Source organism: Alnus glutinosa, chromosome 7, assembly GCF_958979055.1.
Source record: "Alnus glutinosa chromosome 7, dhAlnGlut1.1, whole genome shotgun sequence".
Lineage (NCBI taxonomy): Eukaryota > Viridiplantae > Streptophyta > Magnoliopsida > Fagales > Betulaceae > Alnus > Alnus glutinosa.
In genome coordinates, this window is record NC_084892.1 from 28,306,395 (window position 1) to 28,378,483 (window position 72,089).

A 72,089-nucleotide genomic window follows, 5' to 3' on the forward strand; every position below is an offset into this window, starting at 1 on the left:
GTGCTTTTAAATATTATGTGATAATCTAGTCATTTTCCCTTGCTACAAGACGAGGGCCTCACTGGAATAGACCGATTGGGACTAGACGAGCACTATTTCAATTTTAATTATTTAGGCCACTTTTTTAATTATTATAATTTCTATTTTGTACAGCTTGACCTTCCTTTGATGTAATTGAATGCAAGACAACAAAATTGTTGAACACTAGAGGGTTGAGACTTCATGAAAAATAAGAATAATGATAAACAGACAGCATCTAGTGCAAGATATATTCATCCTCATGTCTTAAAAAAAAAAAGGTTTATAATTAATAAAATATTAGTCTGATTCAGCACCCATTGTTATCAATACGTAAAGGTGGGCATGATACAAGACATCATGATGGAACAAATTAAGTTTATAATATTCCATTATTTTATTATCTCTAGCTAAAAGGCTACAACTCTATAATTCTCAATCAACACCCCTCCACATCCACTGCTGAAATGTATGGTCTTTGATTCACCAAGTTTAGGCCATATATTATGAGGGAACTACTCATAATTATACATGTTCAAACCAATACCATAAATTCAAATTCTATGTTTGCAACATAACCTCATATGATATGAGGTTTGAACTTCTCTCTCTCTTTTTTCTTTTCTTTTTTTTTTCTTTTTTTTTTTTTCCTTAAAAAGTTATTAGATTGTAGTTAGGATAAAGTTTTTATTCAAATTGGGTTGGAATAAATTCTTAAAACTCAGTCGATTAAATTGACATGTTTTCAGAGCAAATGGTTCTCAAATGCATGTTTAAAAAGAAAGTTGTTGGAGACACTCTTTTTTTACCCTACCTCCTATATATACTTCTTGACATGGCAGGGCAATGTGGCATTGCCACATCATCCTAATAAAATTGCCCAATCACCCCAACCAAACTTTGGAGGTGAGACTACCCACGGCGTATGAAATGGTGGTCTCAACCACCGTATGGAGATCGAGTGGTCCTCACTAGAAGAGAGAGTGAAATGAGAATACCTATAGCATTATTATTTCAAAATGCATGTGAGAATCATATGCTCTATGTTGATCCTATTAAAAATTCATGTGCGAGCCACATGCTCTGAAAACATGTCAACCTAATAGATTGAATTGAAAAAATTTCCTCCAAACTGAACCTTATTTTTGTAGTTATACTCTCACATTACATGTAGATTTTTGAAGGAATGAAATAAAATTAACAATCTTAAAAATTATGAGCCAAACACCAAAGGTATAAACCAATCCCATTAACTAAGATGTAGATCTAAAAGATATGGTGTGTTGGGCATGTGGACTTAATACATGGCCCATCAATCCAAGAACAACTGCATGGCACCACATTGAATCCTCTCTTTTTGCCACATTACCAACCGCTCCTATAATTCCCGGCATGAGGGAATTGCACTATAGGGGTGGTGGGATCTATGAAATATTTGCAACAAGGAAATCTTCAATGAAGACATAACACGTGGTAGACAATTACTACAAGATCTGCTATAACGAATGGCAGACATCAGGTAAAAATGAATTTTTGTCTGATTTCTTTGCACACTACCTTTGTTTTTTTAAAGATTATTCTCTTCGATTTACATTGACTTAAACATTAAAGCCGTCCCTTTTCAACTTATTTCGACAAACTCTTTTATTAAATTCTTCTTTCTTTACAGATACTTTCGGTTGTTACCGTGGCACGCGATCATTAATTTGTTCTAACATGGTGCATGGACCATTCAAGAAGTAGGGCACACCCTATTACATAAAGCTTATCAAGGGATCCTAAAATCAGGTAAAAAGAAAGAAACAAGAACAAGAAAACAAATAAAAATGGGAATCTATGCGTACACCAAGTAGGTTTTGCCAAACTGATTCAGTAATTTGGGCCCAAATATGGTTTTCACCGAGGTGGAATCTTGAAGCTTATTGGACCGACCGAGGTGGAATCTTGAAGCTTATTGGACCGTAGATGAAACTGACGAGTCTGGCCCACATAACACACTACTCATACCATCCGTCAAAATCTTACCATACATATGCATACTTGTACGTATACAAGTACAACAGCAGATGGGCAGATAGACTAAAACATCTGTCGGAAAAACAACGTTACGCGCTTCTCTGGCGCGTGTGGGTAACATTCTCATGTTACCCCTAAGAACAAAACAAGCCTTTGATTTACTTACCTCTAAAGAGATTTGTGACGAAATCTACAAGAAAATATGCTTACTTATAAAAATAAAAATAAAAGAAGGAATGTGCACATTATTAATTTGCTCCCATTTTTTTTTTTTTTTTTTTTATCATAGACCTAATTCTCGCTATGGCGTTGGCAACCTTAAAGGCTGCCATCTTTTGCCGAGAATTGAGCTTGCAAATGATAGAATTGAAAGGAAATGCTCTTCAGGTATTGTAGACATTACAAAGAGATGTCATGAATTGGAGTATGTATGGAACTATTATTGATGATACTCATGGTGCATTACGGTGCCTACAGAAAGAGGGCTGCTATTTCGTAGACCCGGTTACGACCGGGCTACGATCGGGCTGACGTGGCAAGGTGCCACATCAGCGAGAGGAAAAAATAAAAAAAAAAAAAAAAAAATAAAAAAATAAAAAATAAAAAAACAAAATTTGCTGAAAACCTGTCCATCCATTCTCCCCCCCCATTTCCGTCCATTTCCGTCCAATTTCCCCCATTTCCGTCCAATTTCCCCCCATTTCAAAATCTCTCAACCCAAACCCACAGCTCCGCCCACTGGTCTGCCAACCGCCGCCCACAGCTCTGCCCACTGCCACCGTCCGTCGAGCACCGCCATTCTCCAATTTTCCCCCATTTCAGAAAAATAAATCTCTCAACCCAAACCCACGGCTCTGCCCACCGCCGCCCACCGCCACCCACGGCTCTGCCTACCGCCGCCCACAGCTCTGCCCACCGCTACCGTCCGTCGAGTAGGCCGCCATTCTCCAATTTTCCCCCATTTCAAAAAAATTTTGCCCTAAAACTTTCAAAATCTCTCAACCCAAACCCACGGCTCTGCCCACCGCCGCCCACGGTTCTGCCTACCGCCGCCCACAGCTCTGCCCACCGCCACCGTCCGTCAAGCAGGCCACCAAACTGAACTCGCTGGGTTGCTTGTCTAGCGAGTAAATCACAGACTCTCTCTTGCCCTTTCTAGCGAGTAAATCACAGACTCTCACTTGCCCTTTCTCTTCCCCAAACATTACCAACTCAGTCGCAAGTCTCTCAGTTCCAGCCAAAATTTCCTTCTCTCAAGCAACACCCAGTGGACACCGGTCACCCACCGGTCTGTTTTTTTTTTCAGTATTTTTTTTTTTGTTGGTTTTGCATGGATTTGTTGGTTTTGGTGCTTGATTTAGGTTGTGTATTCAATAGCTCACTTTTTTTTTGTTGGTTTTGCATGGATTTGTTGGTTTTGGTGCTTGATTTAGGTTGTGTATTCAATAGCTCACTTTAGTATAAACATTGATTAAATTAGTTAATAAGAGTGTTTCACCAAGCATAATTCTTTGTGATGTTAAACAATTATTTGTGCTGTGAAAGTGTTAAGTATCTATAAGCAAGGGGATAATTCTTCAATCTTTAATCCTAGGAATGAACTTAATGATAATTTTATTTTTATTTTTATTTTTTTATTTTTTTTTTTATTTTTTTTTTTGTGTGTGTGTGTGCGCTGTAGCTTTCTATTGAATGGGAAAGATGTAAAAGGAAAGAAAAATGTTTCTATGGTTTGTTTTTAGTTGCACTTGACTAGGTACAGTCTGATGGTCTTGTATAAAATTAATTATTTGATGTTTTATTTTTTTCTTTCTTTCTATAAGGCAATTGATTATTGTGTTAGGTTCTCTTTAACTTTCTACATTGAATCCAAATGTTGGCACCCATTTTGATTAAAACTCACTCTATCTTTTGTGTTTTTAGCTACTTATTGTAGCCAACTCTTCCTGAATGGACTTTTCAAGCTCACACTTGGCGATTGAGGGCGAAGATGATTATCTTTTTACACAGATTCCAAATGATGTTGCTTTGACCCACCAAGATGACCCTCAAATTGGTTAGGCTATAAACTTTTGTTTGCTTTTTAATTTTACTTCGGCTCGGTGATTGTATGATTTATTGTTTCATTCGTTAATTGTTTCTTCTAAACTTTGTATTCTTATTCTTATCATTATTTTTTTATATATATAGATGGAAATCTAAATGTATGTGATTTAGAGATGGATGATAAGGAGGACACTGACACACAATACAAGATTATAGATGGGGATGAAAAAGTTGAAGAACCCAAGGAGTTAATGGTGTTTAGTTCGGAAGAAGAAGTTTGCTTATATTATAGGACATATGCTAAGCAAGTGGGTTTTGGTGTGGTAAAAAGAGGCAAGAAAAAGAGCAAAGATGGTAGTACAAAATACATCACCCTGGCATGTGCTCGTCAAGGCACGACAGAAAGCAGCACATCATCAAATGCTATAAAGCCAAATCCAACAATTAAAACAGGGTGTAAGGCAAAGATCAATGCACAGCGGGCTGTTGATGGAAAGTGGTTTCTGACTACAGTTGTGGTTGAGCATAATCATAGTTTAAGCCCAAGCAAAGTAAGGTTTTTTAGATGCAATAAGAATATAGATTTTGCTGCGAAAAGAAGGCTTGAATTAAATGATAGAGCTGGGATACGTCCATGTAAGAATTTTAACACATTGGTTGTTGAAATGGGGGGGTATGAGAATCTTGCCTTTGGAGAGAAAGATTGCCGGAATTTTATTGACAAGGCAAGAGATCTTCAGCTTGGCAAAGGAGGCGCTGAAGCACTTCGTGATTATTTTAATAGAATGCAAAAGCAAGATGATGGCTTCTTTTATGTGATGGATATAGATGATGAATGTAGGTTGCGAAATGTGTTTTGGGCCGATGCACGGTGTAGGGCAGCGTATGAATATTTTGGGGATGTCATTACGTTTGACACAACGTATTTGACTAATAGATACGACATGCCATTTGCTCCTTTTGTAGGAGTAAATCATCATGGTCAGTCAATACTTTTAGGGGCAGGACTAATATCAACCGAGGATACAAAAACATTTGTTTGGTTGTTTGAGACTTGGTTGGGGTGCATGAATGGCCGTGCTCCAAGTGCAATTATGACAGATCAGGATAGGGCTATGAAAAATGCAATTGCAAAAGTTTTTCCAAACACTCGACATAGATTTTGTCTATGGCACATTTTGAGAAAACTCCCAGAAAAGTTTGGAGCTCATGCTGAATACAGTGACATTAAGAGTGCCCTACTAGCTTGTGTGTATGATTCTCAAACATGTGATGAATTCGAGGAAAACTGGCAGAGTCTACTTGAGTGTTTTCAACTGCATGATAATGCATGGCTGCATGGGTTATATAGTGAGCGGACTTTTTGGGTGCCGGCATATATGAAAGATACGTTTTGGGCGGGAATGACTACTACGCAGCGGAGTGAAAGTATGAACTCATTTTTTGATAATTATTTGCACTCAAAGACCACATTAAAAGAATTTGTTGACAAATTTGATAGTGCTTTGAGTAGAATGGTTGAAAATGAGAAACGTGCTGATTTCAAATCTTTTAATAGCACGATAAAATGTGTGACCAAGATTTCTTTGGAGAAAAAGTTTCAAGATATCTACACCAATGCAAAGTTCAAAGAAGTGCAAGAGGAGTTTACGAGAATCATGTTTTGTAATAACTCTCATCTTAAAAAAGAAGGTGCAATATCTACCTATCAAGTGACTGAATTTGATGTCATTAGTGAAAATTACATTAAAGATGTAGCATTTTGTGTTTACTTCGATGAAGATAAAATTGAAGTGCAGTGCAGTTGTGCATTATTTGAATTAAGAGGCATTTTGTGCAAGCATTCCATTTCTGTGCTACTTACAAGGAAAGTTACAGTGTTGCCATCAAAATACTTTCTTGACAGATGGAGGAAAGATATTAAGCGAAGTTACACTTTTGTTAAGAGTAGTTATGATTCTGTTGGTGATAAGCCTAAAGGCCAAAGATTTGACACAATGTGCAAGAATTTTTATGAATTAGCGGACCTAACATCAGAAAATGTGGATCATTACATGGATGTGATGAAAAATGTTGATATTTTAAAGGAGAAATACCGTGCATTGAGGCTTGAACCTAGTCAGCTTTCCCAGCCATCTTCTAGCGGTAATGAACTTAATGAAAGTAATGATGGTTTGGCAGTGCATAGTGATAAGCTACTTAGTCCTTTGAAGGTTCATAGTAAAGGGAGACCACCGACAAACAGAAAGGTGCCCATAGTAGAAAAAGAGGCCAAGAAGTCACAAGCAAAAAAAAAAGCACAAGACAAAAAAAATCAACTGAGTGACAACAATGCGAAACAGAATAGACAGAAAAAGCAGGTTCACACATTTTCCCCTCTTCTTAAAAACATAGATATTTCTTGTGTTTTCATGGAGACGCTTACATAACCATTTTTTAAATTGTAGACCTCTAAAGCAATGCAGGATCAAGTGACTACAAGTGAAATTTCATTGCCTTCAGTAACTAATGCTCAGCATGGTCCTATAGTAAGAGATAGTATAATTACTCAGGTATACAAAAAATTATTATTGGACACAAATATGACTGATTACTTGATTCTTGATCTTAACAATTTTTTTTTTTTTTTTTTTTGTTATGCAGGATTTCATCTCTTCAGCATCGACAGTGGCTCAAACATTGGGTGGTCTCCATCAGGTCTTCGTATTATAGTCTCATTTCATATTCATTGGCTTTTATGTTGGAATTCCATGTTGGTTGTACTAATTACAAGGGATATGTTCATTAGGTTGGAGTGCCAATTGATATAACATATGAGTTATCACGATTGCTATTTGAGCAAAAATATGAGGAGGCTTTCACTGCAGCTGTACAAAGAAATGACGTGTCCATTGTGTCTTGGCTATGCTCCCAGGTGAATTTGTAGTTATTTTAGTTCTCATTGTTATTTGTTCAATGTTTTACATGATATAGGAGCAACTAGATGATCATTTGCTATTTAAAAGGTGAATAGATGTGATATGATCATTTAGATGTGCTTTACTTACCCATACAAATGTTGTGGATGAGAATTTTAGTTTAAACAAGTTTAGGGTATTGAACTTTTGTGGTATTTTTTGTTATTTTCAGGTTGATCTACAGTGGCTATTGTCAATGATTCCTCTCCCTTTGAACCAAGAAGTACTGTTATTTCTTTTGCAGCAATTAGCGTGTGATATCTATAACGACCCAATTCGAAAACTTGCTTGGATGACAGACGTAGCTAATGCCATAATCCCAACAGACCCGATGATTGCAATGCATGTGCATGTGCGGCTCATATTCGATCAAGTGTATAACATACTCAACCATATGCGATGCTTGCCTACATTTATTGGTGATGAGCTCTCAAGTATTTATCGTTTGATGCATGTTATCAATTCCATGCGATTGGCCTGTAAATGATATATTGTACTTCTTGTTGACATGTTGTAATGTACATGTGATGATTTTAGGTGTTTAGGTGTTTTGTCTTTATTGATGGGATCAAAATGTAATTTTGTTAGTATGAAGGAAATGGGATCAAAGTGTAATTTTGGTGATCCCACCATGCACATGTGGCAAGTTGTTGGAATATATATATATATATTTTGATAATTATGGTGCTATGATTCATTTTGTTGTGCTTTGGGTGTGTGGTTGGCTTAAATGCAAATTAAGATAGTTTTGTTTAAATGCAAAAAAAACCTCTTTAGAGGTCAAGACTCAAGAAGAAAGAGATTTGGTTTCTGTTGTACTTTGAATCATTCTCTTGCTTCCAATTTTTTGGAGATATAAATGTGTATAGACCAACCCCACTCTTGTTTCTTCTCTTTTATTCTCAACATAATTGTAGGAAGCTTACCAAATACTCTGTGGACCATTTTTTTTATGCAAGATATAGCAAAACTGATCACACCTTTACTTACCCATACAAATGTTGTGGATGAAAATTTTATGTATTGCATGCATAAAACATGGCTAGAAGCAATGATTGATTGAAATTTCTTTGTGGCCCGACAGATTCAATTTCCAGTGTTGATTGATGAAAATCATGCACCTTTCAAAGTAAAATCCACTACAAAGAGAAATAAGTTAACAATGACAAAGTATGACCGTGACTTCATCTTAAACATATTCACATCTGTCTACTTGCAATTAATTTTGGGCTCCTTGCTGCCTTCCTTACAGATGAAAAATTACAAGAACAAAAAGGGGAAAAAAAAAAAAAGAAGAAGCACAAAACAGTGCTGAAACACAACAAAATACATTGCAACTTTGCCTTGATCTTTGTTTAAGTTTTAACTTTGGTTCATCTTCACTTGGATGGCTGAATTCAGGATTCAAAAACTCCAATATGCGAGCAACAATGTAAACAAAATTCAGATCTGCCACCAATATATCCTCTTGGGAGCCTCTAAGCCTTGCACCAAGAACCTAGACATAGTAAATTCTAATCTAAATCAGTCAGAAATATATTATTTAAAGAGGCAAAAGAGAGGGGGAAGAAGATATTAACCTATGCTATCGAGGCTGAAGCAATAGGAGTCAAGTCAACATATTCAAAATGCAAAATGCTTTGAATGTCTTCAAAAGGAGCTGCAGGAGCTCTATCAAAACAGTTCTGAAATTCTTGGACATACTCTGGTGGTAACAATGTGGGTGCAGATGCTATGAACTACCAATTGCAAGCCAAGTTATTCATTAGTTACAATGTATCTCGTATATAGAAGATAAATTCACAGCAAAGAATAAGAATCACAAAAGAAATTTATATCCTACAGGGAAGGAATGCACTTAATTAAGTGGCCATACAAGTTCGACTGCATTTTTTATGGTCATATAACTAAAATATTTCACTTCAGCCATAATACTTTTGTATAACTCAATGATTTTTTATTTTTTATTTCTTTGAAGGGGGGACGCAGAGAGAACTCTTGGGGAAAAAAAAAAAACTACTTAGAGCTCGTCCTAGTTAAACTCAAAATAGTTACTTTATAGTTACTAGGCAACTACTTAGAAGTTGCCCTTGATTTCACATAAAAACCCAATTTTCCAATTCAAATAGAACCACAACTAATTGTCTAACTCAAACAAATTAACCAAAGGGTTAAGATTCCTCACAAACAGTGAAAAAAACACTTCCGGGTACGCTTTGACGAATACCCACTATTGTTCCCTCCTAAGGATGAAAGTGATAAAATCCAACCCAGAAAATAATTACAAACGAGGAAGATTGTTCAATTATGCACTCGTACAAATTGCCTTCAATAATAACAAAACAAAAAAGGACAAATGAATTACCTTGCAAAGGCAAATCAAAATCGGTTCTTTAAGGATATTTGACGATTCCAATCGGTTCTTTAAGGATATTTGACGATTCCTGCAAAGGCAAAATCAAAATTACATCTTAACCTCATAAAACATTACAATCCCAACAAAAGTTTCTAGCAAACGAAACAGATAATAAAAAAAAAAAAAACCAACAACATATTACTCCATAAACCCATTCGGCCAATTCGGCCCTTCCACAACCAAAATCCCCAAAATGAATGACACCCAAAAAAATTGTTCCTCTCCACTCTATTCGGTCCTAGCCAAGCAAAAATTTTAGCTATTAACAACATCATCCCAAACCATCACCCCCAATCTACAAAATCCCCTCTATTGCTGTAAATTTTCACACCCAATATTAAAGCAACGCCCAGTGCCAAACACCAAATACCCAAACCAAATATCCATACCCATATAACATAACCCATGCATAGATCAATGGAGAGAGATAGAAAGAATACCGGTGGAGGTGTCCGGCCGCCGAACAGAAAACCACGCCGCCGATGCGCCTGAACTCCGAAAGCCGGCGCCGATCTAGCTTAACGGCGAGTGGGACGGCCGGCGAGCAAGCGAGAGAGAGAGCGAGGAGAGAGAGGACGAAAATATTTGGGGGAAATGTTTTCCCCCCAACTGCGAAAGCCGGCGCCGATCTAGCTTAACGGCGAGAGAGAGGGAGACTCGCTGGTAACTTCAACGGCGAGTAGAGAGAGAGAGAGGAGAGAGAGGACGAAAATATTTGGGGGAAATGTTTTCCCCCCATGCTGCTCGAGAGAGAGAGAGAGAGGAGAGAGATGACGAAAATATTTGGGGGAAATGTTTTCCCCCATGCTGCTTTTCAGTTTTTGTGTTTTTTTTTTTTTGTTTTCTCAGGAGTGACGTGGCAAGGCGCCACGTCAGCCTCGTCGTAGCCCAGTCGTAACTGGGTCTACGATCCAGACTTTCTCCTACAGAAATGGTGGGTCACACATGTAAAGCGGGATGGAAACAAAGTGGCTCATCGGCTTGCGAAATAATCTCTTTCGCTACATGAGGAATATGTCATTCTCAAGAAAACTCCACCATATATTTTGGATATTGTGTCTTTTGAGCATCGTACTAATTTGAGTTATTAATATGATATGCTTGAATGCTTTTAAAAAAAAAAAAAGAGCCATACAACATAAAACCTTAAAAAAATAAAAAAATAATAATAATAAAAAAGGGTTAAGTATTTATTTAATCCCTTAAATTAACAACAATTTTTTACGAAGCACCACGAACTGACAAGTGTCATGATTTGATCATTCAAACTGTCAATCTGTTATTATTTAGAGAAATGTTTGGTGTCTCACTCCTATCCTACTCGTATCTCACCCTTGCCTATGTGAACCAATAATGTGAGAGATATTAGAGAGAGTGTAGTGAGACCCTGATTTTTTAACAACATTATTGGTCCACGTAGACAAGAGTAGGATGAGTTGTGAGTGGTGCACAACACAATTGCACAACATAAAACACATGGGGTAGGACCCACGTGCAATTGTATTGTGCAAAAATATTTTTTCGAGTTCGAGTGGGATACCAAGCATTTCTCTATTATTTAACCCATTCCGTTAGTATTGAATGAAAAATCAAATTTGACCAAAATATTTCGAAAAATAACCTTATTTAGACAATTGAAAAACTGAAAATACAATTTTTATTTATTAATTAGCAGAAAAAGACAAAGGGTAATTTTGGTTTTTCAACGATCAAAATAATGGTATTTTCGAAATATTTTGTTCAAATTTGATTTTCTATTCAACATAACATTCAAGGTTGACAAAGGGGCTAAGTTGCAACAAATTTGTAGTTTGAATGGTCAAAACATGACACTTGTTAATTTATAGTGCTTTAAAAAAAATGGGTGTTAGTTGAGGGACCGAAATTATATTTAACCCAAAAAAAAAAAATGACTAGAGCATTAAAATTTGTCACAACTCACAAGGTTTTAGCTTAGATTGTATAAATAATGTTTACGATCATGATTTTATAAAAATCATAAGATATTTTATTATATATGATCTTTTTTTAAAAATATATATATATATCTACAATTCTTTTCATATTAAATTGTTAATATTTTGTGCATAGATATTTATCATTTTTATTAGGAAAAAAAAATGCTTAGAGGTCCTGAAGTATGACATTTTATTAAATCATTTCTTAAAGTTTAAATTTTATCAATTTCCTCTTCATGGTTTTAATTGTTATCAAATAAATCTTTGCGTCTACCTTCTAATTGTATTGTCACGTCATACTCAATTAGAAAGCGACAAGTGATCTCTTTCAATAAAAAAGTATTTAAAAAAATTATAAATATAAATATAAATATAAAAAATAAAATTAAAATTAAAATTTTAAGATGGCTACTCATGCCATCTCCCGAAGGAGGGGGGTGGAAAGGTGGGGGATGGCTTAAGCAGCCACCCCACCTTAAGTGTTCTGTTTAAAAAATATTTATATTTATCATTATAATTCTTCTTTTTCTTTAATATTTTTCTATTAAAGGGACTCATGTTTCATTTTGATTGGCCATAATGTGACAACACCGTTAGAAATTTAACAGAAGGTAGACGTGAGGATCTATTTGAAAACAATTAAAGTCTTAGGATGCAAATTGAAAATTTTAAATCTTAGGGAATGATTTAATAAAAAGTCATACCTTAAGGACATACGAAGCATTTCCCCCTTTTTATTAACCAAATATTTGCCATCTCTATACTTATTTTATTTTAAAAATGAAAAAGATTTCGTTCAAACTAGGTTAAAAAAAATTGGGATTTATCCTCAAAATATATGATTCTCAATTTTTATTTTTAATAGGATTAACAGATTCGTACTCTAGAGTATGTGCAGTGAAATTCACGAAATTTAAGATAATTTTTTAATATTATAGATTAAGTTAAAAGAAAATTTTCAAACGAAGTTGGGGGAAAAATTTGTCCTTTGAAAATAATAAATATTGATGTTATAAAATCTTAAATATTTAATTTAAATAAATAAAGAAAATTTTAAAAATCTAGTGTGTATAAGATAAACATTAACATTGTAACCAAAAAGGTTAAGAATATACACGATATATGATGATAATGATAAGCATCATGGGAGGACAACTATGATACAATGAAACGTGAGCCAGCAAATGGTGCTGGCTCTCCCCTCTCCATCCATGCGCTGGGTGCATGGGCACCTGGGGAGGCACTCATCGGTCATGATAGGTCCGCGAGATGCGGGATTGAGAATTAGAAAGAAAATAATAATGGGAGTTCTAAGATTGGAGGACATGGCGTGAGAGATCGAGCGGATTTAGCGGCTCTAACCTTTTTACCACAAATAGAAAACACAACAAAAACACGTACAACAAGGAGAAGAGAGAGAGAGAGAGAGAGAGAGAGACTTAAGTAAACAAAACATCAAAATTGGAAAGAGGGTTATTGTGTCATTGTGTGTGTGTGTGTGTGACAGAGAAACACAGATATACACCAGAGAGATAGAGTGGCCGTTGAAACGGCCACCTCCACCTCCATCTCAACGTCTGGTTGGCAACTAACGTGATTACTCTTTCCCGAAAGAAAATTCGTCCACTTTCCAACTTTCTCGGGAAAAGGGGAAGGAAAAATCCCAGAAAATCCACCAATTTCAAATATCCTTAATTGGCCTGCTTCACCATCGTCTTTTTTTTTTTTTTTTTTTTTTCTTTTTCTTTTCCCCTGTTTATAATCTCTCCTTTTCCCATTCCCCAGACGGTGGTGTTTGCAGGGCGTAATAAGGTGAATTCATTCAATTTCTTCACTACCCATTTTCTCGTTTGTCCTAAATTTTACATCTTTTTTATTGTCTGAAGCTCTATGTAATAATATTTTTTTTTTTTGGTTTTGGGAGAGTTTTTGATTAAATTCGGGGAGAGTTAAATTTGGATTATAGTACAACAAAAAAGAGATGCAGCACAATATATTCACCACAATGCGTAGTTTGAAGATCATGGATGGGTGTAAAGGCACGCAGGTCTATGCCCTTAACCCATCCGGACCCACCACCGGTACCAGTGGTGGTGGTGGTGTAGGAGACAAGCTTCTACACCACCTTCAAGATTTCCGGGCCAATTCGATTCGATCCAAATCGAATCGGACTTTCCAAGCAACCCCTAACTCGACCATTAAGATTGCACCTGAAAATCTTCTACCGTATGGACTCCCTGTGACCGATCTCCTTGAGCCCCATATTGAATCATGCCTCAAATCCGTTGATTTCATTGGAACCTTAGCCGATGTGTATCGTAGGATTGAGAATTGTCCTCAGTTCGAGAAATTTAAGGTGTATCTAGAACAATGCGCTGTGTTCCGGGGTCTATCTGATCCAAAATTGTTTAGGCGGAGCCTTAGGTCGGCTAGACAGCATGCCGTTGATGTGCACATGAAGGTTGTGCTTGCTGCGTGGCTGCGGTTCGAGAGGAGAGAGGATGAACTTGTTGGATATTCGGCAATGGATTGTTGTGGACGGAATCTTGAATGTCCTAAGGCAAGTTTGGTATCCGGGTACGATCCTGAATCGGTATATGATCCTTGTACGTGTTCCCGAGCCCCTAGGGAGGAAGGTAATGATGACATTTTGATGGAGGATGAGGAATGTTCAACTTCGGAGGAAGATGGTGATATGTCATTTTGCATTGCGGGTCTTGAAATTAGGTGTACAAGATATGATATTGCCTCTCTATCGAGACCATTTAGAGCAATGTTGTATGGTGGCTTCACTGAGTCGCGAAGGGAGAAGATAAATTTTTCGCAGAATGGGATTTCTGCAGAGGGGATGAGAGCTGCTGAGGTATTTAGCAGGACGAAAAGAATTGGTTCTTTTGACCTGCATATTGTCTTGGAGCTACTCTCTTTGGCAAACAAGTTTTGTTGCGAGGAGATGAAGTCTGCTTGTGATTCTCATTTAGCATCTCTGGTTTGTGACATGGAGGATGCGTTGTCACTAGTTGAGTATGGTTTGGAGGAGACCGCATATCTTTTAGTGGCAGCTTGCTTGCAGGTGTTCTTGAGAGAGCTCCCAAGTTCGATGCACAATCCCAATGTTATGAGATTTTTTTGTAGTTCAGAGGCTAGGGAAATATTGGCTATGGTTGGGCATGCTTCTTTTGTTTTGTATTATTTCTTGAGCCAAATTGCCATGGAGGAAGACATGAAATCAAACATTACGGTGATGCTTCTGGAGAGGTTACAAGAGAGTGCAATTGAAGTTTGGGAGAAACAACTTGCATTTCACCAATTGGGTGTTGTGATGCTTGAGAGGAAAGAATTTAAAGATGCACAGCGTTGGTTTGAGGCGGCAGCTGAGGTGGGTCATTTTTATTCGTTAGTGGGTGCTGCAAGGGCCAGGTTTAAGCGTGGACACAAGTATTCAGCATACAAGCAAATGAACTCGTTCATTTCAGATTATACACCAGCTGGCTGGATGTATCAGGAGCGATCTGTGTATTGCGTGGGGAAGGAGAGGATGACTGATTTGAACACTGCAACTGAATTGGATCCAACTCTCTCTTATCCATACAAGTATCGGGCTGTTTCACTATTGGAGGAGAACAAGATTGGAGCAGCAATCTCAGAAATCAATAAAATAATTAGATTCAAGGTCTCACCTGATTGCCTTGAACTACGAGCCTGGTTTTCGATTGCTCTAGAAGATTACGAAGGAGCTCTAAGAGATGTCCGGGCACTTTTGACATTGGACCCAAATTATATGATGTTTCATGGGAAAATGCATGGTGACCACTTAGTAGAGCTCCTCCGCCCTCATGTTCAGCAGTGGTGTCAGGCTGAATGCTGGATGCAACTCTATGATCGATGGTCCTCTGTTGATGATATCGGCTCTCTAGCTGTTGTACACCATATGTTGGCAAATGACCCTGGAAAGAGTCTCCTACGCTTTCGGCAGTCTCTTCTTCTACTACGGTAAGCATGAAAAAATGGTAGATATGTTTCCTCACTTTTATACCGCCTTACTTAATAGCATTGTTTTAGTACTGGATCTATTTAGCCGTTTAAGATATTTCTAGAAAGTAGTTAACTCAATTTATAACGTTTGTGTTCAATCATTAACTTTCTGCTCTATTAACTCTACCCATTTGCTGTGGAACTCTAGCAACTGACAATGCAATCTTGCCATGCCCCCAGATATGTTGTTGAATGGGACTCTTAAGGCCTTTTGTAATCCTAGTTCATAGAAGTTGAGTCAATTACCTTTATGCTACAATAGTTATTACTGTTAAGGTGGTGTAGCATGCATTTTCATTGAAGCGAACTAGCCATCAACAGCTTGATAATTGCTTACATACTCCTTCATTGAATTGAACTAGCCATCAGAACTGTTGTGATAATTACTAGAGGAAAAATATTTTTTAGTATCAAACTTCTTTCTCTTTTGCTTACACACTGACATTCACGAACACGAGAGAGGAAGGTGATGAGATTATGATCACTGTTAGAGATTTTAATTTATCATAGTCTGTGCTTGGAGAGAGAGGCAATGAGATTGTGAAAATCTCATGAAAATCTACTTATAAAAATAATTATTTAATAACATGGAAATGTCCATTTGTCTTTCAGTCAATAACTGACTTTAGAGAGAGAGGTGATGAGATTGTGATTGCTGCTTAGATCTATTGGCTTAACATAGTTAGTGTGTGATTATTTAGTAACATGTAAATCTCTGTTCGTCCTTCAGTCAATTAAAAATTAAGTGACACTTCAATTCCCCAACTGATTTTCTTCTCTGCAAATGGTTTATAACCCAACATGTGACAATTTTTGGACAAACAATTTTGTCTTTGATCAGTTGGTGAATGGTTTGAGACAGAAGTAACCTTGATAAGCTCTAGTAATTTTAAGAAAATTTGTTCCACTTTCTTGGCATATTATAGCATTTATTATTGCTCTGGATGCACAAGATAATGTTAGTTACTATTTAATGTTGGTCAACATTAAGATTATTTGATATCATAAGTTGTGGTATCACATTGTAGGTTAAATTGTCAAAAGGCCGCTATGCGTAGCCTTAGGTTGGCTAGAAATCACTCTACTTCTGAGCATGAAAGGCTTGTCTATGAAGGATGGATATTGTATGACACTGGCCACCGTGAAGAAGCATTAGCTAGGGCTGAGGAGTCCATTTCCATACAGAGATCATTTGAAGCTTTCTTTCTTAAAGCATATGCTTTAGCAGACTCTAGTCTCAAGCCTGAGTCTTCAGTGTACGTCATCCAGCTTCTGGAGGAAGCTCTTAGATGCCCTTCAGATGGCCTTCGGAAAGGACAAGTAAGTTTCATCTTTAAAGTAATTCTAATATATTGTCTTATGCACCAAATTAATGTATTAACACTACGTGATTGCTATTTTGCAGGCACTAAATAATCTTGGGAGTGTCTATGTGGACTGTGATAAGTTGGATTGTGCTACTGACTGCTACATGAATGCACTTAACATCAAGCATACACGAGCACATCAGGGTCTGGCACGTGTATATCATCTTAAAAATCAACGCAAAGCTGCATATGATGAGATGACAAAGCTTATAGAGAAGGCCCAAAACAATGCATCAGCTTATGAGAAACGTTCAGAATACTGTGACCGTGACATGGCAAAGAGTGATCTTAGCATGGCAACACAATTAGATCCCCTGAGGACATACCCTTACAGATATAGGGCAGCGGGTAATTTTCATAATGATGTTTCTAGTTTGTTAGTATACTTTGTTTGCATTTGGAAGTCATTTGTCAAGTGTAACTTTTGTTCTGCCCCGCGTTTAGAGCTATGAATTTTGTGTTTCAACTCAAGTCAATGGGATCAACTAGCTTCTCGTTCAAGCTCGTAGAAAATCTCTGAAGTTTTCTAGTCATAGGGTAATGTATTTACTCCAAAAAATGACTTAAGCATGTTTCTCTAAGAAAGTACCTTGGTACCCGTTTGCCAGATTCAAGAATTAAAAGGAAGAAGTTTTCTTAATTGCAGGGTCTCTCATTTTTTAGGAGGAAAAAATTGCCTTATGGACAAAAGGATGATCTATTGCTCTTATGATCAGGACATCCTGATGTAGGGAGATTAGGAGGGCCTTCTTATTTTCTTTGTTATACTAATTTATTTCATCAAAACTATTTATCTCTGCTCAAAGCTTATTGTTTCTTCGTGTTGTATCATCATCCTTGCCAACCCTTTATATATAGATGCTTGTATAATCACAACTAAGAAACTTAAGTAGCACACATGTTCCTTCTGTTACCCAATTTACTGTGCTCATCTTTGATCTTCATGGCTTGTATATGTGACTGTTACGATCATCAGTGTCGGGACAGTACTCTATATTGGTGACATATAAAAATAGGAGGAAAGACAGCACTGGGATTGAAGTTCATTACAAAATTTACCGATCTTATAGTCAACAAAAGGAAGCAGATAGTTCAGACTCCTGCTTCCCTTACCCATAAACTTTGATATCCCGATGGATTTTTTTTATATTGTCGTTGGTTATCAGCTCATATTTTCATTAATAGTAAAAGAAGTGGATGATTCAGTATCCCCACCCTCCCCCCATATTTGATATTGTCGTGGAATTTATCCTATTTTCATTGGTTATCAACTTCATATTTATACAAATTTAAGTGTGTGAATATCTGGAACATTTTGTGAAATACTAACATGGGAATTATGCACAACCAGTTTTAATGGATGACCACAAAGAAGCTGAGGCCATAGCAGAGCTTACAAGGGCCATAGGTTTCAAGCCGGATCTGCAGCTGCTACATCTTCGAGCAGCATTTCACGAATCAATGGGGGATTATGTTTCCACCATCCGAGACTGTGAAGCAGCCCTATGTCTTGATCCCGGCCATGCTGATACTCTTGAGCTCTATAACAAAGGAACGGAGCGGGTTAATGAACAACAAAAGTGAAGATCGGAAGTCCCTGATTCAGTTTCTTTTCTTCATTATATTTATGGGTGCAATCCATGTGTTGCCACTGATTGTTTTCTAATTCAAGGCCACCACTGCCAGCACAAGATGGATTTTAGGATTAGTCTCTAGAAACGCTTGAATACCGGGATTTGGTGTTGGCCTTTGATAGAGAGGAATTCAGGAGTAAAAGGAAAATTTTGTTCTAAAATGAAGGGAAAGTAGAGGAGCAAGATACTATGTAAATATGTCAATTGGGTAAGGGGATTGGATCAATTGGTGATACCTGTAGTACAGACTGCCACTGCTGCTGTCAACTCTACTAATTTTGGTTGAGATGGTTTTAAAATTAGCCGAGGTGGAGAGAAACATGTATATGAAATGGCAGCTTGTGATGCAAGTTTGTTCAGTTTAGAGGCGTACATTCATTGTTTTTTGTTGAGCAATTTACAGTGCATTAAGCTTTTCAGATTGTTCTCTCAATTGTTGTATGAGCTTCACAGTTTTCCCTTGTGGCAAACACGAAAGGGTTTGTTTTCTTAAAAACCTTCTCTTTAATGAGAGCAAATTCAGGCCTCGCTCTGTATTCTTCTGATTCAATACTTTTCTCATTCAAGTTCTTCCCTCTACATGTTTTTTTCCTTTTCAATAAAACGATTTGTAGGTTGGTCTAAGCAAAGGGAGTCCAAGAAATGCAAGAGTACAGATGCAGTAAAAACTTCGACATGAGTTGCCATTAAGGTTTTTTTTTTTTTTTTTTGTGCAGAATGTGCCATTAACTAACAGCCAACTAGGAAGCCCTACTTCATTCTGGCTAGGAGAAAGAAAACACATTACTCTATTGAATATGCTTGATCTTGCTTAAAATAATAATAAAAATAAAAAATTTCTTGATCCTCCAAACAAATGTGCCACATGTATCTCGCGTAAATGGTGAGTGATTCTAGAAAGGAAAGTCGCATAGAAAAAGGCAAGGGACAAAGCCAAACAGTAGTGGGTCGTTTAGTACGATGACAGGGTGTTGCCTACCACAGGCACTGGTTCGAGCATCAACCAGATTTAATTAGAAACCGTACTTCGTTAGTGTTTCGGGTTTAAGTCTTATCAATGCATGAATAAAATATTATATAGGTCAATTCAAATTAGATCAATTTGATTATACGGGTTAGCCTTTCAATTTTAACCCGCTAATTTCGTATTGAGTTCATATCGAGTTTATACTTTGTGGGTCATGTTTAAAAATTAAAATTGTTAGCCTTAAATGTCACATATCTTAATCCGCTAATTTCGTATTGAGTTCATATCAAGTTTATACTTTGTGGGTCATGTCTAAAATTGCTAGCCTTAAATGTCACATGTCAGGATTCGAGTCGTGTCGAGGCATGGGTATAAAACAATATAGATGAACTATAATCCGACCAATTTAATTAAACGAGTAAAACTCTTTTAAGTCTAACATGTTAATTTCGTGTTGAATTTGTATTGGGTTAAAAAATCATGTAAAATATTGTTAAAACTATATTTGATCTTGCGATCACGACGGTCATATCTTTTAAAGCTGCACAATTCAAGGTTCTTGATTTCCTTATCTTAATGCGAGTAAAAGGGGAAACCCAAAAAAGCAGTAAGCTTGATGCACCACTTGTTTCTGTTAGAATTAAAACCGGATTTCCAACTCTCTTTCAACCGGTTTTTGTCTCCCACAGGTCGGAACATTGGCAACCGAAGCTCACTCTGGGTTCCGATGCGGTGGGTCTGGTTGGATGTCTTGGGTGTGAATTGTTGCTGATTTGTGTGTGGAGAAAAAACATTTTTGGACTAAGGAAGAGACGAGAAGAGAAGATGTTGGGTATATTCAACAAAGGGCTGGTTCTTCTGTGAAGCCCAAGCTTTCGCAAGAGATTCTCAAGGATTTGGTTTCTCATTCTAGTAATGCTTTCTCAATCAGCTTTGGAGATGCAACGTCGTTGGTTGATTTTTGGTTGTTGGCTGAATCGTGGAGATGGAGATGGAGATGCGTGGCAGTGCGGAGATGCAGACGCGGGAGATGGATTTTTAACTGAAAAAAATTAAAAATGCTTATTTTAATAAAATAGAGAGAAATTTAGATAATCGGATGGAAGATCCCTTTTAAAACCCATATCTAAATTAGCAAAAATGAATTTTGATTATGTGGAATAGATTAAAATTTACATAAGTCACTGTGAATGATCTAAGAAGATTGCATAACATTCAAACAAGTGGCATTTTAAAATGCTTCAAAGTGTTCATTTTAAGTTAAACTGTGAGTTTAAGTTTGTGTTACAATGTGATAGTAAACTCAATCCCTATTTTTTTTTTCTAAAAAAAAAAAAAAAAAAAAAAAAACTGAACCCTATTTTGGTGTTAAACATGCGGTAGCCAACTCATTATGTATCAATTATTTTTTCCTACAAATTAACTAAAACTAAAACTTAGTGTTTTATAATAACTGTAACTGTTTACTGTACTCTCAAAAGCACAACCCTTTACAAAATCATTCTCTGTACAAAATTCAAAACTATCTACTGCCCCTCGGAGTTTGTTTTCAAATTTGATCAACCAAAAGGTTCTCTCTTTGTAGATTTGTGGGGATCGTATGTATTTTATTAGAGTATGTATGTGTGTGTGTGTCTATATATATATATATTTTTTTTTTTTTAATTTGTGTTTTGTTGTGTTCCTACGAATGATGTTCTGCTTTTCTTTGCAGTGTTTAATATTATGCATCAACTTTTCCACTTATTTTAATATATGTATGTATGTTTAATTACAGAGTTTTTGTGTAGTGATAATTTATGAATTGTTTAAAATTTGTGGAGCGCAGAGTCCTTGGAGTATTCACTCACTTCTTTAAAAAATTGAACTTTTAAACTGTCAAATGTGCGTCCAAGCTTCAAATGAAACTATGCAAATAAAAAATATTTACTGCACCCTCAGCCATTTGCCTTAAAGCACAACGATTATGATTGTGTTTCTAAAAAAAAAAAAAGATTATGATTGTGTGATCATTTTTTTTTGGGTTAAATACATTTTAGCCCCCAAACTACCACCCTTCCTCCGAATGGCCCTCCAAACTATCAATGCTTAGATTCTGGCCCCCTAAACTATCACTTTCTGATTTTTTGGACCCATTCGTCCATTTATGTCGTCAATCTAAATAGAAACCCGAAAATACCCCTCATACACTTTGAAATTCTCACGGTTAAGGGAGGAGTATTTTCGGGTTTTTGGCCAATTTCTGTTAGAATTGACGGCATAAATAGACGGATGGGGCCAAAAAATCATAAAGCGGTAGTTTGGGGGGCCATCCAGAGAAATGATGGTAGTTTGGGGGGCTAAAATGTATTTAACCCTTTTTTTTTACCTTTACAAAATTGTTCTATACAAAAAATACAGTAAATTTTTTTTTGTTTCAATGGAAACAATCACTACTTGAGAATTTAGTTTGACTCATCGCCTCTGACACTATTTTGTAGGAAATGAATCCCTCTCAAATTCCAGTAAAAAGTCAAGTATTATAGTATTATTAATTTATAATTATCACTCTCATTATTCAAAAGACAGAAGCGAGAGGCTTACAGGATTCTTCAAATTTTTACTCTGCTGTATTAAACGTAATGATTCATTTCTAAATTTTATTTTCTTTGTAAGAAAGCAGAGGTTAATGAATGCCTTTATGCAATATCTGATTAGTATTTTCTATTTGTTTTTTTTTTATTATTTTATGTGATTTTCTTCTTCCTTTCCACTTTTTTTTTTTTTCCTTATAATTTATATATTATTTTTTCTTTCGTAAATTTTACAGTAAATTTAGTAAAATTATGGTGAAAGAGAAAGATTCACATCGTTGTATTTTGCATAAGGTACACATGACGATTTTTTTGGTTTACACTGTTATTTATTAATTTTTTAAATCCTTTTTTTTGAAACGTGTAATGCACATTGTTTACGTACTTAATTGATGGACAACATTGCTTTCAAGGTTTCATTAGAACGGAAAAAATTATACAAAAAATACAGTTATTTTCTATTATATTAGTATGTTTGATTCTTTGTTTTTTATCTTTATTTTTTGTCAAAATAAATAATGCTCTTACTTTCTTATTCTCTCATATAAGTGGTTTTTGATTTAGTCTATAGCAAAAATTTGGGGTATATATACACTCCATAATTTTTGTTTGCTTTCTTGGAATCGGGAAAATATATAGCAAATAATTATTTTATATTATTTGAGTAATTTTTCTTCTTCTTTTTTTTTTTGTCCCTTTTTTTTTTTTTTTTTTTTTTTTCTTGTCCCCTTTTTTTTTTTTTTATGGTCATGTTAGTTTGTTATCGTTTTTTTATTTTATTTTTGTTATAATTTATATATTATTTTTATTTAGGGGTAATTACCTTTTCCCCCCATGAACTACCGGCCTATGTCATTTTGCTCCCACGAACTACCACTTCGACAAAAAAAGAGCATCAAACTACTATCTTTACATACTTTGCCCCCTTCCGTCAGTCTAATTCATGCAAAGACTTAAATGCCCTAACTCAATTTCAAAAATTACCTAAATATCCTTATCTTAAACAAAAAAAAAAAAGAAAAAAGAAAAGAAAAAAGAAAAGAAACTGAAGGAAAGGGGGGTGGCTTGCAGGCCACCCGGCAACCTTAGGGGTGGCTGCCGCCACCCCTTTTCCTTCAGTTTTTTTTTTTAATATATTAATTTTAATATTTTTTATTAATTACTGTAGGGGCAGTTTGGTCTTTAAATCAAACTTAACGGTAAAAAAATGACATATTCCATCTAAGTTAACGGGATTCCCTAACGGAATGAGGCAAAGTATGTAAAAATGGTAGTTTGATGCTCTTTTTTGGTCGAAGTGGTAGTTCGTTGGGGCAAAATGACATAGGCCGGTAGTTCATGGGAGGAAAAGATAATTACTCCTTTTTATTTATGTTCTAAAAGTAGTTAATATATATTTTTTTAACATTATATATACAAAGGATGATCGTAAGAAAAATCTCTATTTGACAGAACTCATTGGAACCAAAGAAAGTTAAAAAATCCTATTATGAGTATATTTCGTTTGTCGTTAGTCATCCGTTTTCATTTTTTTTCTTCCTTATTTGATGTTATAATTTATATATAAAAAATACAACTATTTTATATTATAGGAGTATTTTTCCAGTTTCTGTTTATTGTCCGTTTTCATATTTTGTCTTTATTTTATATTCTAATTTATATATTATTTTTATTTCTGTTCTAAAAGTAGTTTTTTTTTTTAAATGTTATATATGCAAAGGATTGTTAGGAAAAAGAATCTCTGTTAGACATAATTTCTTCCTATACCTATGAGGCTATGGATTTATTATAATTGGAGAAAATATACAATAAAAGAAAAATAAAATTATTTTTATACTATATGAGTATTTTTGTTTTCGTTTGCCATTTGTTTTCATTTTCTGTCCTTATTTTATGTTCTAATTTATATATTATTGCTTATTTTGTGGTAAAAGTATTTTCTTTTATGACATATATGTGAAAGACGGTGGTAGAAAGAAAAAAAAAATCTCATTTTGTCGGGACTTCTTTCTATACCTATTAGTTTCATTGAAACCGAGAAAAATATACAAAAAAAAAAAAAAAAAAAATCTTACGTTTTAATTTTTTGTTCTAAATATAGTTTCTTTTACGTTATACATGCAATACATATATATACCTTTAGAATGCTGTAAGTGTATATTACCCTCAATTTTAAAGGTAATAAGAAACAATATTTATAAAAATGATAATATAATATTTGGCTTCATGTTTGATGGTTTATAAATTGTTAATTATTATTATTTGATTATGGTGAGAGCGCGATTTTCTTTAGTTTAAATATGTTAATTGTTAACGAAATTTTATTTTCTAAATATTGAATACAAGTTATATCAATGATGTGAGTATATTATTTTGTTCTTTGTTTTTGTGAATTCCTATATTATGTAAAAGGTCTCTTGAATTAATGTTTATAAAAATTGAATAATGTGATTACTTATAAAAAAAAAAAATTAAATACATGTGATTTATTTTGATTCCTTACAAGATAATTTACAATATACATTTACGTATTTTCAATCTTATTCCTAAATTTTTATTTTGTTTTTTAAATTAAATGTAACATTCTAATTTGTTATGCATTTTTAATTAGTAAAAATCCGCACATGACACGGGTTATATGCCAGTAACAATAATTACAAATCAAATCTCTAATATACTCTTAAACAGTTTCTACATGAATGGTTGTTGGCGATGTATAACTCCACCATTGTTGAGCTTTCCTCAATCCTATAGAGAAGTGTCTTTTCACCTCACCTGTGACCATTTTAAAGCAAAATATCTGGGTCACGAGAAACCCATATGTCCAGCTGTTCGTTTATGTAATAATTTCACCCAACTGCCTTCTACCATTTCCACCCTCATCACTCACCTAAAGCTCAACTTCTCTTCCATTTCTTTAATTATCTGATCATCTCCATTTAACAGCAAATAGAAATAGTGTCTATGGAAGAAGAAAAAAAAGTAAATGAAGAAGCTATGAATTCGAGATATCCCAGAAAGCTTAACTTCAATGCACCACTGTTGTCGACAAGGCGTATTGGTGGTAATTACACGGGCGAAGAAGGTGTGTTTCAGACTGCAAGTGATCATAGGATTCCATTTTCATGGGAGCAAGCTCCAGGCAAGCCCAAGGACTCGGAGAGAGGTGACATCCATGGTGGGGATGAGACACCTCGTCCGAGGCTCCCACCATGTCGTTGGCATCCATCCATAGATGCAACAAACAATCATCATGACGATCATGATCAAGCAGTTATTAATGATCATCATCATGATGATGGTTGTGATGGTGATGGTGATGTTGATGTTGATGATGAAGAAAACGACGATGCCGCTTTCTCAGACGCCATGGACGTGTTCTCCTTGTCAGAGGCAATAGACATTGTGACAAAAGCAGAGAAAGTTGACGAGTCGTCGTTCAATGGTTTGAAGTTAAAGCTTGCAGAGTGTAGAGGCAATGAGTCGCCAAATTTCATAATCAAGCGCTTTCTTCCCGACGCCACTGCATTGGCTGAATCATCTGCTTTAAGCTTCTCCAAGAGTTTCAACAAGAAATTTCCTAAGCCGTGCGATTACCCTGAAGCTTGTGGGCAGTCGAGTGCTTCACCAAAGGGCTGTGGCCTCGAAATTCTCTTCCCTTGGCGCATGAAGCACAAGCTTTGTGGCATAAAGAGTCCCATCCGGCAAGACTCTCTAAATGTGCAACCTCAATGGAGGGCAAAACAAAAGAAACAATATTGTTCATTCGCTAATGTCTTTAGCAATGTAGATAAAGATACCAGAGACTAATGAAGTTCTTTTTGCCAGTTTTCTTTTTCTAGTTTAAACTTCTTTAAGCAAATTCCACCACTCCAAATGGTAATTAATGGCTGCATAAAGTAGGCTTAATTGAAGAGACTTCAATTCATCTATATAGTCTGATCGATATACTACTCATAACCCTTATGGATGTTCAACTGTTGATTGATGATATTGCAATTTATGTTACAAATCATCCCATAGATGTTGGCTAGTATGAACATTCCAATGTTGGCTATGCGGACAGGAATTTCTTACAATTGTCTGCTCTTATTACAGTGCAATTCACAATCAAATGAAGATTCCTTTGCGAGTCTCTCTCGTGCAGGGATCGAGAGTGCTGCAATTTGAGCAGGCAATTGTAGCTAATCCTAATTATGGTTAAGAACCTTGTTAGCAAAATTTGATCCGGCCGGTCAATGATAAATTACTTGGTAAAATAAAACTATCTCATAGTCAAAATTCTACGATAGATGCTACAATCAAAACAGTACGTACACGCCTCGCCATCTAGTTGTTGGTAAATGGTAACAAAACATAGCATTGCATTATATGCTAGGAGACAGTATTTTATTGGCCGGTTAAAAAAAATTAAGAAATAAAACTTAACAAATAAATTTAATTATTTAGTAATTGATGTTATAACTGCCAACATGAATTATCCTGAATGCCAAATCATTATTTCATGCAATAATTAATTAGTGAATGGCCTTATAAAGTAAACTAAAATAGCCGAAATAGCGATCTATGCTAGGAAAAAACTGATTCTGATGTGGCAGAGGTTGTGGCTGCTTGGAGGGCCGTGAACTTTTGTTGTGAAATGGGATTCCGGCGAGTGATACTTGAAGGGAATTCCATGATAGTGGTTTCTGCTTTGCGTCAGAAGGTTCATTGTTGGAGTCATTTCAATTAGTTTATTGAAGACACCAAAATCAGGATCCATAGCTTGCAAACCTGTAATGTTAGGCATAGTCGACGGGAGGCCAACAAAGTTGCCCATAGATTAGCCAAGTTAGCATCGTAGCAATTATTAGATCAAGTCTGGCTGGACGAGTGTCCTACCTCTATTATATTCAAAATATTGTTTTTGCTGAGCAAGAGTATTCTTATTGATTTTAATAAAATCTTTTTGCTTCAAAAAATAAAATAAAAAAGGATAGGTATATGCTATTAATTGATTTCTAAATTTTACCCAAGGCGTAATGTGTAAATTTTGTTTTTATTATATTTAATTATGAAAAGTTATTATTACTTTTTTGAATATTTCTGTACATTATTCAATCTAACTTGAACTCTAAAACCCACCTCATTGCTAGCTTATTAGTGGTATAAATACCATATATTATTCAATCTTAGATAGAGCTCGCTAATTGCAATACCTAGCACAAGGTGTAATTGCTGAACCGTTCATTTTAAATAAATAGTCCAAATGGCGACAACTTAAAATGAATTATCCAAATTAGAGCTATTACGTGGGTACTGCATAGGGGCAAAACTAGAGCCTAGAGGGGGAGCAGGGGGCATGAGCTCCCTCCCTCCTCCCTGATTTTGAATATATATAGTTAAAATGTTTATATATATAGAGTCAAATATTTATAAAAAAAATTAAAAAAATCCCCTTAAAATATTTAGAATTATTATTTTTTTCTTAAAATATTTATATATTTAGCCTAAAAATGAAATTTTTAGCAATTCTCAATTAAAAAATTATATATTTCTCACATGATAAAGAATACACGACAAGTTAATTTATTACTCACATTATAACGAACACACGAAAAATTTATAGACGGGGTAAGAAGAAATTTGTAACAACCAATTTAAAATAAATTTGTATCCAGTAAAATATGGTTGTTATTGGGCCTCTCAGCCCAATAACCCAAACGGTCCACATCGTAGTCTCACGTGTGAGAGATTTCAAACAATCCAACTAGGGTTTTTCGAGGGCGGTGATCCCGGGCAGGGATCGGGCAGCCACAGGTCCTGCCCGTTCGTTTTGCACACAAATTTTAGTGTCTCTCCCTCTCTCTCCCGCTTCTACCAAGCATTCGAAATGCACAGAGCATTTTATATATAAATCCCCAAACTCGCCGTCTCAGAGACCAATCCACTCCGTACAGTCTCATTTCCTCTCTCTCTCAGCCTTGGAATCAGAGACGACGAAAAATCTCAGAGCCAGAGAAAGCGACGACTGTTCTAGTTCGAGCTCGAGAGAGAGAGAGAGCGAAAAACCCTAGCCCCGCCTTCGTCTTCTTTCGCTGGTCGATTGCCTTTTGATTCGGGGTACTTCACTCTTTCTAGGCTTTCTGATTCCTGTACTGCTAGTGGATCTATTGCTTTTTGGCCTGTTTTTCCTGGTTTTTGGGCGTTTTAGGGTTTTACATTTTCGCTGATACTGTACTCTGTGGTTTGAATCTGAGATCTAGCCTGTTCTTTTAGCTTGTATGTTTTCAATCGGATATTGCATCTCTTACGGATTGTGTATTATATTAGAGTTTTTTAGGGTTTAAGCTTCTGTATTTGTTTTCCTTGGCTTATTCGTTTTTCTCTTTCCTCATTTTGGACCAGTTGGAAATATAGTAATTGAAAGTGAACAATTTGATTATCTCTGACATACCGGTTAGTATATTGCAGTACAAGAAATTGTTTGTTTGGTTACTTAGATTATGGCAGGGTACTGGAGAAAATGAGCATCTAAATTCTTTTAAGGTATTTGAAAAAAAAATGTAAAGATAACTGCTTGGTTGAGTCGAATAAGACTGTTTGGCTTGATCACGAGTTTAAATCACATTAAGAGATGATTTAATATGATTTAAACTCGTGATCAAGTTTAAATCATATTACCTATCAAAAAAACGAGTTTAAATCATATTAAGAGTGAAACAACATGAATTAATAGAGAGAATTTTATTTTATTTCATTTCTTTTCTTGGGTCAGTATTTCTAGGTAAAAGGGCATTTTTGTACAAGCATACTTGAAAATTTACTGCCTGTCTTTTGAGAGCTCTCTGTATTCGCACTAAACCTTTCAGCATGTCAAAGGGCAAACTTTTCTTTTTGGAGTAATGGTGTTTGTGCTAAATTTTGGGGGTAATTGCAGTTTGCGTCTACAATTGCTGACTTCGATAAAGTAGTTATGTTTTCATGCTGTGTTTTATTGTTGCTCTTTAGCTGATGAGGTGTTGGATCAAATTCCTGTATTTGAATTGGTCGTATAATTATAGATATAAATCCTACCATTTACATAAGGAAATAAAATTTGTGCATGCTATGTTGTTATGCATGGTTCAATATCAGTATAACACATATATTAAGCATTTTGTGTTGTTATTCATATATTGCATTCTCTAACGATGCTCTTTTACTAAGTTTCTGAAGGCCTTGTCTAATTATAATTTTGTGTACTATTGAGTCATAAAAAGTTAACAATTTTCTATTCACTTGCTTTTTAATTAATTTTATGGTTTTTTCTATTGTAGTGTGGAAGAATGGCTATGGAGATCACCCAGTTCCTATTGTCTGCTCAGTCGCCTGATGCAAATGTCCGTACTGAAGCCGAGACCAATCTTACACGATTTCAAGAGCAAAACCTTCCTTCATTTCTTCTCTCCTTGTCAGTTGAGCTTGCGCACAATGAGAAACCAATTGAGTCCCGTAGGCTTGCTGGTATTGTGCTTAAGAACTCATTAGATGCTAAAGATGCTGTTAGAAAGGAGCATCTTGTTCAACAATGGATGGCAATTGACATTTCCATTAAATCTCAAATCAAAGACTTGCTCTTAAGGACTCTTGGGTCGGTTGCAACAGAGGCCAGGCATACTTCTGCACAAGTGATTGCCAAAATTGCTTCTATTGAGATTCCAAAGAAGCAGTGGCCTGAGCTAATTGGATGTTTGCTTAACAATATGACCCAGCAAGATAAACCTGCCGGTCTGAAGCAAGCAACCTTGGAAACTCTTGGATATGTGTGCGAGGAGATATCCCATGAGGATCTTGTGCAAGATGAAGTAAATGCTGTTCTCACTGCTGTAGTGCAGGGCATGAACCTCGCTGAACACAGTCCTGAAGTCCGTCTTGCAGCAGCAAGGGCTTTATATAATGCTTTAGATTTTGCCCAAACCAACTTTGAAAATGAGATGGAGCGGAACTACATTATGAAAATGGTTTGTGAGACAGCCATTTCCAAGGAGGTAGAGATCCGACAAGCTGCTTTTGAGTGTCTTGTTTCGATAGCGTCGACTTACTATGAGAAGCTTGAGCCTTACATGCAAGCTCTCTTTGAGCTTACATCTAATGCAGTAAAAGGAGATGAAGAGGCTGCTGCCCTCCAAGCAATTGAGTTCTGGAGCTCAATCTGTGATGAAGAGATAGAGCTTCAGGAGTATGAGAGTACTGAGAGTGGGGACTCTGGGCCTCCCCATTCCCGTTTCATCGAGAAGGCTTTGTCATCTCTGGTTCCTATGCTGCTAGAAACTCTGCTGAAGCAGGAAGAGGACCAGGACCAGGACGACAGCATTTGGAATTTGTCCATGGCTGGTGGGACCTGTCTTGGTCTTGTTGCCAGAACTGTTGGGGATGCTATTGTGCCCCTCGTGATGCCTTTTGTCGAAGCTAACATATTGAAGCCGGATTGGCGCTGTCGTGAGGCAGCTACATATGCATTTGGCTCAATCCTTGAAGGCCCAAGCATTGAGAAGCTCTCTCCCTTGGTCCAAGCAGGTCTGGACTTTCTGCTTAAGGCAATGAAGGATGAAAACAACCATGTCAGGGACACAACTGCTTGGACTCTTAGTCGTATTTTCGAGTTATTGCACAGTCCAGCTGGTGGAATTTCTGTGATTTCTTCTGAGAACATTCAACAGATTTTAGGGGTATTGTTGGAAAGCATAAACGACACTCCAAATGTAGCAGAGAAGGTCTGTGGGGCAATCTATTACCTTTGCCAGGGATATTTTGAAGCTGGACAGGCCTCCTCTGTCCTCACGCCTTTCCTCACAAACATCATCACTCAACTTATTAGGACTGCCGATCGTACAGATGGTGGTGACTCTAAGCTGAGGTCTTCTGCATATGAAACCTTGAATGAGGTGGTCAGGTGTTCCTATATTGTGGAGACGTCTCCCATCATAGAACAGCTGCTTCCTGTCATTATGAATAAGTTGGGGCAGACTCTAGAGCTTCAGATTGTATCATCAGATGATAGGGAAAAACAAGGTGACTTGCAAGCTTCTCTATGTGGTGTTATTCAGGTTATTATCCAGAAACTTAGCAGTACAGATGAAACGAGGCCCATAATACTTCGAGCTTCAGATCAAATTATGGCATTGTTCCTTAGAGTATTTGCTTGTCGTAGCTCTACAGTGCATGAGGAAGCAATGCTTGCTATTGGGTCACTGGCTTATGCCTGTGGACCAAAGTTTGAGAACTATATGGGTGAATTCTACCGCTATTTGGAGATGGGGTTGCAGAATTTCGAGGAATACCAGGTGTGTTCCATCACAGTTGGGGTGGTTGGTGATATTTGCCGTGCCTTGGATGACAAGGTCTTACAGTTCTGTGATGGGATCATGAAACACCTTCTCAATGATCTTGGCAGTAATGAACTCCACCGGTCTGTCAAGCCTCACATATTTTCTTGCTTTGGGGACATTGCGCTTGCAATCGGAGAGCATTTCGAGAGGTATGTCATTTATGCAGTGCAAGCGATGCAGCAAGCTGCAGCAGTCTGCGCACAGCTCGATGCCAACGATGAAGAATTGATGGAGTATGGCAACCACCTCAGGCGTACCATATTCGAAGCTTATTCCGGTATTCTCCAGGGTTTCAAGGATTCAAAGCCTGACGTGATGTTGCCATATGCTTCACATCTCCTGCAGTTTATAGAAGTGGTTTTCTTGGACAGGCAGAGGTGTTGCTTTCTTTTCTTTTCTTTTCTTTTCTCTCCTCTTCCTTCTATTTGTTGCTCTCTATCTTTTGAATTCCTTACGTCTCTGATGGTTTGGCTTCCATACTTTCCAGGGATGAGTCTGTGACAAAAGCTGCAGTTGCTGTGATGGGTGATCTTGCAGATGCGCTTGGCCCGAACACGAAGCTCCTGTTTAGAGACCGTGGATTCTATATCGAATTTTTGGGCGAGTGTCTGCAATCTGATGACGAATCGATCAAGGAAACTGCAACTTGGACCCAGGGGATGATTGGACGTGTCATGGTTTCATGAGATGAAGCTAGCTGGTTTGTGAGTACAACAGCGATGTCTGGGTTTCTTTTTTTTTTTTTTTTTTTCTTTTTTCCTCTTTATTTTTAATCTCAATCTTTGTCCTTTTAAACAAGCCTCATTTTTACTAGTCTTAAGTAAAGCTAAGGCCTAAGGTTGTCGTGAACTTGAAAAAATTGAGTTCATCCATTTTCGTTGTGTACTGCGGGTGTGAGTTTCGAATTTTCAGAAACGCCCACGATATTTGTTTTTGTTTTGGGTTTTCCAAAAACCCATGAAGTGTCGAATGTTCGGCCTGCTTAACTGGTTTTTGTTTTGGGTTTGGTTTTGAGGCTGAATTCGGTTCGAGTGTCGGCATGTTGCCAAAAAAAAACCTAAAAAGCTTGTTCCAGCCCTAAAACAATGCTAATCCTAATGGATTTAACACGAAAACCCTCTTTTATAACATTTTAATCCAATCCCTCGGGTCTGTTATGGACATTGTAGAATTGTTAATGTAATTTGGCGAATTTGAGAATCAAATACTGTATTGTTTGGTAAAATGTCGTAAAATTCTGTCTAACTTCTTTAAACACCGAAAACTCTTATAAAACCAAACGGATTTTTAGATATGAAATTCACCGCTAACACACATTTTTAAAAAACAGCCAATGAAACTCTTCTTAAAATTCAAAACTTAACAAAAAAATAAATACGACATTTAAAAAAAAAAGTTAAAATTAAGAAAAAGAAAGTGGTGTTTGGTGGTCGCTGTCGTACAATGGTAGCCTTGCTGTGGCTGCTTACTAGATTTGGCGACCACACATCTAGCAGTCATATTGTGCCCGCTAGCCAATTCTGGTGGCGTTGTGTTGGCCGTTAGTTAGTTTTGGCGGCCATCACCAAAGTTGCTTGAGCACCACCACGTGGCGGTAATGCCATTGTAGTGCTACAATTTTGATCTCTTCTTATTTTCTAAAATATTTCTCAATTTTTTATTTTTTTAAACACATGTAAAATTTTATAAACTAATTTTCAACTTTCTTCAGATATAGTCGGTATTAAATCAGCTTTTACTTTTTATCGAAACTCTTTAAGAACTTCTCAAAATATTACAACCAAATTCACGTTTAGGCGAGTAATGCTATGACTATTTTTTGTTCTTTTTTCATTTTTTCAAAATTGATATAACTTTTAAAATTTTCATTGACTTTGAAATGAATCACTCTTGAAATTTGATTCAATAGTAATTTAAAAAATTGCATTTTAAAATAATAAAAAGATGACAAAAAATAGTTGATTGCATTATGCCATACCATGGTTTTGGATTTGCTGCGGACATACGCATGATAAACTTATGGTGTTTTAATACGAGCCATTGACTTTATTAAATGCAAGGTCTGCAAAATCATCACTACACAAGACGAACGGACATTCGCATGGTAAACTTCTCTACCGGCCAACAATTCCAGGAGAGCGAGGTTGGGATTCGGTTCTTAGCAGGGGCTACTTCGCCGTAGAGGTCTAAGAGAGAAGCAACAGGAGTTGGTCTCTAGCGTTGTCTTCGCCGTCGAGGATAGACCTGGTGAGATCCCAAAACCCATAATAGAAAGCCCCAAAGACATAGAGTTTTCTTATCGGACAGATCTAAGTTAACTTTATAAACTGAGATTTTCTTTTCTCTCTTTCTATCGTCGAAATTTTGGAATGATGAGGACATTGACTTCGTGATGGAAATGTAGGTGTGGTGGGCGCTAGCACAAGAGAAGGAAGTTTCCCGAGAACCAAACAGATCTTTTTTTCTAAAAAAATTATGGCAGTTTCTTCTTTCTCTCTCAGCTTTTTCTCAAAAACCCGCAAACCCTCTCTTTCCAAGACCCTAATTTTCAACCCACCCACTATCTCTCCCAATTCCCACCTCAAACTCAACCCCATTTTTAGACCTTCCACTCTCACACTCTTCCTTCCAATCCAGAAACCCAATATAAAAAAAACCCGCTTCAAATCCCATATCTGCTGCCTCTTCACCGGCATCGTCGAAGAAATGGGCGAAATCAAGCAGCTGGGTATCGCCGAACACGGCGGATTCGACATGAGAATCGGCGCAAAGACCGTTCTTGAAGGCGTAAACCTCGGCGATAGCATTGCCGTCAACGGTACGTGCCTTACGGTGACGAAATTCGACATCCAATTGTCTGAATTCACCGTCGGTTTGTCGCCCGAAACGCTGCGAAAGACGTCATTGGTCGAGCTCGGACAGGGCTCGGCGGTGAACTTGGAGCGGGCTGTGCAGCCCACGAGCCGAATGGGTGGACATTTCGTGCAGGGACATGTGGATGGGACGGGGGAGATAGTGGCAAAGGAGCCTGAGGGGGATTCCTTGTGGGTAAAGGTAAAGGCAGGGAGAGATTTGTTGAGGTATATAGTGCCAAAAGGGTTTATTGCGGTGGATGGGACTAGTTTGACGGTGGTGGATGTGTTTGATGAGGAGGAGTGCTTTAATTTCATGTTGGTGGCTTATACTCAGCAGAATGTGGTGATTCCTTCGAAGAATGTTGGGCAGAAGGTGAACTTGGAGGTGGATATATTGGGGAAGTATGTGGAGAGGCTGCTTAGTAGTGGGTTTGTTGACTCTATTAGAGCTTCATGACAAAAGGTACTTAACTATGGTTCTGATTCTGTTAATGTATCTTTGTTTGTCCTGCAAAGTATTTTGTTATTGCTTGAATAAGAAAGACGGAATTTTTTGAGAGCTATTTGTTTCATTTTGGTTGATTCTGATATATGTAGATGTTTGCTATTCTTACTTTTAGGGATATTCATGGGAAGATGCTTTAGCTGTCTTGTAGGGAAAGAGTGTTATTTTAGACTTGCCTGGTATGATCATGCGAAATGTAAGTGGTTCCTTAAGTGAAAACATGGCTTCATTTGAAACTTCTAGGCATGATCAACCCTTGAAGCCAGTTTTGTTGTAATTGTGGTATAGTAAAGCCATACTCTCCAGAATGAGAGAAGTAAATGGCCCTAGATGGAAGAGTTGAATATACGATTCTTAGTAATTAAGATAATAGATGTCCTCTGGCAAGCTAATGAATGATAGAAACTTTGAGGACAGGGAGAGCACGGCGGCGTATATGTCTCATTTGTCGATTAGTTTTAGTGACTTTCTTGTTCGTTTTGCTGTTTCTAGTTAGGTGATTCCTTTTGTTTACTTCATTAGGAGTGCCTGATGCTTTCAATGAGATTGTTTTATTATTTATCAAAAAACTAATTAAGATAAAAGATGTATTATGTAGGTTTTGATAAAGCTCCGATAAGCTGAATTGTGCTTTAGCTATTGCTTACCTTAAAAGGTAAAAAGAAATAATGAGAAAGAAAACTAAAATAGGTCCTTTTGATCTTGTATACAAATACTGAACCTCTGATATAGCAATTGGAGAGCAATTTGAATAAAAATATAACTTTGAGTGATGCTTTTGTTTTAGATAGTTGGTCTTCGTGCATTAGAAATCATGCCATTTCTTGTGTGATTTCACAAACTATAAAAGTTGCTTGGAAACATTGAGAGGACGTTGGCAACTTGGTAAATCTCTGGAGTTTGCACCACAATGTAGATTCCATTGAGGTAAGGGGTTCATCGTCATTAAAAAAAGAAAAAAGAAAAAAAGAATGTAGACATGGCAAGAATTTGAATTGGGGGTTAGATTTCCATTTCTTTGTTGACAATCATGTTGATTTGTGATCACGAAGACGGAACCCCATTCCTATGCTTTTTATCTGCGGTAGATCCACGGTCCTCGAATTTCAATTCTTACATTATGTTATTTGCTTGCATAAAATCCCCTGCCTGAAGATGTTTAGAGTACATGATTTCCATGTCACTTCAATCTCCAAACTAACATCATTGTAAATGTTTTAGCCTTCTATATTCTTTCACTCATCAAGGGACAACAGTGAACGAAAATTTTGCAAAGAAAAATTTCTTACAGGGCTTGAAGTTTGGGCTTGTTTGATAAAGATCGAGATCTCCTTTCTCCGTTCTTATTTCTATCCAAAAAAGTGAAAACATTAAAAAATAACTTTTCTCACATTTTACTCGCAACAAATTCAAAATTTCTTTTACCTTTATGTCACACTAACACATTTTTTCTCAAACACTAAATGAGTGATTTTCGATATCTTTTTTTTTTTTTTTTTTTTTTTTTTTTTTTTTTTTTTTTTTTTTTTTAAAAAAAGCACATTGGTTTGTTTGTTAATATGTTATGACTTGACATTAAAGGATTGAGATTCGATGCACTTGCCTGCTTGGATTGTTTGCAATCTAGGTAGGCAAGTGTGAGATGACTTCTATGGGTCTTACTTGCCCGGGCAGATTGGATGAAACTCTAAACTCTACGAGGGGAAAGCCAGATTGGAGGCAACTATATTTGAGGACAGGGGCAGAACAAATCAATAAGTACAAATAGAGTGGTTATCCACCCTTTAGAACGAATGGATTAATAATAAGACTGAGAGACCAGCAGTGATCATTAGCAAAGTGGACTGTGTAGCAGCAATATTCACTCCATTACTCTTCTGAGCCTTCTCTGTGGCTTCCTTTATATTGGTGCAATTAAGAGTAAGCTTTCCTTCGTTGCACATGTTGGCAAGCAGGCTTGGCGGGTAATCTCCAAAGAAGTTAATGTAGCTGAACATGATTGTGAAGCAATCAGCTGTCATGCCATTAATAGCATCTGCATAAGTGCAAGCGAAGTCCTTCAAAGCATTACAACAAGCCAGCGGCGGGAATTTGGGTCCTTTGCACCGGCCTGTGATGATTGTATAATTCTTAGACTCTAGGTCTACCCCGCATGCTGCACATAATCAAACATGAAATTCAGATTTCTTTTTTCCTCTCATCCCGATGAACTTCCTACACACTATTTTGTCGAGTAATTCTAGATTTCATACCTATATCTCTCTTGTGTTCATCTAAAAATGATGTGACTTTTAAAATTACCATTTGATCAAAATTCAAATTACAAGCCCAATAGTAATTTTAAAAGCCATCTCACTTTTAGAAAGACACAAGAGGGACATGAATATGGCATCTAGAATTACTCTGTTTTGTCTCCTACCAGCATCAACTCCTACTAGAACCACTCCATAGCGGAAAGTATTTTCCCTGAAAATTATTTTCAGTGCTAACCAAACAACATATAATGGTTTCAAGAAGATATTTCTAGGGTAATATCCAAACACCCAAAAACTATTAAGTTTTCCCAAAATTATGTCAAGTGGAAATGTTTTAAATTAGAAAACGTATTACGTCAAAGCAAATGTTGCCTAAAACTCCATAGCAGGAAAACAAAGAGAAATGAATTTAAAAAAAAAAAAGAAAAAAGAAAAGGGGAGGGGGGGGAAGAAATTACTTGAAAGGAAGGTGGAAGAGGAGGCCAAGCATGTTGGAAGAAAGAAAAAGTGGAACAAATAAAGACAACGACCGAAAGAAGCCATCTTTTGCGATGGTTTCTTCGAGATATATCCAGACGTCAATCTTCGCCTTCCTACAGTTCGTTGACGAACTTTTTTCCTTCGATGGTGTTTTCTTTTGGGGAGATAGAGAGAAAGGAGATCCAGAAAAAAGTTGCAGAAAATGTGGTGAGAAAGAAGGGTGTTAGACTGTTGGTCAACAAAATGTTAGTTCTACGTATGTTATGCATATACGACACGTATGTGAAATGCTACAAAAAAACATTCCTTGGTTGTTTTGTTGGATTGGCTTTAAAGACTGAGACAGCGGTTACCAGTTGAAACCAATTGGAGAGGAGCCAGTCCTTTATAAGTGGAGGGCATTTCAACGGAAAAGAATCTGTTTCCTTAGTCACATACATTTGCATCGTTTAGATTGGTTACTAATCAATGTAATTGTCAGAGTCAAGAAAAATCAGTTTTATATATATATATGAAATAGTTTTCTAGTCCAGACTTCTTATTGTAGGCATTAGCCAATGGCGATGATGGTATACTTCTTATATATTATAGCCATCATCACAAACCAAAGCACCCAATATGATCTTCTCCAATTGCTTTTTCACATTATTTTGTGCGTGAGTTTGTTTTTTCTTATTCCTTGAAACTATAGGAAGAAAAGAATTCGGGGTGGGAAAAGATCTAGCTATAAACAAAAGCAGGATGTTGGGTCAAGTTCTTTTTATAATTTAAAGTTTTCTTTATATAAAATAATTTTCGATTTATCATTAAACCAAGTGTCAATTTAGTTTATCATACTACTAAAATTTATTATATTTATTTCATTCCAGATAGACACCAGAAGAACATTAGAATGAACTCTAGCATTTCTAAAAAAAATGAAGCTCAATACATAAAATATTTAACTAAAATAGACGTGAATTACGAGTTATGGTAAAAACTTAAAATTTCTACTCCGAAATCATATTAAGTTTCAAATTATCCCCAAAACTTAAGCTTATAATTAAGAAAATGTGAATTTAATTAATATTCTAAGTATGTATTTAAAGATCTGGTCGCCATAGAATTGCCAAAAGTAATTTATAAATGTCCCGTACGTTGATATTGGTCGGTCCATAATCCATATATATAGGAAGCCGTTTTGCAGTTGGATTAATAATTAATGGAGGATTTTTTTTACCAATATACCTTACGTGCAAAATCTCAAGATTCGGTTACGGTAATCCTTATTCGATTAGCAAGATTTAATACTGCGATCATGATTATGTTTGACAATGAAAAAGACAAAAAGTGTTTGCATGAATTGAAGTTGCGTCAAACTATGCTTTCAGACTCTATAATCAAATGATTAATTGCTAATGACCCCTACCCAATGCTTCCACTAAATAATACATATTTGTACTAGATGATTAATTGAGTCTCTGAATTCGACCACAGTACTTCTCAAATGGTTTACTAAATTGACACGGGTCGGAGGAAATTCATCCAACCCAGTTTGAAAGTAAACTTATTCATTCCAATTCAGTTTAGAAGAAAACTTTATCCAAATTGAAGAGGGTATAATCTTGAATCCAAGTTTGTGTTAAGTTTGACCTTTAACACGTAGAAAATGAGACTTTTTATACTCATTTCATACCGAGTAACGTTCACGTCAACCTATATGAAATGGGTGTAAAAGAGTAACATTACCCTGACCTAAATGGTGATTACGTGATTTAACCAATAAAATGTTTTCATGCGAGCTAATTAATTGTCTCTACTAATTGTCCTTTTCTAATGAAAAGAATATATTATGCTGACCACAAAGCCGTCTAACTAGAGGTTTGTCTAGTTTAATTAAGGTGTTTTTAAACAATGTATTAGCTTAATTAAGGTGTCACTAGGGGTCGGTGTCATTACATGGCCTTATACCATTGTTGGCATGTTCTTTTCGCATAAGATTATATATTTATTAGGAGTTGAAAGGTAATTACATTGAAAAGACATGAAGGGTTCTACAAGGAATCTAGATTATTAAGATATTATATATGAATTAAATTCGTGATTACATGCAACCAAAAGCAACCTCCAAGAAGCAGCCAAAGAAAGGAAGAAGACTCGGATGGGAACCTTGCTGGAATGAAACTCTGCAGAAAAAGTGGCTGAGAGTGATTGGCTTATAGTCTTTCTGTTTAATTATTTTATGCTAATCTGTCTATACATTCTTCACCAATTATATATATATATATGTAAATACTTGGCCTACCAGAAAAGTAAACTCCATCACAAAAGTTTCTCTACCCTGCAGAAACTATCAAAAGATGATGCAGCGTGAGCTTCCTCAGCCTTCATGGCCATTCTACAGTGTCATAGATTCAACTTTTGAACAGGCTGAAGACCATGGCCTAAACATGGAGTTCTCCCCGGTGGATGACTATGATTTATCTTCATGAACTTTGTCCAATCCCCTGTTCTTCAGCAATGTTCCTTGGTGACTTTCTCCCGTATCCACCCTTTGATGATTCCCAGCAGCAAGTCATGTTAGCCATGAAAGATTTCTAGATGGGGTTGGCAGGGGAAGTTTAGAGATATCTAGAGGCGGAGCCGCTCCGTTCACTGCAAAGCTCCATCCTAAAATGTAAAGAGAGCTTGATTTCTCGCCCGTTGCGGCAGAGAAACCAACGTACATGCTCTCCTTAAGATATGGGGTGAGGTCCTTGCGGTAGGAAATGAGGGGTCTGGCTGGTTTCGGTTTCGATGCAGGAGATATCGTTACATTCACAACTTTTTCAATGCCATCATATATCCAGGCATGGATTGGATCGCCGCTCTCCAAGTCAATTTCATTTTCGTGTAATTCACTGCCGTTGACAGAGTAACTAGCAGGTTTAGTTGCTGCTGAAGACATGCCATTGATATTGATGCCCACATGGTTTCCTTCACTATCTGAAGGCTCATTGAACCTGTTGATGATTTTTTTTGGGCCGGTGACGTGGCATCATCAGAGACGTCCCTTCATCCGCGCCCTGACCTGCAAAACAACAAAGACCCGCCGGGGGTGCCGGCGGAGCCTCCTCCGACGATCAAGTCAGTCCAGTGTTTGTAAAAAGAGGAGAGAGAGAGAGAGAGAGAGAGAGATCTCAGAGAATAATGAATTGCCCTTTAATAATTTCTATACTCCCTTTTTATACCCCTATGTGCTATATGTCCTTTTTACCCCTGTCAAGCGCAAGGCTCCATGTAGTCGTTTTATATCTTCCCTGACTTGATTTGACTTGCCCAATAAATACTGAAGGCTGCTCTTGACCAAGTCTCAAGGTCTGGAGACCAAACCGGAGTCCGGAGTCTAGGATTCCATTAGAGGGCAAATCTGGCCTCACATTGTGGCCTCACCTTTGATAGGGGACGAATATTCCCTAACAATTACCCCCCAATTCTCCTATCTTTAGTATAAAGGTATGGAGAATTTACCTAATGGAATCTCTGTCATTTGACTGACTCATCGACCATTCCTCATCCAACTTGCATAATGCCCTCCTTTGGTCCCATGAAAACTTGAGTGTTTCTTTGACTGTCGTTTCACGCGGCTCCAAGCCATTTATGGCCAGCAATCAAGAATTTATTTCCATCATAAATTCGCCTTTAGTTAGGCTCACCTAACACCCCGTAAATCGTGTGTGCATCGATTGTCATTATTCTCCTATTTATTCGCCACTTCCTTTGCTAGAAGGTCATTGGTCTCCAGATTGCTCATTTGAATAGATTTTCCTCTCTTCTCATTCCTGTTCTAGAGATCAGATCCCTTCCTTTCATCCTATTTGGACTCTTCAAATTTTCTCACAATGTTCTTTATCCCCGGTGCAGTCTTTACGACCGAGCATATTCACAAATCCATCAAAGATGGCCCTGGAGCATTCACTCTTCACGGTGGTTCTATTGAATGTGTGATCTTCGGCTTTAGACAGATAAGGGTGTGTGACCCCCGGCTTTACGCCAACCTGTTCCTGTCCAGCCTACAGGAACTGTGCAGCACCCAAATTTTTCCCAACAGCTTGTGGGAGCCCAACTGTTCAAGCCGTGCCTGGAATTTGTGCGGATGATCCCTTCAAGATTCTCGGGCAATTCCTCTTCACTGTATTAGGATTACTTGTAATCAAATGACTACCCTGCATAATATTATTTCAGGGTTGTCTGTTGTCTTCGATTATTGTAATTTCTTGAACATCCTCACGTTGAAGGACATCTCTTCCTCGTTGGGCAAATGAAATGACTTGTATCCGGTCTCACCCTTTTTTATAATGAACTGAGGTGACTCTTTATTGTTCGGGGTGACCACGCTCGAATCACGACGGGATGTCGAGACGATCCCTATCCCTTGAGGCTCATTGCCATCACCGGCATCCCGAGCTGGCCCTTTTTAAGGCCGAGTGCAAAAATATTCTAAGCCCCAGATTTATCCCTGTCGGATTTTCCTGGTCAATTGTATAGGCTCCGATTGTTCGCTCTTTCAAGTCATGATCTCTACATCAGAGGCGTTCGAGGAGTCCGTTCTGGGTAAGTATGGTAGTCGAGACCCGAAAAGGGTTCCTCGATTCACAATTTGGGGCCTGCTCGCTCAAATTGGCAAAGTTTATGCGGATTTCCCTTCTACCCCATGTCTGGAGAGGAGTGGGGCCCGAAGTTGCCCCAGAGCTACCTCCCTCTATCCAAGAAAAAATAGTTTCTGGGGTTGTCTCTCCATCCGAGAGAGGGTAATCGTCCAAATCCGAAGACATGGTCTTTCACCCGATGGAGGTCAGCCATTATAGTTATCCTTACTTCATCACATGTTTTCCGGGGGTTAGATCCGTCTCCTCATCCGAGGTAAGTTTCCACTCTATCCCAAGACGAGCTTTACTCGCTACTTTCTTTCCAACTTAGTGGATCCAATCTGCAATGAGCTGACGCTCGATTCGTTCCCTTATCCACCAGGGGACGTTTTGTCCGAGGGAAATTTTCTAGTTTCCTCGTCCGAGGCAAACCTCCTTATACAAGGAGGAATAGTCCACGGGACATCCCATTCCTTTTTGTGTTATCCCACCATAGGAGTTCGAACATCAATGGTGTCCCGGGAGCAAAATCTGCTGTAGGGGACGTTTCCCTAACCCGATTTGTTAAAGGGGTTCACTCCCCGTTCTCAAGGGTTCCCAAGCAACAAATGATCTTGGAGATGGGGAATTGTAATTTCCCAAGCCGAATCCGTTATCGCTAATCTACAGCACTCGGTAAATCAGCTTCTCTGGCGTTCTTAGCAATCATTTCAATGTTATCCGTGGACGGTCTTGCTTCTGTTTGAATTCCTGGACTCCTTAGAGCTATCCGAAGGTCGGGATGTAGGCATTTCGGCCTTACCCAATAAAAGGTTTCTTCACAGTTCATGGATGGGATTCACATTGTTAGGCAGGGAGGTGGAGTCCGGGATTACCTCTTTATTCAAGAGAGATTCACTATCCCAACCCGACACTACCCTCCATTCTTCAGAGGAAGACAGTCTCGGACTGCACCCTTTTCAACTTTATATAGGCGATATGCCCGACGTCAACATTTTTCTCATCTCTTTATCCGAAAGAAGAGTCTTCTATTCAAGAAAGAACTCTATGAGTATTCTCACCCAACTTAAAGAAGTTGGTCCTCGGGAGGCATTCCTCCTTTTATGCACATATGAATATAGACCTAGCAACGCAGGTCGTCATCGGCTACAATTTCTTTCTTAGTTCTGAATAGACGGGGGACGACGGTCAACCCCGGAAAATAATACTGTTCCCCCGGAAATATCCCCAGCAAATATTCAATAATCAAATAGATTAACAGCTTGGATGGGGGATAATTGCTAAGCATCCTCTACCAAGAGGGGCGGTCCATTGTCCGAGATCTGACTTTCCTCATCACCCCCCTGTCCTCGACCAAGAGGGGCAGTCCATTGTCCGAGATCGGACTTTCCTCATCACCCCCCTGTCCTCGACCAAGAGGGGCGGTCCATTGTCCGAGATCGGACTTTCCTCATCACCCCCCCTGTCCTCGACCAAGAGGGGCGGTCCATTGTCCGAGATCGAACTTTCCTCCTTGTTTTTTAACGAGGTTATTACTCCTCTCCCGATTATTACTCCTCTTCCTTTAAACTAATCCGAAAGTTATCGGAAATGTCAACGGGATTTTATGTATTAAATATTCGATAGCTAATCTCCCAAGCTCTTACCCCCCCAAAGCACTCCGGTCTGAGAAGAGCTAGCCGGAGTGATTTGTCCTGGGAACACAAAGCCTGTGAAAATGAATCAACGTCAAAAAACCAAATGCCAATGTTGGACATTCTCCCGTTAGTCCCCTATTAAGGGCGGGCTCACCCCCCTGTCCAAAATCAGGAGGGGGCCAAGTCCGAGGTCGGACGTTCTCCCGTTAGTCCCCTATTAAGGGCGGGCTCCTGATTTTTTACCGAGGTTCTTACTTCTCTCATCCTTTGTTTTTTAAAGAGGTCACCTCCTCGAATCCCTTGTTTTTTAACGAGGTCACGTCCTCGAATCCCTTGTTTTTTAACGAGGTCACGTCCTCGAAGCCCTTGTTTTTTAACGAGGTCACGTCCTCGAATCCCTTGTTTTTTAACGAGGTCACGTCCTCGAATCCCTTGTTTTTTAACTAGGTCACGTCCTCGAATCCCTTGTTTTTTAACGAGGTCACGTCCTCGAAGCCCTTGTTTTTTAACGAGGTCACGTCCTCGAAGCCCTTGTTTTTTAGCGAGGTCACGTCCTCGACCCTCGAACAATGCTCTCGGAATGTGACCTTGAGGGCTTTCCTTTTCGCTTTATTTGTTTGCATAATAAAAACAAAGCTCCTGCACAAGTGCTATAGAAAAAGATCAACAAATCCAATGGGAGACTATCAAGATGAGACCAATTCCCATCACTACCGTAAGAGCTCAAAAACCTGCTCCCTATATTTGGTTCCAGGAAAATAGCCTCTGTTACCAAAAGATCAGGGCTACCATAACTCCCATTTTTTTTTTTTTTTGCAAATAAATTCAGCCGAACATTTTCTAGTACTTTCTTTCACGAGCTCAAATATTTGCTTTGTAAAAATATCAAAAGCTAACAAGCATCAGAAGGGAAGTTCTAGGCTTCTTGTATAGGAGCACACCTAACCATTATTATTGGAATTACAAGATTATTAAAAGTCTCCGTAGTTGTGCTCCAAAGCAGTGGTGAAGGTATAAAGGCAAAATAATTCGCTAGCCTTTATTAACTGTCAGAGAGGCCATTTTAGACCTGATACTTTGAAATTTCTTTTTCACGGATTTTATCATAAGACATTTATCCATACCGCAAATTTTAACACACAAAATTTAACTGAATAAAATAAAGATAGAGAGATAGAAACTTATCTCGTCATTTCCAGGGGACTGAGTCTCGATTTGGGGTGGCCCAAACTAGGACCGAATCCAACTTCCACCATTCTGCTAGTCATAAGTGCAAGTCTCTGCGATGGTGTTCTAAAAATTCCTTTTCATAACCCAAGTCGCCAGCAACACCATCTGTACACCTTGATCCCTTTGCCTACGCAGTTACTGAATTCCCAATAGGCTGCTTGAAATAGCTATAATTCTTCAATACCCCACCAGATGATGTACAAATAATATGAGGAAGAAAATGATTGAGTTACGCGGTCATATTTCCATTTTCATCCCTGCTCCTTAAAAATATGTTTATCCCATAAATTACACTCGCGAGAGAACCGTAATAAAATCATCAATCAACTCAAAAACAGTCCCCCAGTTCCCTAAACATGACTAGTCTGACCGGAGCAACTCTCAAGAGAAATGCTGGAGTATTGCATACATATAACGCTACGACTGATTTCAGTCAATGCCAATCTTTCTAATAGAATATTCAGTGCCCCTGCTGTGATAGTCAGTGTAGGAGTGCTCCTTTCTGCTTGGGATTGCACCATTCCAGTATTTTGAGTCCCGTATATACACATATATGCGTAGGGTCCTGTGCTTCCATGCTCACGATTAACTCACAGATGCTCTAGACACTGCTTCTCATGTCAAAGAAAGAAAAATTTTGCAGGGACCCACCGAGGTTTGACCCAGGGTCGAAAGTAACCTCATAGGCTCATAACTATTCTCACTTTACGAAGAAAGGGCATAGCAACTAGAACTTCCGAGGTGGTATCTCGAGACAAAGTCGGACAGTGGAGTGCAACTTTATGAGTGCTTCTTTCTCTCTTTCTTTTCTTTTTAAAGCCTTCTTGAAGATTCCGTACCTATAATCGTGGTTCTCATATTGACAGTTGACAAGTGACTAGATCGGGAGTCCGGGCACTCAAATGGGTTTCGGAAATGTCCCCGGAACTGATCCCGGACATGTTCTCGGGGATGCCCTTGGAACTAATCTTGGACATGTTCGTTCGAGAATCCCTCTTCACCAACTACCGTGAGTTTTGTTGTCCTGAGTCCACTCATTCATGCATTGACTTCCAAATATCTTGGTCCTTCAACATGTTGGCAGTCCGCCATTTACAGACGTTCAACACTAGCCCACATTGAACAATCATTCGAGAACGTACCAGGAGAGTAACAGTTATCCCTACTGTATAGGATTACCTCCCAATCCGACCACGTAGCTTACATGCGCCGACGATCCGAGGACTACAGTGTGGGAGGCAGGTTCAGTCGGGATACCTTCGCTTATTCGCGGGCTTCCTTGGTCACGTAAAATGTGGATCTCTACATGGGTGTCTTATGACCTCGGAAGTGATCCCGAAAATGACCTCGGACACATTCTCGGACCATCTAGGATTCTTTTTCTGCTTTGTTTTTCTTTCATGAACGACATATCATCTTGACCTCTGTAAGTTCATGCAATGTGTTCATTCTAGAGGTGGTTGGCCTTAATCTCAATCCAGATCGACCCGCCTTGCTTGGCCGAACCCAAACAAAAGCTGCTGCAACTTACCTCTACCATGTTTGCCCAAACACATGACTTTCACCGCCAATAGCACCTATCAATCCACCCTCACTGATCTCCCTGGTCACCTTTCCTCCAACAACACAGAATTCTACAATGCCTCCGCCTGAAACTCCGGCGACACGGTCGACGGCCTCTTCGTGCGCCGCGGCGATCTCCCTGCTGAAGCCCATCGAAACTGTGTTACCGGAGCCATAGAAGACATACCCAACCGTTGCCCGAAGGGAAAATGGCTGGGGCTTGGTGCAACCTGCAATCCGCATGCGTTGTATCGGTGCTTGGCCTGTTCAGTGACCTCCTCGGTCAAAGGCAGCAGAGTGCACAGCTTTGGCTAATTCCTTTTGGATACTCAACCCCAAGCCTTTAACAGCTGCGCACACGTAACTATCTTCGGGGTCCGGGGTCTCAAAGATCTTTCTTTTTCCCAACTTCACCGATGAGGTCGTCATTTTCGCTCGTGTGAGTTTGGGCAGAGATTGCTTGTTCGACCTTGACATGATGGACACTTCTTTCTCCGAAACATGGTCTCTCCTCAACCTTTCTAGACTGCTTGATGGATGGCCCTCGGTTCCCCGATTAATCTAAGCCACCAGGAGGCCTAAACTATTTACTAGTATGACGCAACAAGCTCTTTAGTCAAAGAAAATGTACAATTTCTGACAGCCCGCTCCTTGCAATTGTGGAAGGTGCTCAGTCCTATTTGAGATGTCCGGAGTGAAACGTTGCCTCGTAGCCCATCTCCTTTCAGTCGCAATAAATGATGTTGTCAGAAAAACATCATCTCCCATAAAAACCAATAAAGCAAGACCCACTCTTCTCCACGATTTTTCCTTTCTCAGTAATACTGAATAGCAAAACTCGCGAAATCAAGTAGCAACAAGGGTAATACAAGAATTTCATCCTCATTAGTTTCTAATCACAATTAATTGTGTTGTCAGAAAAGCCAATAAAGTCAAGCCTACATGCTTCTCACGACTTTCTTTCAATTTCTCAACCTTATGTCTCCTGACAAAGTCAGTTTCGAGACAAATAAATAAAATACAAAGTGCTTTTTCTTTTACACATGTGGAGCTAAACATCAATGGCACTCGGCACATAATTCATGTGAATTAAAGAGAGTTTCTCATCCCTTTCCCAGAAGTTGTTTCTTTCTACAAAGGTTATCGAAAATTCGAATGTAAATCTCTACATCCAAACCATAATGAAAAATAGAAGACTCATCTTCCATCATATGTGGTCGACCGTGAGCTGATGCCGAAGAAATCCAGGTTTTCAAGCCCGTGGCTACACATACGTATACTTGGCGAAAGTCGACTTTGCTTTTGGTATGGTTGTTAACAGGAGGCCACATTAGCTTAGATCTTCATAAAATCACAACATGCAAGTACAGGTACGTTGCTCTTGAGTTCAGATCTATCACACGTAGGAGAATTGGGGGGTAATTGTTAGGGAATATTCGTCCCCTATCAAAGGTGGGGCCACAATGTGAGGCCAGATTTGCCCTCTAATGGAATCCTAGACTCCGGACTCCGGCTTGGTCTCCAGACCTTGAGACTCGGTCAAGAGCAGCTTTCAATATTTATTGGGCAAGTCAAATCAAGTCAGGAAAGATATAAAACGACTACATGGAGCCTTGTGCTTGACAGGGGTAAAAAGGACATATAGCACATAGGGGTATAAAAAGGGAGTATAGAAATTATTAAAGGGCAATTCATTATTCTCTGATCTCTCTCTCTCTCTCTCTCTCCTCTTCTTACAAACACTGGACTGACTTGATCGTCGGAGGAGGCTCCGCCGGCACCCCCGACGGGTCTTTGTTGTTTTGCAGGTCAGGGCGCGGATGAAGGGACGTCTCTGATGATGCCACGTCACCGGACCAAAAAAAATCATCAACAGAACCCTCTAACCGTATCAAATTCAACTGCAAAGATATGATTTGAATCATTTTCATTGTTGGACTTGTTGAAAATTCCAAGGTAATGCCTGGGTTGAGCTCCAAGAAATTTCGTGGAGGGAGACAAGATGAAAGCGAGGCCATAGCCTCCTTTGCCGGAGCCTGGGGGGTGTTAGAGAATATGGCCTCCTTTGCCGGAGCCTGGGAGTGTTAGAGAATATATTGATACCGTATATTACGGTACTCTCCATATAGATGTTAGAGAATATAACGATACCATATATTATGGTACTCTCCATATATTGTAGGATTTGAATTAATCCTTATTAATTGTAATTGATTAAAATCAAATCAGATTTGAATACATTCAATTCTGATTTGATTGTATACCATTTTGTATTCTCTCTATATCCCTATAAATAGGGATAATTTGTATTGTAAATCAATCAAGCAATAAGAGCAACAATGTAGCCCTTTGTGCTTTACTCTGTGGACGTAGGTCATAGATCGAACTGCGTAAAATCTCTTGTCTCTATTTCTTATTATTCCGCTTTATTTTCTTTTACTTTTATGTTTTCTTTCATGGTATCAGAGCTATAGGCTAACGCCAATGTTCGATCCAATGGTCCTGTGATTTATTTCTCTTGTTTTTTCATTTTCTTGTATTTTAGTTTTCTTATAGTCAATGCTTTGCAAATCTCATCCCTATAGATATTGCAGTGTATTTGACAAAAAAAAAAAAGAAAAAAAAAAGGAAGAAATTTCGTACTGTTCCTGAGAAAAGGAAAAAAAAAATAAAAATTGTATTTTGTTATGGACATATTTCTTATTGTTCCTGAGAAAAAAAAAAAAAAAAAAAGAAGAGGAAATTTCGTTACGAGGAGATTTCGTACTGTTCCTGAGAAAAAAAAAATGCAATTTGTTTTTGGGGAGATAACTGTTCTTGAGAAAAGAAAAGAAAAGAAAATAAAAATCTTTCCGTGTGTTTTCACGGTGGGTGTTTGTAGATTGACTCTTTGTTGATCCTAGTTGGTGTCACTGGCAAGTTCTCATCTGCTCCAGCAGTTTCAGATCGTTTGAGGCGGCGTCTGGTTGTCTCCGTCGAGTTTCGGGCGGTTCTGTTGTGTTCACCGGCGACCTTTGGCAATTAATGGTGTTTTCATGGTTGTTAGCGGCTTTTTTGGTATTTTGATATTTTCCGCCAACTTTTGAGTTGTCCGGTGATGTTCCAAGCGATATGTGGTGTTCTCCGGCGAGATTAAGTCCTGCCGGTAAGTTTTTGGCAAGTCTCAGGCGAGTTGTTGGAGACGGAGGTCTCCGTTTGGTTACTGGTATTTCATTTGGTTTTTCAAACCGTTCAGTTCAGTGTTTTTTTGGTCAAAAAAAAAAAAAAAAAAAAAAGAAAAAAGAAAAGAAAAGGGAAACGTGTAGAGAAACTGAGAAAGGCTTGGTTATTTATGTGCATGACTTGAATCAAATGAGTGTAGCGTCGTGCAGATGCAACGAAGGAAGAAAAAAAAAATCATTAAAAAGAGGCTAAGTTGCCCATATTATTTTGGACCTTTGTTGGCTCCTTATTTTGGTCATTGAACCATATTTTGGCATGTGGTATTGTTTCAAATCCATGTCTATTTTAACCCATAGTTGGCCCCATATATTTTTGGCTCCTGTGGTATTGTTTCAAACTCAGGCCCATTTCAGCTCATTGTTGGCTTTTATATTTGGCTCATAGTTAGCCCATTATTTGTATTTTGGCATTTGTGGTCTTATTTTAAGCCCATGCCCATTTAGCTCCCAATTGGCTCGAAGAAGAAGAAAGAGGAAGACGAAGAAGCAGAAGGAGGAAGACGAAGAAGAAGAATAAGAAATATATTCTCTAAACTAGGTTATATACGACCCAACATAAAAAAAAAAAAAAAAAAAAAAAAAAAAAAAAAAATCAAACTCAAGACACTACAAAAATTTCTACAATTGGACGCGTGTCTACAGTACCGGTTACTGTAGACACGCGTCTAATTAGACACGTGTCTTCTGAAAAATGTGTCTAATTGTACCATCTTCACAATTGGACGCGTGTATTTAATACACGTGTCCAATTGGACACGCGTATTAATTGGACACGTATAATAATAAACGTGTCCATTTGGACACGTGTATTAAATACACGTGTCAAATTGGACGCGTGTATTTAATACGCGTGTCCAATTGGACACGTGTATTAATACACATGTCAAACTGTTATTTTTTCCCAAATATATATTAAAAAAAAAAAAGTAATTGTGTTGTGTTAATTTTTTGAAAAAAAAATTAAAAAACTCCTTATCTTATTAACCATATAAATCTGTGAAAATACGGTGTACATAGCTTATACACATAAAATTATGTTTGAAAGCTATATGCTATATGTAAATTCTATACTTGGAGTTTATGCTTTTTAGGTTCCTTATTTATATATATATATGGTATACTAATAAGTACGTAAACCCTAACCTAATTTACATATTGTACTATACGCATAATTAAACAAATTTGGTGCTATATATATAATTAAACCAAATAGTTCAAATTAGGGTTTAGTTTTGTACACCATCTACGTTTAGAAACAACAAAAAAAATTTAAAACATAACAAAGTTAAAAAACCTATAATTAATACTACATATATAGATATGCATGCATGTAAACGGTTTAGAAACTCTATACAGTAACCTTGCTATTTATGGCTATATATAGTAAATGCAATTATTTTAAGGGTTCCGCGCTACATAATGAATTAAATACTTATGGTTTAGTCCCTTATATAGTACATACATTTAGGGTTTATGGCTATATATAGTACATACACTTACGGTTAGGGTTAAGATTAGGGTTTATAGCTATATATAGTATATACACTTAGGGCTAGGGTTTATACCTATATATAGTATATATACTTAGGATTATGGTTTATCGATATATATAGTATATACACTTAGAATTAAGGTTTATAACTATATATAATATTTACACATAGGGTTTATAGCTATATATAGTATATACACTTAGGGTTATGATTTATAGCTATATAGATATATAATATATATACTTAGGGTTAGAGTTTATCGATATATATAATATATACACTTAGGGTTAGAGTTTATAGCTATATATAATATACATACTTATGGTTAGGGTTTATCGCTATATATAGTATGTTCACTTATGGTTAGGGGTTTTAGGCTATATATAATATACATACTTATGGTTAGGGTTTATCGCTATATATAGTATATACACTTATGGTTAGGGGTTTTAGGGTTTATAGGTATATATAATGTTTACACTTAGGGCTATGGGTTATAATTTAATTCATTTTACATTTTATGAATAATAATGTCAATATATTTTCACGTGTCATTATTTTACACTTTTAAATATAACATTAAATCGTAGATTGATTATAATTAAATTGTTCCGATATATATATATATACACTTAGGATTAGAGTTTATGGCTATATCAAGTATATGCACTTAGGGTTAGGGTTTATGACTATATATAGTACATACACTTATGGTTAGGGTTTATAGATATATATAGTACATACACTTTGGGTTAGGGTTTATAATTATATATAGTACATACACTTAGGGTTAGTGTTTATAGTTATATATAGTACATACACTTAGGGTTTATGTACATATATAATACATACACCTAGGGTTAGGGTTTATGTACATATATAGTACATACACTTACGGTTATGGTTTATAGCTATATATAGTACATACACTTAGGGTTAGGGTTTATAGTTATATATAGTACATACACTTAGGGTTTATAGCTATATATAATACATACACCTAGGGTTAGGGTTTATGTACATATATAATACATACACCTAAGGTTAGGGTTTATGTACATATATAGTACATACACTTACGGTTAGAGTTTATAGCTATATATAGTGCATACACTTAGGGTTAGGGTTTATGTACATATATAATACATACATCTAGGGTTAGGGTTTATGTACATATATAGTAAATACACTTACGGTTAGGGTTTATAGCTATATATAGTATATACACTTAGGGTTAGGGTTTATAGTTATATATAGTACATACACTTAGGGTTTATGTACATATATAATACATACACCTAGGATTAGAGTTTATGTACATATATAATACATACACATAGGGTTAGGGTTTATGTACATATATAGTACATACACTTACGGTTATGATTTATAGCTATATATAGTACATACACTTAGGGTTAGGGTTTATGTACATATATATTAAATATACCTAGGGTTAGGGTTTATGTACATATATAGTATAGTATATACGTACACTTAGGGTTGGGTTAGGGTTTATATATTTATACATATAATCTTTAATTTTTATTAAAAAATTATTAATAGTTTTACAATTGGAGACATGTAATAAAATTACACGTCTCCAATTAGGAACGTGTATATTGTACACGTTCCTAATTGGCCACGTGGCCACCTGCCTCGTGGCCAAATTTTGGCTAGGTGCACAGCGCGGGACAATTCCCGCGCGCCACCTAGCCATTTCTGTAAGATTTTTTTTTTTTTTTTTTTAAAAATAAAATAAAATTAAAATGGGTAGCTTCTAGAGGAAGCTACCCATCGATCTCTCTCACCCTCACTGTCACTGTCTCTCTCTCACGCTCGCTCGCTCTCTCTCTCTCTCTCTCTCTCTCTCTCTCTCTCTCTCCCTCTCTCCCTCTCCGTCGACGTCACCGGCCACCTCACCAACCTCCGCGAGTCCGGCCGTTCCTCCGGCCAGCTCACTGTCTCTCTCTCTACATCTCTCTCTCTCTCTGAACTCCGGCCGGCTCCAAACACTCCAGTGAGCTTCAGGTTCGGACCTCTCTCTCTCTCTCTCTCTCTCTCTCTCTCTAAATATCTCTCTGCATCTCTCTCTCTCTCTGCATCTCACTCTCTCTCTGCATCTCTCTCTCTAAATATCTCTCTGCATCTCTCTCTCTCTGCATCTCTCACTCTCTGCATCTTTCTCTCTCTGCATCTCTCTCTCTCTCTGCATCTCTCTCTCTCTCTACATCTCTCTCTGCATCTCTCTCTCTCTGACTTGTGTTTCAATTTTTTTTTTGTGTTTAATTAATTTTTTTTCCCACAATGCAGGTACAAAATCCACAACAAATATATACCGCATAAATTGTGAGTAATTTTCCCTTATTTTTGTCATTTATTTTTTCAATATAATAAATGTGGTATATTTAAATGTATTTGTTTAAAATATATTCCTATTTGTTTTAATATTTTCGGACAATAAACGTGGATTTAGCATTTAATAGTGGACAATTTTTTTTCCCCATGCAATGCTACTGATTTGGTTGGGTTTGTATATAGATTGTTATGTTGTTTTTTTAAGTTTTTTTTGTGGTTTTGTATGTGAAATATGGATACATTTTTTTTTTTTTTTCATATTTTTTTTGATATATTTTACTGTACTACGGATATAGTTTTGCATGGGAAACCAACGATTACAAATTGACCGTCCACTTTTTACAATATTACTTGTAGTATAAAATTTACAATATCATTTTGCCACTTTATACGTTGGTGTGAGGAGAAGACATATTTTTCCTAAGCATTCTTTATAGTTCGCCTTAACAACAAAATTTAAAATAGCAACATAAAATAAATATAAGCATTTTACATATGGTCGACATAGACAAATTCATAAAAAATCCAAATATTAAAAAATTAATTCTAAAAATGGTTCACATATACCAAATCACCTTAAAATAAATTGTGGAATTGTTTAAAGTCAAATTTCAACAACCATGCTGTATACTTTATTTCAGCATTTTTTTTATCTACAGAAATAATAACATAGTTTAATTATACATTTGTGTTGCTATTATCCTTTTTGACAAATTCTTACAAAAATGATTTTCAAACAAACTTTCCCTCATTTAATAATAAAATGATCGTACCCTAACCCTAAACCCTAAACACTAAAAAAAAACAAAAAAAATCTTAAGCCCTAAACCCTACGAAAAAAAACCCAAAAACTATAAACCCAAAAACTATAAACCCTAAAAAAACAAATACAACAACCCTAAACCCTAAACCCTTAAAAAACAACAATCAAACACGTAAATCCTTAAGAAAAAAACCTAACCCTAACCCTAAACCCTAAAAAAACAACAATTCAAAACCCTAACCCTAACCCTAACCCTAAACCCTTAAAAAAGGAAACACGTAAACCCTTTAAAAAAAAAATCCTACACTTTCTAAAAAAAAAATCCTAACCCTAAACCCTAAACCCTAACAAACCCTAAACCCTTAAAAAAAAAAAAAAAAAAAACTAAAACCCTAAACCCTTAAAAAAACAAAAAATTCCTACACTTTCAAAAAAAAAAAAAACTAAAACCCTAAACCCTTAAAAAATACAAAAATCCTATACTTTCTAAAAAACTAAAACCCTAACCCTAAACCCTAACACCTTTATAAAAATAAATAAATAAAACCCTAAACCCTTAAAAAAAAAAAAAATTCCTACACTTTCTAAAAAAAAAACCCCTAACCCTAAACCCTTTAAAAAAACAAAAAAAAATTTCCTACAATTTCTAAAAAAAAACTAAAACCCTAAACCCTTTAAAAAAAAAAAAGAATTCCTACACGCCATGTTGCGTGACATGCACAATTTTTTTACAAGTTTATACTGTAAGACGTATGATTTGTCTCGGTCTCTTAACCCTATACAGAGAAATATGGACAAGTCTTGGATATTAGCACGTAGGGGTACGACACGGTATAACGACGGGTGTAGGGCGTTTGTGGCATTTGCCGTTAGTAACTGTACGGCCGTCGATGGCAAAATTTACTGCCCATGCAAGTATTGTCGAAATAACCAGCGTCACACTCCAGATTACGTTCTTGCCCACCTGACTGGAGGTAGGGGGATGAATCCGGGATACAATTTGTGGTATATGCATGGTGAGACAACGACTAGGTCCGCTATTCGTGGTCAGTGTTCGATCACAGTGGCACAGATACCGCTGCCTGTAGCACTGAACATGGTGAAGTCACAGAATAGGGGGGTGTGGCCGTGGAACAGGATGATGACATGCACGCCATGTTGCGTGACGCCTTCGGCTTGCACGATGTTGATGAAGCCATCAGTACGGATCCGCAACAAGTTGACGAAGATACTTCTTGCGAGGACGCAATGAAGTACCAAGAGTTGTTGAAGACCGCTGAGAAGCCCCTTCACCCTGGTACCAAGCATAGTAAATTGAGTGCTACTGTACACATGTATAATTTGAAGTGCATTGGAGGTATAAGTAACAAGATTTTTTCAGACATTCTGGAATTTATCAATCAGCTGTTGCCTCTTTGCGATGAGACATTGCCAGATAATACGTATGAGGCGAAAAAGTTTCTAAGTGTCATGGGTCTAGGGTATGAGAAGATTTCGGCGTGCCGTAATGACTGTATATTATTTTGGAAAGACAATAAAGAATTAGATTCATGTACCGTATGTGGAGAGTCTAAGTGGAGGGCTGATACACATATAGATGAGGATGGTGAGGTCATATCAGCGAGGAAAAAACGCCCGGTGATGATCTTGAGGTGGTTTCCACTCATCCCACGGTTACAGAGGTTATTCATGTCTGAGCATACTGCGCCCCATATGAGATGGCATGCAGAAGGCCGAACTAGGGATGGCGTATTAAGGCACCCGGCCGACGGTGAGGCATGGAGATCCTTTGACATTTTACATACAGATTTTATGGCAGAGAGTAGGAACGTCCGGCTTGGTTTGACAGCAGATGGATTTAATCCTTTTGGGAGCATGAGCACATCTCACAGCACATGGCCCGTAATGCTTGTGCCATACAATTTGCCACCTTGGATGTGCATGAAACATACGTCGTTCATCCTGTCACTTGTTATTCCTGGACCGAGCTCACCAGGTATGGATATTGATGTTTATCTTCAGCCATTGATTGATGAGTTGCTGGAACTGTGGAATGTAGGGGTACGAACATTCGATACTTCAAAGAAGGAAAATTTTATTATGCGATCCCAATTGATGTGGACAATAAACGACTTGCCAGCGTATGCAGATTTATCTGGTTGGCCTAACAGGGGTGTGAAGGCATGTCCTTGCTGTATGCAATTGACACGTTCTAAACGCTTAAAGAACGGATGTAAATTTTGCTATATGGGGCACAGGAGATACTTGCCAACTGAACATCTGTGGCGGCTGAACAGGAGAACATTTGACGGTACTGAAGAATTTGACAGCGCGCCGATTGTGCCATGCGGAGACGAGGTCCTCCAACATTTGGACGGAGTCCTGTTTGGGGATGAGATCGCGAGTAAGAAGAAGAAATGGAAGAAGCGGAAGAAGGATGCAGGGAGTTCAGATGTTGTATGGAAGAAGAAAAGTATCTTTTTTCAGATTGCCGTATTGGAAAGACAATTTGCTTCGGCACAATCTTGATATTATGCACATAGAGAAAAATGTCATGGACAATATACTTGACACTATTTTGGATATTAAAGGGAAAACGAAGGACAACTTGGCAGCTCGGCTGGACTTGCAGGAAATGGGGTTGAGACCTAAGTTGCATCCGTTCACGGCCACAAATGGTAAGACGTATATTCCCGTTGCCTGTCACACCATGTCTAGAGAGGACAAAGAAAATTTTCTAAAGGTTCTTCGAAATGTGAGGGTCCCGGACGGATACGCCTCGAACATTTCACTATGTGTTCGGCTCAAGGACTGTACAATTTCCGGGTTGAAGAGCCATGATAGCCACATACTGATGCAACAGCTTCTCCCAATTGCATTGCGTAAGTCATTGCCAGATAAAGTTGTTAGACCTCTTGTGGAGATTTCAGCATTTTTTAGAGGCATATGCTCAACCAAGCTATCACAAGAAGATATAGACCGACTGCAGGGTGACGTCTGTATCACTTTGTGCAAGCTAGAACAGATATTTCCTCCAGGGTTTTTTACCAGCATGGTCCACTTGGTCGTGCATCTTGTGGGCGAGTGTAGACTCGGCGGGCCTGTGCAGTATAGGTGGATGTACCCGGCAAAGAGGTAAAATTCGGCGTAATATGTATATATATATATATATATATATATATATATATATATATATATATATATATATATATATATATATATATATTTTGATTTAATGGTAACTCTAATTGACGACAATTCAAATGTCGTGTATGTGTGTACACCAGGAGTCTTGGGAATTTCAAGTCTAATGTGCGCAATAAAGCGGCTCCTGAGGGGTGCATTGCAGAGGGGTACATAGCGACCGAGCTGGTAACGTTCTGTTCAAGGTATCTGAATAACGCACCAACATTCCACAACAGACCTCAGAGAAATCCTGATGGATCCAAGGGGGCGGGCACGCGTGTTACCCTGAACCGGTTGATGATGCACCAGATTCATCGTTATATTATCTTTAACTCTGAAGAGTTTCACAATTTGCGGACGTAAGTAGTGTTAATATATTTAACAGAATTCGAATAAAAGTATTAATAACAATTATTACATAATTGTATACGCTGAATGTAGGATGCACAAAGACGCGCTTAGGCGATCATGCACTAGGGGTCGCATTACGGAGGCTCTTATTGAAGCACAACATCATGAGCAGTTCTGCGAATGGTACCGTGCATATGTAAGGAAATAGTGGTAATTTTGAAATTGGAAAAATTTATGCGGGTTTAATATAATTAACCAATGTGATGTTTAATATTTGAAATTATAACATAGGTTGATGGCCTGGACGATCAACGTAGGGAGTAATTAGGCCACAACTTGGTTATGCGTTGTAGAGGGCTAAATGAGACAGCGGTCAAGTACAACAGGTACGTGGTAAATGGGAAATTGTTTTGCACGCTTGCCCATGATGTGGGAAGGAGGACTCAGAACAGCGGCGTATGTGTTCCAACCGTTGAAGGCGAAACGTACTACGGGCAGTTAACCGATATAGTTGAGGTCGAGTACTATGACAGGACTACGTACGTCCTATTTAAGTGCAATTGGGCAGACCCAACGATGGACAGAGGATTCACAATAGACGAGTATGGCCTAGTGTTTGTCAACTTCAATCACCTCGTCCACAGGGGAGAACTGGTTCAGGACGAGCCGTACGTGCTTACATCTCAGGTAGATCAAGTATTCTACGTCGAAGATGGAAGGAACCCAAATTGGGTTTGTGCGGTTAAGACCAAACCGCGCAACGTGTACGACGTTGGCCAGGGGGAAGGGAGTAATGAGGATGGTACAACCTACCATGAGTACGTGCCGCTCGTACTAGCCACTGATGACCTACCCGATACGAATGATGAATTCGAGTACGACAGGCTCGACATTGATCCGATTGAAGCTCCCGTGATACAATGATTGATATATTTGTTGTGAGTATATATTATGTACAATTCGCTTGAACTCAATACAAATTTTTATTATTTGCATAAATTTCGTTGTATAATTTGCATATTCATTAAAAATATATAAAATACAAATTCTAATTAATTTGTCTACATTTGTTCGCAGGTATTGATGGACCAGAGACCCCCTCCTTATGCATATCGGGCACTTCGCCCACCCGTGCCCCCCATGACCACGCCCACTGATTCGACGGCATTATATACTGCAGCGTGGACACACCACCCAGACGGGGCTTATAGACCATTGTTGCCGGGTACGGTGGCCGTGCCCACGTCAGATCACGGGCAGACCAACACAACTGGACCTTGCAGTTCTCCATTGTCGGAGCTCTCGACATTATCTCAGATAGGGTTCACCCAACCGGGTAATGTGGCTCGATGGTGGGTGCGAGAGGGGATGGGGCCACAGGGTTATGCCCCGTACTTTTCGTATACATATAGTGTACCTATGACGTGTAACCCTGATAGTGAGACGCAGGATGGTAGATTTCCACTGTCACAGACCGGGGAGATGCAGATGCCGGCTGTGGGGTTGGGACAGATACCGGCACAGGCGGCGATGCAGGGCCAGATTTTGGGGGCGAGACAGATGCAAGCATCGGGGGCGAGTCAGGAGCTGGGGCATGTAGAGAGCTAGATGCCATTATCTGGTGAGAGCCAGGTGCCACTTTCTGGTGAGAGTCAGATGCCATATCTAGGGGGAGCCAGAGTACCCATGAGGAGGACGTTGCGATGTTAGGTACCGATCAGTTGGCCCCCGATAGCCCCCAGGATATGGATTCAGATGATGATCAGCAGCCTCCACCAGCGGGAGGGGTTGGCGAGGAGGTTGCAGGCGACCCAGCGACCCAGCACATAGAGATTGACCATATTCGGTTGATGGGTAAGTACATATTTAAACATACTTAAAACTCATATTATGTTACCAAAAATTTAGTTTTTTGTTTGAAAGAAAAATAACTTGAATTTACAATTTGTTTATATATATATATATATATATATGTTTTTTGTGTTAACCAATTAAATGTTGAATATTTTTTTCATTAGGGTACAACCCAGACGGAACCATATATTATGAGGTGATTAAGGACCCAGAGAGAAACTGGGTGCTCCCGAGGTGGAAGAAGGTTGTATTGCAGTACAATGCTGCTCTACAACCTGTAGGACAAGCCTGCAATCATTTTCGGCGGGCTGAGGGCAAGCTTATCAGGAGTGGGTCCTACATACATATGCGGGACGAATGGACGAGGGTAAATAAGCAGATTAAGCAGGCTATGTGGGACGCGCTGATGGTATGTTTATGAATATAATTTATTTATTTATTTGAATTAAACTTAAGATTAATGTTTTTCTTGAAGTTTTTAAACCTATAATGCTTTGATTGAATGTGCAGGAGGAGTTCTATCTACCTGTATCAGTAGACAAGCGCAAGGCACAACAGGAAGCGTGGAATGATATTGGCCGTAAGCACCGCTCGTGGAAGTCGAGGTTCAAAACCAAACTATGTATTGGAGACGGTGACACGCCCGAGAGTATCCGTGCGAGAATGCCGGAGAATTTTTTTGCGAAGTACGACGCAGCAGATGTAGAGTTCCTGCTGAGTGATTGGTGCACTGAGCATAAAAGGGTATGTAGGCCAAAAAAATGTTGTGGTTTTTTAATAACAGTTCATTTAATTTTAGTTTTAATTTAAGTGTGTCAATGCTTACATTTTTATTTTCATGTTCATCGCGTAGGCAACCTCTGAATGGATGAAGAGGCTGCGGGAGCAGAATGACCTTCCCCATTGTACGGGATCTAAAAGTTATGCCAGATTTAATCACGAGGAGGTATGAAAAAATATATGTTTATGTTTTTAATATTTGTTGCTAATTGTTTTTCTTTTTCTTTATACTATTTTTATCGCTATCTGTTTGTTATATATTTCAACTGCATGACGACAGACATGTACATCTGGCACGCCCCCCACTCGCGCCGCGTCGTTCGTGAAGACCCACACAAGGAAGGACGGCACTTACGTGAACGAACGTACACGGGTCCTATGCGTATGCTACTGATTTAATTTACTAATATTTTTAAATTATGTGTGATATGTCATTATTCAATATATGAGTTTTTCATGTTGACGACGTACATGAGAGGATGACACAGAGTTTATCCAGTGATCCAGCCGCCACGCAAAGCGTCTCAACAGACATGGTGCGTTGGGCACCGAACGACACTTACGAACAAGCGGTTGGGAGGCCTGAGTATGCGGGGAGGGTTCGGCAGGTTGGGCCGAACGTTACACCTCTTCGGGGGACATATTTCTCATATAGGCCTCGGTCACAGGGGGTGATGTGAACCCTGTCAAGAATAACGAGACCCAACAACGAAAGGGAACCCAAGACCGTTCTAAGGACAGATTCGAATGGAAGACCTCGACCCGTTGTTTATGATAAACAAGAACCTCGGTATAAGGAAGACGCCACAAACGGTGGTGGAAATTCCGTTTGATAAGTCGAGATGAACGCCACGGGAAATCCCGATAAGTTCGAGTAGTTCTTCAAATAACCAAAGAGAATAAAACCTCACAAGTTTTTTGAATAATCAATGTCTATCGATTACATGGTAGGTACACCTATTTATACAAGAAAATTACTTGCGGAGAAAGTAATTCTAATCCTAATAAGTAAACAAATCAATTCCTAGCAAGGATTGAAAATAAAGTCCTAATCCAAAAAGTAAACAAATCAATTCCTAGCAAGGAAATAAAATAAAGTCCTAATCCTAAAAGGAAAGAAATAAATAAATATCTTAGGTAGGTAAAGAAAATAAAGTCATGCCATCCGATCCTTCTAAATTAACGAACAATCTCAACAATTCTTAGCCTTGACCGGATCCTTCTAGAACTTGAATCAAGGTGACGATTCTTTGTTGGCAACGTGGATCATGCTCAATGGGCCTCCACAAATTTGCTTGAGCCCATAACTCTTGGATGAGTCCGTTGAACACATCCTTGAACTTCTTTGCTCGTGCTCTCGTAACCGGCCCAAATGGTACTTGAACGAGATACTTCTAAATTAACGAACAATCTCAACAATTCTTAGCCTTGACCGGATCCTTCTAGAACTTGAATCAAGGTGACGATTCTTTGTTGGCCACGTGGATCATGCTCAATGGGCCTCCACAAATTTGCTTGAGCCCATAACTCTTGGATGAGTCCGTTGAACACATCCTTGAACTTCTTTGCTCGTGCTCTCGTAACCGGCCCAAATGGTACTTGAACGAGATACTTCAAAGCGGTGCCTTGATTTCCATCAGGGGGGACCATCTCAGGGCACGTCTCGGGATTGGGCCGAACACGCTCGGAAGATGGAAGAGATCCAAGCGGAGCTACGGGCTAAGCGAGTGAGGAATGACCGGTTGGAGAAGCGCGTGCAACAGTTCGACGCCATGGAGCAGGGAATGCGACAGTTTGAGGTCTTCATGTCCTTCATGGGAGTATCAGCACCATGTCTTGGTACTCAGTCTTCACCTGCACACGTAGGTAGTACGTCGTCTGTTAGTAGTGCATCTGCAGGTATGATTTATATTGTGTATAGGACAAAATTAATTTCAATTTGTTTTCATTACCCCTTTAATTTTGCAAGTAATATTATATACTTTAATTGTCTATATTATTTGCAGGTAATTCGACAACGGTTGGTACGTTGTCGCCTGTTGGCGACGGCTGAGCCAGCACTCCACTATCGCTACACCTTCGCCCGCTACACCATTCCTTGCGCAGCAATTGCCGGTTGGCGAGAACACGCCTGGGACGGTACCTCGTGATTCGCAGGGACGCCCTTCAGATTTGTAGATATTTTGTGTAATTATTTTTTTTTCGTAAATATTTGCGTAGTTAACGAATACGTTATTAACTATTGGTTTGTGTAATATGATTTTGTACTGTTTTTGGGTAAAATAAATATTACGTTATTTGTGGTCGGAAATAATAAAATTTGAAAAAAAAAATAAAAAAAATAATTAACCCAAATAAATTTAAAAAAACAATAACAAAATTAAATTGAAAAAAAATTCCAAATTGAATTTTTTATTTAATTAAATTTATTTAAATAAAAAATTCAATTTGGAATTTTTTTTTTTAAAAAAATCAGTTTGACACGTGTATTGAGATACACGTGTCTGTCAGTTTGACACGTGTATGCAAATACACGTGTCAAACCGTTTTGACACGAATATTGCAAATACACATGTCAGATTTGACACGTGTATGAAAATACACGTCTCAAACCATTTTGACACGAACCAGATGTGCAGTTAATGACTTCCACATCTGACACGCGTCTCACGCGTGTCAAAATGCACGTGTCAAACTGTTTGACATGTGTACAGTGTCGTACACGTGTCAAAATGCACGTGGCAATTTGTAGTGATTTTTGTAGTGAGATTTCAGAATCTTCTACCTTGAGTTTGCAGGGGGATGTTAGAGAATATATTGATACCGTATATTACGGTACTTGTAGCGCCCCAGATTTTAAGACATAAATTATAATGGTTTAAATTAATTTTAAAACATTTTTATTAAGGCAAATGAATAACTACGATTATTTATGAAAATAAATGTGTATTTTTGTTTTTAGAAACGTTTATAGTTGCAATTTGATAAAAACTCAAAACAGACCTTAAACTTTAGAATAACGGAAATAGGGTCAAACGAACTCCATTTTGGTCGATTCAAAAACTGAGACGCTCGTTTTGAAGTCCTCTAGCTACCCTCCAAATTTCATAATTTTTGAACTCCGTTTAGGGCATGAAAACACCAGTGAAGTGAAAAATACCACCCCTGTTCTGGACGGAAATTCACATTATTCATTAATGAGCCATCTTTAAACTTAACCCAACCCATTCGAATTGCTATCCACAAACCCAACCCACTTATCACATGTCATTTGCCCATAGTCATGATTATTACATGAGTCATCACCCAACTCAACATGTGAAAGACCTATTTTATGCCTTAAGAATGCCATTAATTAATGTGTGCTTAATCATCCTAGTTAGATGATTAAATATGATAGTGGAAGATATGATAATTCAACACCTAGTGCAACTTTCCACTGCATTTATTCCCTCCCCCTCTTATGATGAATGAATAAAAGATGTCTAGAATAGAATCAAGAGTAATCATGAAAAGAAAGTAGTCTAAAGATATTTGGGTTTAACTTGTCAAAGTAAACCAGAAACTTTGATTGACTAAAAATAAGTCATAACGAACTCGGATTGAGTTGAACCAAAAAGAGAAAGTGTTTGTCTTGACGTCATCTATCTACCCTCAAAATTTCACAGCGATCGGAGTAGATTTGACCATCAAAATGTTGCTTGGAGTAAGCTGGCCTCTATTTGGACGAAAATTCATATATAGCATTACTTAATACTTCCTTTGATTGGACAACTCATCACCCACTTCCTCTGATGTGTGCACTCATCACCACAAGTGTTGCACACATCCCACATCTAGAATGCACCACCTTAGTAATGATGAAACCCATGTGCCTTGAAGATAAGGCTAAGATGCACCAATTCCCATCCATTGGATCAAAATGTGGCTACTTGATCCTAACCATTCATTCTCTTATAAATAGAACCAATGTGGAAGATGCAATACCCATTAAGCTTCACTCACACACACACCTAAGGCCAAGAGAGAAAATTGTGGGATTTGTGTAATTTTGTGTGGTTCAAGGCATGAAGTGTGTGCTAGGAAGTATTTTGGTAAGCTTCCAATCATTAGTTTCATTAATTTGATAATATAGATTTTGATTTCATTACTTGTTTTATGAATTATTTAAAGACCCAATAAGCTTAAGATATAAAAAAAGAAAGAAAGTAATATAAACTACTTTTATATTTCATGTCCTCATGACTTTCATGAGTTGATCGTATTTATATTTTCTTTTACATTTTATGTCCTCATGACTTTCATGAGTTGATCGTATTTATATTTCTTTTTAGATTTCATTGTCCTCATGACTTCATGAGTTGATCGTATTTATATTTCCTTTTTACATTTCATTGCCCTCATGACTTCATGAGTTGATCGTATTTATATTTCCTTTTTACATTTCATTGCCCTCATGACTTCATGAGTTGATCGTATTTATATTTCCTTTTATATTTCATTGTCCTCATGACTTTCATGAGTTGATCGTATTTACTCTTATTGTCCTTATGATATATTTTAATCCTTTAAGTTCATATTTGGTGGTATTGGTCATATAGCCTCGTCATCAAATCATGAACCAAAGTTTTAAGATTATTATAAGTGATCGTCTCAAACATAATGAAGTGATAAATAATAATAAATATAAAGAGATGAGGGTCTATAAACAATGATTTGTTTGATAGATAATTAATATACATATCATTGTGTGGATGGATTTATTTCAGAGCTAAGAGACTGCGGAGAATAACAGTGAGTATTCCTTACTCACTCAGAATGATATGTGTGGCTTTCCATAATGTTGTGGTTTCTACTTTATTTAATCGTTTGTGCATGTGGAGTTTGCATATTTTGTTATTTTAATTAATGAATTTATAAAAGAGTTGGGAGTGACGTCTCCTAGCGGACCAGGGAGTGACGTCTGTCTGTGCCAAAATTATTAATAAAGAACAGAGTAGGGAGTGACTTCTGCCTACGGAACAGGGAGTGACATCTGCCTGTGCCAAAAAGATAATAAATTATTAGAGAAGTGACGTCTCCTTAGAACTCACTAAACAAGAATGATGTTTCTTATCATTCGCTAAACGGGAGGGACGTCTCCTATAACACGTTAGACAAAAGTTACATCTCCTAAATACTCATTTGGATGGAGTTACATCTCCTAGTGGAGTTACGTCTCCAATAACACGTTAGATAGGAGTTATGTCTCCTAATACTCATTGGACGGAGTTACGTCTCCTAGTGGAGCTATGTCTCCTAGATTTTTATATACTGGGGTTACGTCTCCATTCGATGAATGCAAGAAGGAAATTGTTATATAAATAAATAAGACTGTGCATATAAAACTGTCATTACTTTATATTATTACATTATGATGCATTTACTTAATTAAATCAGTAATCTTATCATTGTTGAAAGCAGTTGACTGACCCATATATTTATATATGGGCAGAATAGCCTATTAATACAGGTTACGAAGAAAGGGAGTGTCAGGATTGTCCAGACCTTTAGGTGATCTTGATAGCAGTGTTTGAGGCTAGGATGCCTTCCACATTTGTGGACTACTATGTCTAGTCCACTATTATTATTATATTTGGAAAACGATATTTATATATTTATTGACATGTAATAATGATACTCTAAGTGATTTGATTGTAAATCATTTGTGTCATACATGGCACAAATAATATTTTTAATGTGTAATTATTCAATTACACTCTTTCTATTTATTTCGAAGTATTTTTGTTAGAAGCTCTGATGTGTTATTATATAGAAAAATATTCCGCTGCCAATTTATAACTCTGATATTGTAGTAATGTCACATGGAAATTGAAAAATTTTCACTTACGCATCTTTGTAAAAGGCGGGGCGTTACAGTACTCTCCATATAGATGTTAGAGAATATAACGATACCGTATATTACGGTACTCTCCATATATTGTAGGATTTGAATTAATCCTTATTAATTGTAATTGATTATAATCAAATCAGATTTGAATACATTCAATTCAGATTTGCTTGTATACAATTTTGTATTATCTCTATATCCCTATAAATATGGATAATTTGTATTGTAAATCAATAAAGCAATAAGAGCAACAATGTAGCCCTTTGGACTTTACTTTGTGGACGTAGGTCATAAACCGAACCACGTAAAATCCCTTATCTCTATTTCTTATTATTCCGCTTTATTTTCTTTTACTTTTATGTTTTCTTTCGGGGGGGACTATAGCAAACGATGTGTTGAAAGAAGAAACGTTTGGGTATGAAGGAGATTTAGTGTCAATGATTTGAATTTTTTTGGTATAGAATGCATGGCCTGCAACATTTTGTGATGTATTGGTGAGCCTAAGCGCACCACTGGCCTTGATAATAGAGGCTCCTTCTCTAGAGTTTCTTCACTACCATTGAATCCATGATAGATGAATGGATCAAATTCTTGAGACTGAGCAAGAAGAGGAAACGGGAGAAGGAAAACAAAGGAAACTGAGCAAGAAGAGGAAACGGGAGAAGGAAAACAAAGGAAATTGCTACAGCCATGGAGGTTTTGAGAGGAAAAGCAGGAGAAGGAAGCTCACAACTTATAAGAAGAAGAAGTTTCCGAGTGAGTTATGGAGATGGGGTAGACTTGGAAAAGTAAAAGTCGATCCAAAAGACAAAATACTTGGCCCTTCGGAGTTGCAGAGGAACACCGGTGACACGTACAGTGATGTCTATTTATATATATGTCGTAGTCATTACAGCTCGATCGTCCATGGGAGACAAGGAGAAGCAAGTCTGTGCGCGTATATATTGTATCATTAATTACATTGATGCCGTAGTCGAGAATGGTTTGATTTTTCTGGGTGTACGTTCTAGACTTTGTCCAGTATTGACCAATCGATCGCGTTGATGGGGATGAGAGCCAGCCACATTGCATGCCAACAATTCTTCTTCTAGTTGTGTGGAAAAGAACTTCTAAGACCGCAGCTTTTCTCACCAATATTAGGGAGTTTTTGGTGGCTAAACATAGGGGGTAGACTTCGGCTACTTTGCCAGTTTGCCACTTGCACCGAAGCTGTAACTAGCACCAAAAGGTTCAAAAAGCTGCTTATAGTTTACTAACAGAGTGGTTAAAATATTAATTACATGGTTAAATTTATTTTTGTATTAATTTATTTTTTTAGATAATCGACGATTTAATATAATATTAGAGTAAAACTCTTAAGTTCAAATCATGTGTTGTAGAATAACTCAGCGGTCAAAAAGTAATTCTAGACATTATACTCATATTTTTCTTAAAACTCTCTAAAAATGATATGGTTTTTTTAAAATTACTATTTATCAAACTGCAATAATAATCAATCAGAAGTCCAATAGTAATTGATTTTAAAAGTCACATCATTATTAGAGGAACAAAAAAAAAAAAAACGAGTATAACATCTAAAATTACTTGCAGCCAAGAGCACTGCTTGACAGACGCTCAAGCAATGCCATTGAAGCGGCGGTCGACTGGGGCTCGAGCAGTGCAAATCCAAAGAGGTTATAGCCAATTTGACAGATATGGAAACAAGATCTACACAGCTACAAAATCCCGACCAACTCAATTTTGTCTTTAATTCTAACTTATTCTTCGTATTATTTGGCATTATTAGTTTCTTAAATTTTTTATTTTTGTTGATGCCCCATCTTATAGGGAATATTTTACTGCCTTTTTGGAGCATTATTTGTTTAGTTCTCCATCATTATAGGCCTGTTATTCCATCTTTAGAGTATTTTATTGACTTTATAGACTTTTGGTTGATGTTAAAACAGAACAATGGACGTAATGAGAAAACTTCAAAACAAGCTTTTGAAGAATAATTAAATTTCAAATTGTTTTCTCTTTGAAAAGCTATTTTCATAGTTTGTTACGTTGGAGTCTATGATTGAAGACACTGATTTTCTTCCTTTCTATGGCTTCCGCTATGTCACAATGTCTTTATGATTTACTTTTATTTTGATTAAATATTTTATATAAAAGCTTTAACTTTTAAAATAAGTGATAATTTAATAATGATTTTTTTTTTTTAAGGAAATAATGGTCATTATTAAAACTAGAGGGATTGGTAAATAAAACGTGGCAGTGTAGATTAACAAAGAACACAAAATGCTCATAAATTAAAATACAAATACAATATTCACCTTTATGTAAAACATCATAAAACTTTTTAAAACAAAAAAACACCCTCAAAACACATAATATAGGATCTCCTCCATTTCAAAGTGAAATGGAGGGGAGCCATTTTATGATTAAGATTTCAATCATGTAGATTTTATTTTGTTACATCTAATAGCATATATGATGTCACGCTATTTAAAATTTTTGAATGACACGGCAACGTATTTATCACTGTAGCATTATGAATACCTATAAGTATAACAAAATAAAATATAAAATAACCAACTTAAAATAGAGAGAATCCAATATTTATTGGACAATGCCTTAGTCCAATAAAAGACATTAACAGACATACTCTTTTTATTTATTCTACTTTAATTACTTACTTTTATAATAGTTATTGTTAAAAAAAAAAAAAAAAAAGAAGAAGAAGAAGAAGAAGAAGAAGAGAAATGCATGTTAGGGGTACCAAATGTTTTACCAAGATGATGTGAGGCTTATTCATTGGAGATAATCAAAATAATTAATAAAAAGAAATGTTATGGGTACCAATGAATAAGTTTCATATCATTTTTGTACTCATCTTTTGGTAAACGATTTGATACCTCTAGCATTTCTCAAAAACAAAAAATTTAGCAATTAATTGAAATTGCTTAATATTATAAAATAAAAATATAGTTTTTAACATAGTTTATTGTTTGATTAGAGAAATGGTTTAAAGAAAAATGAGTTAGAGAAAATCAAGAAGGGATAGAGAATTTGTGGGATAGATTAAGAGGATATATGTGGAGGGAGACGGAAAGTTTCAAATAACTTATTATTATTTTTTTAATTTCAAGATTATCCCTAATCACCGTGCAAAATAATAAATCAAAACAGTTGCTTCTCTTTTCCTCTATTTTGTCTTCTATTAATACAGTATACACCTAAACAAGAGGAGAAAATATCCCTTGTATTGTCATTTCTTCTTTCTTTTTCATCCCTATTTTGTCCTCCTTAATTTGTTTTCTTCTATATTCCCAATCAACAATATTAATTAGATTTCTCGGTAGGGTATTAAGAGAATATATCAATTAAATTAAATAATGTGACAGTGATCAATGAATAGCGCTAGGTGCAGCATTTTAGAATTCAACTATTCATCCATGACCACGAGGGAATAACGTGGAAGATTCTTATCCTTACAATGCATGAGCAACTTGACCAAATTTTCTTTTTCCTTTTTTTTTTTTTTTTTTGAAAAAATCTCCCAAAAATAATTGACAAAGAATTAAATAATAAATATATAACTAGAAAAAAGACGAGAAACTTGACTTTAAGAAAAAACCCCCTCTCAAAAAAAAATATTAAAAAAAAATGTTAGAATATTAATATGAATGTTTTATTAATTTAAGAGTCAAGTAGGATTGGGCTTTGCGTGACAAGAACATAGGGCCCATCCATTAAGTTCTTTCTCTAAATTATCATAAAGTTTTTTTGTGTATTTTACATTTTCAATGTCTCAATTTTCAATGCTGATCTAACAAAAACGTTAGTTTGTTAATACTTTTTAGATGGTGGTTTGTGATCTTTGTTTAAAAACGTGTTCAATTCTTACATTATGTTATTTGCTTGCATAAAATCCCCTGCCTGAAGATGTTAAGAGTACATGATTCCCATGCCACTTCAATTTCCAAACTAACATCATTGTAAATGCTTTAGCCCTCTATATTCTTTCACTCATCGAGGGACAATAGTGAACGAAAATTTTGCAAAGAAAAATTTCTTACAAGGCTTGAAGTTTAGGGCTTGTTTGATAAAGATCAAGATCTCCTTTCTCCATTCTTATTTTTATCCAAAAAAGTGAAAACATTAACAAATAACTTTTCTCACATTTTACTCGCAAAAAACTCAAAATTTCTTTTACCTTTAAGTCATATTAACACATTTTTTCTCAAAAACTAAATGAGTGGTTTTCGATATCTTTTTTTTTTTTTTTAGAAAAAAAAGCACATTGGCTTGTTTGTTAATATGTTATGACGTGACATTAAAGGATTGAGATTCAATGCACTTGCCTGCTTGGAGTGTTTGCAATCTAGGCAGGCAAGTGTGAGACGACTTCTACGGGTCTTACTTGCCCGGACAGGTTGGATGAAACTCCACAAGGGGAAAGCCAGATCGGAGGCAACTATATTTAAGGATAGGGGCAGAACATATTAAGACTTTAGAACCAATGGAATAATAAGACTAAGAGACCAGCAGTGATCATTAGCAAAGTGGATTGTGTAGCAGCAATATTCAGTACTCCATTACTCTTCTGAGTCTTCTCTGTGGCTTCCTTTATATATATTGGTGCAATTAAGAGTAAACTTTCCTTCGTTGCACATGTTGGCAAGCAGGCTTGGCGGGTAATCCCCAAAGAAGTTAATGTAGCTGAACATGATTGGGAAGCAATCAGCTGTCATGCCATTAATAGCATCTGCATAAGTGCAAGCGAAGTCCTTCAAAGAATTACAAGAAGCCAGCGGCGGGAATCTGGGTCCTTTGCACCGGCTTGTGATGATTGTATAATTCTTAGACTCTAGGTCTACGCCGCATGCTGCACATAATCAAACATGAAATTCAGATTTCTTTTTTCTTCTCTTTCTTACAATCTTTAATTTTGATAATTTTGTAGGGACAAAACATATTCATTATCAATTTTTTTTTTTTAGCTTATCGAAAGAATCTTGAATGCTTGAATCTATATTTATATTTCAATTTTTTTCTAATTTTTATTTTATTTTATATATATACATAAAATGGTTTACACTTTCTTATGTCGTAAAACAGTTTTTGTCCACAACTGTTCTTTCTGAGACCTCTCATCCTGATGAACTTCCTAGACACTATTCTGTCTCCTACCAGCACCAACTCCTACTAGAACCACCCCACGAGCGAAAAATATTTTCCCTGAAAACTATTTTCAGTGCTAACCAAACAACATAAGATGGTTTCAAGAAGATATTTCTAGGGAAATATCCAAACACCCAAAAACTATTAAGTTTTCCCAAAAATATTTCAAGTGGAAATGTTTTAATTAAATTATAAAACGTATTACGTCAAAGCAAATGTAGCCTAAAACTCTATAGCAGGAAAACAAAGAGAAATGAATTAAATTAAAAAAAAAAAAAAAAAGGAAAAGAAATTACTTGAAAGGTAGGTGGAAGAGGAGGCCAAGCCTGTTAGAAGAAAGAAAAAGTGAAACAAATAAAGAAAACGACCGAAAGAAGCCATCTTTTGCGTGGTTTCTTCGAGACCCAAACGTCAATCTTCGCCTTCCCATAGTTCGTTGACAAACTTTTTTCCTTCAATGGAATTTTCTTTTGGGGAGATAGAGATAGAGAGAGGAGAACCAGGAAAAAGTTGTAGGAAAATGCTACAAAAAAAACCCCTTGATTGTTTTATTGGGCT

General features: G+C 37.2%; 5 protein-coding genes and 1 long non-coding RNA gene across 9 annotated transcripts; 5 read left to right on the top strand and 1 right to left on the bottom strand.

Moving 5' to 3' along the window:
• Positions 1-4,319: 4,319 nt before the first annotated feature.
• Positions 4,320-7,524, top strand: LOC133873420 (protein FAR1-RELATED SEQUENCE 4-like). The gene is made up of 5 exons (XM_062311126.1): positions 4,320-6,329; positions 6,528-6,632; positions 6,724-6,777; positions 6,869-6,994; positions 7,210-7,524. The coding sequence occupies exons 1-5, from the start codon at positions 4,332-4,334 to the stop codon at positions 7,522-7,524; spliced, it is 2,598 nt and encodes an 865-aa protein (XP_062167110.1). The 5' UTR covers positions 4,320-4,331.
• A 696-nt stretch (positions 7,525-8,220) lies between these two features.
• LOC133872214 (uncharacterized) lies at positions 8,221-10,228 on the bottom strand. The gene is made up of 4 exons (XR_009900993.1): positions 9,894-10,228; positions 9,403-9,481; positions 8,618-8,776; positions 8,221-8,535 (listed from the first exon to the last, which is right to left on the bottom strand). It is a non-coding gene; the product is annotated as an uncharacterized LOC133872214 (long non-coding RNA).
• Positions 10,229-12,598: 2,370 nt separating this feature from the next.
• LOC133872819 (ethylene-overproduction protein 1) lies at positions 12,599-18,974 on the top strand. The gene is made up of 4 exons (XM_062310436.1): positions 12,599-15,404; positions 16,475-16,766; positions 16,852-17,161; positions 18,165-18,974. The coding sequence occupies exons 1-4, from the start codon at positions 13,393-13,395 to the stop codon at positions 18,395-18,397; spliced, it is 2,847 nt and encodes a 948-aa protein (XP_062166420.1). The 5' UTR covers positions 12,599-13,392; the 3' UTR covers positions 18,398-18,974.
• A 5,945-nt stretch (positions 18,975-24,919) lies between these two features.
• LOC133872257 (uncharacterized) lies at positions 24,920-25,818 on the top strand. The gene has a single exon (XM_062309730.1). It carries the CDS (start codon positions 24,952-24,954, stop codon positions 25,795-25,797), a length of 846 nt encoding a protein of 281 aa, XP_062165714.1. The 5' UTR covers positions 24,920-24,951; the 3' UTR covers positions 25,798-25,818.
• Positions 25,819-27,832: 2,014 nt separating this feature from the next.
• On the top strand, positions 27,833-32,323 carry LOC133872981 (importin subunit beta-1). Its single transcript, XM_062310677.1, has 3 exons — positions 27,833-28,089; positions 29,286-31,714; positions 31,825-32,323. Exons 2-3 carry the CDS (start codon positions 29,295-29,297, stop codon positions 32,021-32,023), a joined length of 2,619 nt encoding a protein of 872 aa, XP_062166661.1. The 5' UTR covers positions 27,833-28,089; positions 29,286-29,294; the 3' UTR covers positions 32,024-32,323.
• Positions 32,324-33,386: 1,063 nt separating this feature from the next.
• LOC133873795 (riboflavin synthase-like) lies at positions 33,387-36,948 on the top strand. 4 transcript variants are annotated; one of them, XM_062311564.1, is made up of 3 exons: positions 33,387-33,584; positions 33,742-34,655; positions 36,325-36,948. In XM_062311564.1, exon 2 carries the CDS (start codon positions 33,813-33,815, stop codon positions 34,647-34,649), a length of 837 nt encoding a protein of 278 aa, XP_062167548.1. In that variant the 5' UTR covers positions 33,387-33,584; positions 33,742-33,812; the 3' UTR covers positions 34,650-34,655; positions 36,325-36,948. The 4 variants fall into 4 exon arrangements, with proteins under 4 accessions (XP_062167548.1, XP_062167549.1, XP_062167547.1 ...); XM_062311565.1 differs by having other exon boundaries at positions 36,329-36,948; XM_062311563.1 differs by lacking the exon at positions 36,325-36,948 and adding an exon at positions 34,813-35,215.
• Positions 36,949-72,089: the final 35,141 nt, after the last annotated feature.

Excerpts from the sequence above, each read along its gene's own strand:
- LOC133873420 (XM_062311126.1), top strand. The coding sequence starts at position 4,332 with ATGGTGTTTAGTTCGGAAGAAGAAGTTTGCTTATATTATAGGACATAT. Across the intron at positions 6,330-6,527 it reads GACCACCGACAAACAGAAAG|ACCTCTAAAGCAATGCAGGA; the intron begins GTGCCCATAGTA and ends TTTAAATTGTAG. Across the intron at positions 6,633-6,723 it reads GAGATAGTATAATTACTCAG|GATTTCATCTCTTCAGCATC; the intron begins GTATACAAAAAA and ends TTTGTTATGCAG.
- LOC133872819 (XM_062310436.1), top strand. The coding sequence starts at position 13,393 with ATGCAGCACAATATATTCACCACAATGCGTAGTTTGAAGATCATGGAT. Across the intron at positions 15,405-16,474 it reads CAGTCTCTTCTTCTACTACG|GTTAAATTGTCAAAAGGCCG; the intron begins GTAAGCATGAAA and ends ATCACATTGTAG. Across the intron at positions 16,767-16,851 it reads ATGGCCTTCGGAAAGGACAA|GCACTAAATAATCTTGGGAG; the intron begins GTAAGTTTCATC and ends GCTATTTTGCAG.
- LOC133872257 (XM_062309730.1), top strand. The coding sequence starts at position 24,952 with ATGGAAGAAGAAAAAAAAGTAAATGAAGAAGCTATGAATTCGAGATAT.
- LOC133872981 (XM_062310677.1), top strand. The coding sequence starts at position 29,295 with ATGGCTATGGAGATCACCCAGTTCCTATTGTCTGCTCAGTCGCCTGAT. Across the intron at positions 31,715-31,824 it reads GTTTTCTTGGACAGGCAGAG|GGATGAGTCTGTGACAAAAG; the intron begins GTGTTGCTTTCT and ends CATACTTTCCAG.
- LOC133873795 (XM_062311564.1), top strand. The coding sequence starts at position 33,813 with ATGGCAGTTTCTTCTTTCTCTCTCAGCTTTTTCTCAAAAACCCGCAAA.